Source organism: Gastrolobium bilobum, unplaced genomic scaffold (genome assembly GCF_033153095.1).
Source record: "Gastrolobium bilobum isolate Gb01-03AN ecotype WA unplaced genomic scaffold, APGP_CSIRO_Gbil_v1 utg1929, whole genome shotgun sequence".
Taxonomy (NCBI): Eukaryota; Viridiplantae; Streptophyta; class Magnoliopsida; order Fabales; family Fabaceae; genus Gastrolobium; species Gastrolobium bilobum.
Window position 1 is genome coordinate 507,794 of NW_026898961.1, and position 72,089 is coordinate 579,882.

Sequence of the window (72,089 nt, forward strand, 5' to 3'; positions counted from 1 at the left end):
TATTTTGAGGTCACTTGATGTATTTTGGAGGCCTTAGTACATGATCATTGTGGTGGTGAATACCTTATTGTATATAGCTAATAGCTTTGATCATGTCCCTTTTGTAGCTAAGTCCTTTGGCATGTAATTATCCTGAAGAATATTGTTGTAAATGATTCTTGTAACATTGATTGAATGTGAAGCATGTTTTCTCATTTTTATTTGAATGATAAATTGAAGAATATGGTGGGAGATGAGTGCCACAATAGGTGTTGAATCATTGTTAGTCATGTCTAGTTTATTAGGTATCAAATTCATCACATGCTCCATCAAGTTAGGTGCCATTATGCATCTTGAACCTGTTTTTCTCTATCAGAGTGCGCTTAAGCGCTCTATAGGGTGCTTAAGCGCTCCTGTGGCCTAAAAGTACCAATTTATTCTGCCTGTGCATGCTTAAGCGTGTTAGAGCGCGATTAAGCACTCTACTAGGCGAAAAAAAGTTCGAAGAGCGCGCTTAAGTGCTCTCAGCGCACTTAAGTGCGCAGCCCATTTTCAGCACGAACATAGGTTAGTAAAATTGGCATAACCAAATTGAGTGAGGTCTGAACCTATGTGAAGATAACACATAGACCTATAATCCTGTAAAATATTAGAGTTATCGGATGAGTATATTAATGTCAGTTTAGGATTGAAGTTGATACTCAAATTCCGAAAGTTCGATTTTATCAGCTGCGTTGCGAGTTTAATAACTCCGGCTATACTTAACCAAATGGTTATTGTAATATCTTTTTGGAAAGCCCTAGATGTCTAGTTTATCATAATGAAAAGGTTAAATTTAATTGTTAAGTGTAGTGTTCTCAGTTTACATAATCTTATATGGTTATAATTACAGTTTTGTTTTAAAAAGTAAGTGAACAATGTTATTGTAAAAAAACGTTTATCCGTAATTTTAACTAATCAATGTGATTATAACTACGCTTAATATCATAAGTAATGTTAACGTTTCTGGGTGTACAATGGGGAGTTACACTCACACTCGAATTGCTAACAAAAGTCATGTTAAAATAAAATAAGAGAATCCATTCACACTTTACTTCGTCTATTTTTAACTAATGTGAAACTTTATTGCTTATACCTACATTTTTAACAATCTCTCCTCTAAGTATGAACCCTAATATTTGTCTACTCACCCTCAAGCTAAACCATTGACTATATTACCACTTCTTAGGTCATAATGGGAACTTAATAAAAGGGAGAAATCTGTCAATAGACTAAGTAGGAAGCTCAAACCATATTAAGTGGACTTGATACCACTTCTTAACCAAAAAACTGTTGAGTTTATAATTTTTTCATTTTTTAATTACATTGTTCTTAATTAGTTAAGTACAAGAACTTTATTACTTATCACTCACACTTGAATCTTCAACAATCTCTCTTTCAAATATATGACCAACCATCAATATGCTCCATTTCAAACAAAAGCCTCTTTGAGGTTAAAAACCAAGATTTATCACTATATTTTTTCAAATAAAAAAATAAAATTTTACAAATTATAGTTGTCACTATAATTAAGTTTAATTGATAATCTTTATTTAATGTTTATCAAATTAAACATTGCTAATAAGGAATATATGAAGATTATTAGTAGTTCTTTTCTTCTGATAACTAATATAATGTTGTGAAACTGTAACATTGTAACGCCCGATCGCTTCAAGAATCAATGACTATTCCCACATACTAATACGAGACTTTTCAGTGTGCTTTTTTCTCACTCGCACACTTCCTGGGAAAACGTCTCAGGAGGTCACCCATCCCAGAATTGCTCCAAGTCAAGCGCGCTTAACTGTATTGAGGTTCATTGACTAATAAAAAAATATAGGAATATAAAAAAAAACATGTATTGAGGTTCATTGACTAATATGGGAATATAAACTTTGTTCTACATGTTTGTAAAATTGTCAAAGATCGTAGTTTGGCCTTGGAAGTGTTGAATTCCATGTGCCACAAGAAGTTGTGGAAATTTAATGGGATTTGCTTAGTTACTGGATCGCAGCTTTGTTAAGTCCTACACTCTTTATCAATTTGTAACTATATTGAGTTGACAGATGAGGGATTGATTGAGATTCCAAGAGTATTTGAGGGTGGTTAAGTTCCAATGCAGTGGTAGGGCCGCAAACAAGTTAGTAGGGATGATGGCTCTTCTTGAATTCACAAAATCTTTATCTTAAATTATATTAGATATAAAAGAAAGATATTGGAACATAAGTTTACCCCATTTGTTCTTATTATTCCTTATATAAAAGAAAGCTTGGAGAATTTTTCAAATTTGGCTACATATCAATTAATTATTGTGTTAGTGAGAATTTTGAAATCCTCATCCTTCTCACAAAATTTTTTACCTCTGTCATTGGACTTCCAAGTATAGGGTTGCAAGATTGAGGACAATAGCTTGTTTACTTCACAAGACACTGAATGATGACAAGAATTCTTATTTTTGAACCTCAATGCCTCGAAGTCTCTAAGAGCTTTAGAGCCTATTTGAAATCGAGTTGAGCTAGCTTGAAAGACAAACAATCTATAAGATAGTTTTCTAAAACTATTATATCACATGAATAAGATCTATCTATTAGGTTTTTCTCTTTCGCTGAAGTTTAGGACTAGGATTTCTTAGAACACATATATATTCTACATTTACAGTCATCAGCCTCCTAAGGTCTTCACTTTTTAGTTACAGATGTTGAGGTAAGGTCATCTCCTTGATAGTGAGAGAGTGCCCACACCCCACTAATTCCCCCTTAAGAGATAGTCTGAAAGATCTACCACTAACCATCCTTAAGGAGATTGATCGTGTAGAGGAGAGAAGTTTGTGAGGATGAGCCAGAAACGAGGAAATATTGCACAGATTTGTGTTACAAGAGGTAAACATAAAATGATGATGATCTGTTGCATCCCAACCAGCAATGGTCTAAACTGATCCAATTGCACCTACAATTGGTATCAGATCCAGATTGCATGTTTGGATGTGGATCTAGTTTTTGATTTATGATAATTCATGTAATTAGTTTTGCTTTATGAAATATGGCACATAAGGTTCTATGTTAATTGTATGTACTTTGCATGTGTATCCTTACAATTCTTTTCATTAAAAATCGATGCTTTATTTGATTTTTGGCTTTAATCTAAATAAGGTATCAAATATCCAATTAACCATAGTCATGTAATTGACTTATTTGCATGTGTATGCTTTATTTGGTATATGGCACATAAGGTTCTATTTATTTTATTTTTTTGCATAAGGTATCAAATATCCAATTAACCATAGTCATGTAATTGCTCTTAATCATGAGCTTATTATAGACAGGTAATTGAATACCTTTCATTCTTTGATTTACTAACAGGTGAGGCCCGATTTATTGACGGCCAACAACTCAGTATTTTGGGAATGAAATTATCCAATTATCGATATTTTGGCCAGTGCATGCAATCTATTAAAGAAATTATCATAAACAAGAGAATGAATAATTGATTTAGTAAGAGAAAGTTAATCAATCAATTATTGACATTCTACAGAGGGGGCAATGCATATTCGTGTTATATGCGTTATTAATATTGGAGTTCAAGTTAGAGCTTTTAGTGGAGTAACATAGAATTAGATAATCATTCATTGATTATTAGGAGCATTGATTAATAACAGTTGGTCGATCCCCAGGCTAGGCCGAGATAAGAGATAAGACATTTTTAGTTGATGACGACTAGTGAATTACATGGTCTTGGGCTTTGGGCTCAAGTTTGTACTCAAGAATAAGTGGGAGATTGTTGGGTTTTGCTCTTTCATTAAATCCCAATTATGCCTAGTGTGTAATAAGAGCCCAAGAAACCTAGAGCTCAGTCATCTTAGGGCTAGGGTTTCTTGGAACCTATATATATTCTACACTTACAGTCATCAGCCTCCTAAGGTATTTACTTTGTGGTTGCAGAGGCTGAGTTAAGGTCATCTCCTTGATAATGATAAAGTACCCCCACACCACTCATTCCCCTTTAAGAGATAGTCTCTAAGATCTACCACTAGCCAACCTTAAGAAGGAAAAAAAATTAAATATTGTTTTTTTAATAAATAATTACATAAATGTAGTCATTTTGAAACTATTTACATAGGTATAGCATTTAAACACACCCCACTGGGGCGTGACCGGTTGGAGAGTGACACTCCCCATTAGGGCATGTTTGAGGAAAGAGACACTCCCTTGTGGGGCGTGTTTCACCAGGTGCTGCCACCAGGCACAAAAGTCAACAGTTTGACCGTAAAAAAGTCCATAACTTTTGACTCGGGTGTCCGAATTAGGTAAAAAGAAATTTGATTCCACATAACTTTTCGAGATCTACGTAATGACACCCCATTTGGCATATTTTGTCTCTCGCAAAAAAATTTGAATTAACAAAAATAATACCATAGAAAATCTAAATTAATACACCCCATTAAATCTAAATTAATAAACACAAAATCAATGTTATGATTAGAAACGTAAACATTCATAGAAAACCACTGCATGTCTTACATATGTTGATTACACACAACTTTAAATTGAAAGAAAAAATGTTACCAAAAAAATTTTGAAAGAAAAAAATAGTAGGATATGTAATACTTACATGATAAATGATATATGCATTCAAGGACAAGTGATAACGTTTTTTTTTCTTTATTTTTTCGATTATCTTATTAATTATTTTTGAGTCGAGCAACATTACAATAGTGATTTTTTTTGGTAAGCTCAATCCTGATTCTCTTTAATCACATTTATATGTTCAGGACTTGAACTTAAAATATTTATTAACTTGAAACATTTAATCAGCATATTTGGTAAAGAAGTAATAAAAATATTTATATATTCAAATATTAAAAGTAGATAAATCATTTGAGAAAAAACTAAATTGAATGCAATAACTTTTTTATTTTAATATTATTATATAAAAGGGGTACGTCCAATCAATAAGGGTCAGTTTGATTGTGTTCTGATTTTTATGTTCTTAAAACTATTTTTTAGAATAGTTAATGAAATATGTGTTTTTTATATTTTTGTTTTGAAAGTTAAAAGTCAAAACACAAAACAAAAACAACTCTGGTATATTCTCTAAATTTAATTCTAAAAATCAAAAAATAGTTATAATTTTTATTTTTATTTTTTTTTCCAAAAATCAAAAAACCACTTTTCGAAATAGATTTCAAACAGGTCCTAAGTCTATAGTTTTATATAAAATCAGTGAAAATGTAGAGAACATTTTTTTTTGCACAAATATGAGGTGCACAAATTTAAGGGTGTAAATGAGTCAGGTCAAGGCAGACTTTAGTCTAAATGGACTAGATTTATGTTCAATAATTTCAATTTGCAATAATGGTACCATAATCATAAGGATCTATACTATGAATGTTTCTAATCATAACAGTGATTTTCTGTTTATTAATTTGGGTTTAAACGTTCTTATGGTATCATTGTTGTAAATTCAAATTTTTTTGGGAGAGACAAAATGTGCAAAATGAGGTGTCATTACGTAGATCTCGAAAAGTTACGTGGAATCAAACAAAAATTACCTAATTCGGACACTCGAGTCAAAAGTTATGGACTTCCAAAATTTTACGTCAAATTGTTGACTTTTGTGCCACGTGACAGCACCGTGAAACACACCCTATAGGGGAGTGTCTCTCTCTCCTCAAACACGCCCCAATAGGGAGTGTCTCTCTCCAACCAGTCATGCCCCTGTGGGGCATGTTTGACTGTTATACCTCCGTAAGTAGTTTCAAAACGACTACATTTACGTAATTATTTGTTAAAAAAACAATATTTAAATTTTTTTGCCACCTTGAGAAGATTAATCGTGCAAAGGTGAGCAGTTCTTAAAGATGAGCCAAACACGAAGAGATACTGCATAGATTTGCACGGCAAGAGGTAAACATAATGTTGAAAAAAAATAATGTTGAAAATACAATGAAATCATATATTGAACGTTTGCTTCACTTAAATGCTATAAAATAAGGCATATGGAAAAGGACCCCAAACCCATTTACATGAATGATGTACTAACGAAGATTTATCCACCAATAAATAAACGTACATTCAAGTAAAAGCTGTATAAACCAAATTTATTATATGGTTATACATAGTTACACTCCCAAAATAAGAACTAGCGGTGATTCCAAAAGAGAAAAATATATAGAGAACTAAACTTTCCTTTCTTAATTCTAAATTCTAGAAAACAAACCAACTACCCCAAAAAAGGCTTTTCTTTCCCATCAAACAGACACTCAGACAAAAAATCAAAATGATTTACAAAGTGCAGGTCACGGAGGACTTTCTTTGTTTTGCACAGGGTAAGTACCCAAAAAGAAGAAGCTATGATTTTGATGCAGAATTTCATGACAACATGATTCAAAGCCAGAGGCAACCCACAATGTGTTTCTCGAACAACTTAATCTAAAATATCAAACTTTTAAATTTACATGAAGATGCAAAAGATTTTGGAATTTGTAAGGTGTGAATTGATTTATGAAAGAAGAAAAATACCTTACCTTGTTGTCATGGGTTATTCTACTTATATTGTTCCTCTATGCATCAAACGAACCATGTTAATTGGAAGTGAGATCAACCACTAAGATGGAACATAAGACCTATTTTATTACGCTCCTCTGTATATGTTGTGTTTTTATAGAGGAATACCATATGAAGAGATCAATATGGACGTGATCATGTTGAACTTTAATTAAAGGGAAATAATAGTCTCATGTTGCCTAAGAGAGTTATCTTATGCATACACCCATAGAATGTGCAAATTTTTCTTTTATTTTTATTTTTCTTTTTATATTACGCATCCCACATATTTGTGTCACCCACATGAGAATACTATTTCATGTAACATGAGATTAATAAACCCCTTAATTAAAATATAAGAGTGGTGCGTAATTAATGAACATGATCAAATATCGGAAGAGTGACCATTTTGCCACACCTGGCAAAAAAAATTACCAGACTGCCACGCTAACCGTAAATTTTCTCAAAATGCCACGCAGCATATTTCGCTACATTGTGTAGCAAAATATGTTTGCAAATAATCCGCTACACAGTGTAGCGAAATATGTCATGTCAGGTTGCACAGTCAGCAAAAATAAAACGTGTCAAGCAGGCAAAAATTCGCTACACTGAGTAGCGAATTATGCTTGGAATCTGTCTCCTTGACACGTGTCATTTTTGCTAACTGCGCAACCTGAAATGGCATATTTTGCTACACTGTGTAGCGAATTATTTGCAAACATATTTCGCTACACAGTGTAGCGAAATATGTCGCGTGGCATTTTGGGAAAATTTACTGTTGGTAAAGAAACCTTTGCAGCGGAAATAGAGAGAAAGAAGATGAAGAATATAGAAGAATGCATCTGTTTGTATTATCGAGATAATGCTATCAAATCAGTTTATATACAAAACTGATAAGAAGCCAAAAGATACATGTCAGCAAGACAGTTATAACAAACTCACTAATAATAGCGAAGCCGTTATAACTAACTACTAAACAGAATTAATATCAGCATTAATCTTCATGTCCTTGCTTGGAGTAGATGACATGGATATATCATTCAATAGCCCCCCACAAGTTGGACGATGGATATCCATGAGTCCAAGCTTGGCTAAATTGGATGAAAATGGCTGTGGATTCAAAGCCTTCGTAAAAATATCAGCAACTTGAAGGGAAGTGGATATGGGCAGAAAATGAATTAGACCGTCAGTGATCTTCGCACGAATTGTGTGGCAATCAAGCTCAATATGCTTAGAGCGTTCATGGAAGGTAGCATTATGAGCCAAATATACAGCAGATTGATTGTCACAAAAGACAGAAATAGGTTTGGATAAAGGCAAACATAAGTCCTGGAGAAGAAATGAAATCCATTGCAATTCACAGGATAGACTAGCAAGGGAGCGATACTCAGCTTCAGTGGAGGAACGTGAGACGGTGTGTTGTTTCTTTGATTTCCAAGATACAATGGCAGGACCAATGAAGACACAAAATCCAGTAATGGATCGCCTAGTATCCAAACAACGACCCCAATCTGCATCAGAGAAGGCTGAAATATGGAGATTATTGGTGGAGGGAAAAAATAATCCTTTTCCTGGAGAATTCTTCAAGTATCAAAGAATTCTAGTTGCTGTAGTGAAATGAACCTGCATGGGGTTGGCCATGTATTGGCTAAGTTGTTGTATATCATAGGAAATATCGGGTCGAGTTGTTGTTAAATACAACAAACGGCCAATTAATCTTCTATAAGAAGCAGCATCAGGATAAGGGTCCCCTTGAATTTTCTGAAAGTGAAGGGAAGGATCCATTGGTGTGCTAACAGGTTTAGAAGCCAACAAGCCACTGTCTGCTAATAATTTCAAGGCATATTTTCTCTGATTTACAACAATGCCTTGGGGAGATCTGGAAATTTCTAATCCAAGAAAGAAACGGGCAGATCCAAGATCTTTGATGGTAAATTTGTTGTCCAAAAACTGTTTGACTCTATTGATTTCGTTAGAATCATCACCAGCCAATAAGATATCATCAACATAAACCAGTAGTGCAGTAAATGAGGATGAAGTCTTGTGAACAAAGAGAGAGTGGTCTGCCTGGGACTGGTGATAACCAATAGAAATCAAAGATGATGAGAGTTTAGCATACCACTGTCGACTGGCTTGTTTGAGGCCATATAGAGATTTCTGTAGTTGGCATACTTTGTTAGAAGCATCACATTGCAAGCCAGGAGGAGCAAGCATATAAACATCTTCATGTAAGTCTCCATGAAGAAAAGCAGTATTGACATCAAGTTGTTGAAGATGCCATCTGCGAGCAATAACCAAAGACAAAAGAATGCGGACAGTAGTTAGCTTGGCCACAGGTGAAAAGGTATCGAAGAAATCAATGCCCTCAAGCTGTGTGTACCCTTTGGCTACAAGGCGAGCCTTATATCTCTCAATGTATCCATCTGCTCGATGCTTAATTCGGAAAACCCATTTGCAACCAATGGGTTTGACAGTAGGGGGAAGATTAACTAGAGACCAAGTTTTGGTAGAAACAAGAGCATCAAGTTCAGTTTGCATTGCATCTCTCCAACAGCTAAGTTTGGAAGCCTCAGCATATGTACTTGGTTCAGTATGGGTGCTTAGATTCAAGCATGCACTCATATATTCAGGGGAACAATGATCAAAGGAATAGACAGAAGATAAGGGATAAGAAATACCTTGGGAGTGATGACCAGATGAAGATAGAGAGAGATTGCAATGATAGTCATGTAGATAAGAAGGTATGTGTCTGGTTCTAGAAGAGCATCGAATGGGAGCAGTAGGATCAGTAGATGAGATTGTGGGAGGTGCATCATCAACAGTGTGATCAATGGAAGTAGCAGGAGTGGGAATAATATTGGTATCAGTAGGGGAAAGAGAAGGATGAGTAAAGTCAAAGGTGGGAGAAATAGAGGGAAAACAAGGTTGTATAGAGGTGATATCAGTATGAGTCTGGTTTGGGAAGGGAAGGTGGGTTTCATAAAGAATAACATGCCTGGAAATAAAAATGGAATGGTTTTTGAGGTCATATAAGATGTAGCCTTTAGTGTGAGGATGGTAACCAATAAAGGCACATTTACGGGCACGAGGATCAAATTTGGTGCGATGAAAGGGAGATGTGGTTGCATATGCAAGACATCCAAAAACTTTTAAATGCAGCAAGGTGGGTGGTTGGCCATAGAGCATTTCATAGGGACTTTTGTTTTGGAGAAGGGGAGTTGTGGTACGGTTTATGATATGGACAGCATGTGTGATGCCATAGCTCCAAAGTTTGGAGGGTAAATTGGATTGAATGGAGAGTGCCCTTGCAACATTTAAAAGGTGTCTATGTTTTCGTTCTACCACTGCATTTTGCTGTGGGGTTTCAACACAGGAGCATTGGTGTATGATGCCTTCTTTGGCATAGAAATCTCTCATGTTAAATTCTTGTCCATTATCAGATCTAATGATTTTAACTCTCTGTTGAAATTGATTAGCAGCATATACAATGAAACTTTGTAAATGAGCTCTGGTTTCAGATTTTGCATGCATCAAAATGATCCAAGAATATCGGCTATAATCATCAACAATGGAAAGAAAGTATTTGTGGCCATGTAATGAAGGAATGGAGTGTAGTCCCCATATATCAGTATGCAAAAGTTCAAAAGGATGATTTGTAAAAGAGGAACTAACAGGAAATGGCAATTTACATTGTTTTACAAAATGGCATATATCACAAGGAGAAGTATGCTTTGCAGAAATGAAAAGGAATTGACTTGCCATAGTAGACATTACAGTATGGGATAAGTGTCCAAGCTTATAATGCCATAATAAAGAGGCATTATTTTCTAAAAAGGTGAGGTTACAAGTCGATGGGATGGGTGAAGTATACTGTTGATGCTGAGGTATGTGTGGGGTAGGAATGACTATCATATACAATCCATCATTCTCTTCAGCTGAACCAATCACTGCCTTGGTAGATTTCTGTATAATGAGACAAGAAGAATGGTCAAAAGTTAGGGTACATGGTATGGTTTTTAAAAGCTTAAGGACAGATATAAGATTTACTTTGAAACTTGGTACAAAAAGGACATTATATAGAATAAGGTGATGTGAAAGCTGTATTGTTCCCAAGAATTCAGAGATAATAGAGTGACCATTAGGTAACAGAATAGATATGGGATTAATTTTCTACAGAGAAAGAAAAATGGAACGAGTTGAACATATGTGATCTGTGGCACCAGTGTCCAAGATCCATTGGAATTGGAATTTACCTGATGGTTGTGTTACCTCAGTGTTAACAGATGATAGTTGAACCAGATTAGCTGAATGAGGAGAGACATCTTTAGATGATTGTAAGATGTTGCGTAGCTGTTGCTGCTCTTGAAGAGTAAAAGGAAAATGGTGTTTAGGAACATAAGATGGTGCAGAAAACGTATCACTAGAAACAAAATTAACAGATCCTGAATTTCGTGGTTTATAACCAGGTGGGAAACCAGGCTTAAAAAAGCAAGTTTCAATCGTATGGTTTGTTTTCTTGCAGTTAACACAGAATTTGGTTCCAGTTCTTCCTGCATTAGGCTTCCACTTTCCTCTATCATTACTAGAAAGAATTCTGTTAGTGGAAAACTGGGCAAAAGCTTTAGGTTCACTTGAAGCATCATTGAAGATAACAACACTATTATTGATCTATCTCTCTTGTTGCAATATGAGTGAAAACACCTTATTCACTTCGGGAAGAAGATCAAACAGCATGATCTGAGATCTAACATTGTGGAACTGCTCATTTAATCCCTTGAGAAATCTGATAACATGATCACGATCTCTGTATTGTCTCATTTTATTAAGTGCATAACAGGTTCATTGTGGTAGAGGTTTTAGAATCTCAAGTTCATCCCATAGGATCTTCAATTCGGTAAAATAATCACCAACACTACGATTACCTTGGTGCAGCTTGTAAATATCCTCCTGAAGATCAGAGATCCTAAAAATATCAGCCTGAGAAAATGGATCTTCGAGATCCTTCCAAGCATCAACTGCTTTATCAATCCAGAGTATGGATTTGCTTATAGAAGCATTGATTGCCTTGTGAATCCAGCCAAGAACCATATTGTTAGACCTTTCCCAAGCCTGATATGATAGATCTGATACAAAAGGAATCACCATCGAGCCATCTATGATCTTGAGTTTGTTTTTAGACATTAGAGCCATCTTCATAGCTCTTGACCAAGCATGATAGTTCGCTCCATCAAGAACTGATGAAACAAGAAGGTTTGAAGGAGTTTCACTAGGATGAAGATAAAGAGGATTTCCTGGATTTGTGAGAAAATCGGGTAAAGAACTAGAGTTAATGTTGGATTGTGATGAAACTGAATTGAGTGGTGGAATTGGATCAGGAATAGGGATCGAAGTTTCCATGATTGATTACCAGAGCTCAAATTAGGCTCTGATACCATAAAGAAACCTTTGCAGCAGAAATAGAGAGAAAGAAGATGAAGAATATAGAAGAATGCATCTGTTTGTATTATCGAGATAATGCTATCAAATCAGTTTATATACAAAACTGATAAGAAGCCAAAAGATACACGTCAGCAAGACAGTTATAACAAACTCACTAATAATAGCGAAGTCGTTATAACTAACTACTAAACAGAATTAGTATCAGCATTAATCTTCATGTCCTTGCTTGGAGTAGATGAGATGGATATATCATTCAATAGTTGGCGTGACAGTCTGGTAAATTTTTTTGCCAAACGTAACAAAATGGTCACTGTTCCTCAAATATCGAGAAAAATTGATTGAGATTAATACCTCAAGTTTGTTCAAAATTTATCCATTTATAAACATTGACGGCCAGGATTAGAGTAAAAGTTGGACTATTTTCATGTACCACCTTTGAATTATTCTTAATCAACTTTATTTTTCCCAATTTTAGGTATCATTGTTTGAGACTTTTTGAGATGAAAACAAAATGTGGCCCGCTCAAAAATAATTCCCTAAATACAAATTTGGGTTCGTTTGATGGACAAGATAATGAAGATATGATAGGATACGCTATCATATTTTTTTGTGAGCCAACAATATATAATAAATTTATCTCGTTGGCTCATTTTTCCCTACCCATAGACTGATGAGTTATCGTTAAGGGAGGCTTATGTTAGGATTTAACATGATAATATAGGAAGTTCTTCTTCCAAAAATAGTCCTCTCCCTCGTTGAAGAATCCTTGAGAATGTGGGAGTTAGCATCGTCAACGGCCACCAGCGAACACCACCACCACCGGTCACACTGTTGTCGCTGCCACCACTTCCATCGACCATCAACCACCATCACTAATCACCAGCTAGCACCACCATTAGGGGTGTAAATGGGCCAGGCTGGCCCAGCTCAGCCTACGGCCCGGCCTACATTGAGCCCAGCCCAGGCCCGGTCTTCCAGAAAAGTAGAGTAGGCTTAGGCTTATAAAAAAGCTTTTTTAATAAATAGGCCATAGGCCAATTTTGTCAAGCCCGGCCTACAGCCTTGTAGGCTGGCCTATTTAATTTATTAAAATAAAATAATAAAATAATATTTATTTTATGTGGCAAAGACACAAAGTACCAAATACCAATATCTCTTACTTTTTGTGCTATTTTATTTTATGAAAGGAAAACTTGTCTAATGTCTCCAAATTTTACATGTCGCAGCTTAATACCATGGAGCAATAGGTACCTTGCTGGATTATGATGTTACTGATGAAGATCTTTCAATAATACTCTTCTTTCCCTTGTCTTGATGGTGGTTTAAAGATTTTTAGATGAATGACATTCTCTTGTAGACTTTATTTCAGCATTCAGTAATTGTATTTTTCTTATTTTTCCCATTTCTTTGACTCTATTCCTCTATGATATACATTCTAGAGCTGAGGTATTATGTTGACTCTTTCTTGTTTGTTATTTTTTTCTTATGAGAAGTACTAGTGTATGCATGAATGAAACTTTTTTTGCTCTATACAATTATTTTTTTTGCTTAATATATATAGTGGGAGGCCTACAAGGCTGTAGGCCATGTCAGGCTTTCTTATTTTTGAAAATGGGCGGGCTTGACCTACAAATAAAGCCTTTAATAGGCCAGTATGCCAGATAGGCTGAATTTTTTTTGACGTATGCTTGAGCCAGGATGGCCAAAGCCTAGCCCAGCCCAGCCCATTTACACCCCTAACCACCATCAATGCCACACCAATGTCGTCGCCACCAGCTAGCACCACCGCTGCCACTAGCCAGAGCCACCGACATTATGATGTTTGTGCTTGAAATTTTTTTATTAACTTTCATTGAGAAACAAATTTTTAATTAACGCTATCCAAATATTAAATGTAGTGTGCTTCATATGATTAATAATTATTTCTATCCACTTAATAAATTAACTCAAGCTATAATCCAAATTGAATTATTTTTTGTCCTATATGACTGTGAATTAGTTTTTCATGTTGACGTTATTCAAATGGTTTTGATTGTGTCACATATATATAAATATTAAAAAATATTTTTGAAAATTTATTTAGTGAAAATGTATATTTTTATTTTTTAAAATTGTATAAGTTATTTCATTTATTTTAGTATCTTTTATTTAAAATTATGACCTTTAAATTTTTTTAATAATTTAAAATAAGAACTAATGTATAGTTAGGACAAAAGAAAAAATGTTTTAAAAATCAATCTATTAAAAAGTTATATCAAGTTAAGGGTATTTGGGTTTATTTAGATTATATTTTGACTCTTCGAGGTTCAGCTACCATATAAAATATGATAATATAATCCTCACAAAAAAAATTAAAATATTATTATTTTAATAATTAATTACAAATAGATAATAATTTGAGAATAATTTACGAATCTATTGCGTTTAGTCACGTCCAAAATGAGTATGACCACTCCTGCCCAAATAAGACCTCACTCTCTACATGAACACGCCTTTTCTAGGCAGGACTGGCCCCGCTCTAATTAGGCGTGACCTAGCACCCTAATGTGTCTTATTTGGGCGTGATCTAGTGTTGACACGTAGCACAAAAAATCAATAATTTGACCAAAAAATTTTGAAAGGTCGTAACTTTTGACTCTGGTATTCAAATAAGGTAATTATTTTTTTGATTCCATGTAATTTTTCGAGATCTACACAATGAAATCTCATTGAAGGGGATATGGTCACAAAGTTTCCCAAATTTTTTTCGAATTCGGGATATTTTACATTAAAACTTTGGAAAATCATAACTTTTGAGAGCGACGCGTTGGCAAATCCCTGAAATTTGTCAAAAATTTTTTCCAAAAAATGCTTCTTTGTGTCTCGTTTGGTAATTTTTATTTTTGTGAATGATGTTATTTAAATTTTTACTTTCCAACACTACCAATAATTCTCTTGGAACTTTTCAATGCAAAGATCTCAAAAGATTAAGTAGAATAAAAAAATATTTGATTCGGACTTCCGAGCCAAAAGTTATAAACTTTCGAAGTTTTATGATAAACTTGAGCTCATGTAATTGATTATATGGATACACCATCCAGTCAATGGTCAAACACAGACCTGTTAATTTTTGTTTTAAAATGGGACAAACGGGTCAAAAAGTAAAATAAACGTATGTTGTCACAATGGTCTTGGGGTGGCACCATTGTTGCAAATTCGAAAAAGTTTTGGAAAATATTATGACAAAATCTTCTTCAATGAGATGTCATTGCGCAGATCTCAAAATGTTATGTTGAACAAACAAAATTATCTAATTCGGACATTCGAGTCAAAAGTTATGGCCTTCAAAAATTTTACGGAATTAATATTTTTTATGTTATGTGTCATTATTGAGTGAGTCGTGTCCAAATGGGGCATAACCTAACTGCCTAATGCGCCCAATTTAAGTGTGAGTGGTCATGTCCATTTTGGACGTACCAAATAAGCCCTAATAATTATATTTATATATGTTGACAGTATTCTTGTTTGACCCAAAACTATTTTTGACAAATAATTTATAAAGTAATAGTATTTGCTTGCTGTCCAGTGTTTACAGTAATGATGAAACAAAGTCAGAAAAATTATTAAATCATAACTTTTTTTACTAAAATAATGTAATATATGTGCTCATTTTTTATAGATAAATTAATTTTATAATTAGATTTCATCCCACAACTGCTTTTAAATCCTGTGAAATTTTTAATTACTGTTTCTGCTCATGTAACATACAAAAAGTAATTGAGAAAACACAAGTGCAGTTAATTTTTTGTATTTATTCGTATGACGTTTTATATATATCCAAATTCATCTAATTAAACATTATTGTCATGTTTATATAGCTAACAACCTATGTTGCACTGACACGTGATACGAGATACACTAATATATTAATTTTAAAAAAATGTTATATTTTGACACGTTAAGATATATTTTAATATTAAATAATATTTGTAATATATATAATATGATTTATATTTAATATATATAACAGCCCGTAATAAGTCATATAATTAATAAAATATTCAAATTCTATAACATAAATATAAACAAAAATAATGTCTCTTACCTTATTAATTTTTCAGGTCAAATTTCATAACAGAAAAAAATTGATTTATAAATTAATTTTTTATGTTTATTTAATAAAATAAAATTTAGACCTTAAAAAAAGTGTAGAATGCGTGTCGAAACGTTAACCATGTGTCAGAAAAAATTGACCATGTATTGAAGTGTTGACCGCATATCCCAAAATATTGATCGCATGTCAGTGTCCGACACGCATCTTTCAAAAAAAAATTGCTTTATAGCTAATAACTACAAAAATATGGTTATTTAATTATAAGCATGGTTAATAAATCTCACATCTAAACAGAAAGCCCACTCACAAGTTATGTGATAATTTAAATATAGTTATTCACTCTGTTTAAAGTTTTTTAATGTCTAATATTTTCATAAAATTAAAAAATAACTTCTTGACAAGAAGCATATGACGTTAATTTAATAATCTATTTATAAAAAAAATAGGAAAACTGCGTCTGCAACGTAGACTTGTTTTGCAGAATAAGCAGTGTCGACATTTTCGTCACATAGCTTCCAAGGAAGCAATACCGATAGTTATAATTTTCGAGCCTTCGGTTGCTTTTATTGTATCTATGTCTCCATGATGTCCACATTCTAATTCCTGCCTCTGTCACTATTTTTTTGTTTAATACATTTTGATTGGCAACGCCTCTGACAATTATATTCAATGCAATTACCAATTTGCCCCTTGATATTCTCTTTGCACTTACATTTTTTTTCAAAAAAAAAAAAAAAAAAAAAAAAACCCTCTACCTTTTTGTATTAATATTAACATTGGTTGGGTGCTTGAATATTCAAAGTTTATATAGTAACTGCCTCATTTTAGGGCTAGGAAAAACACCTGATTTAATGAATATTTACAGGAATAAATACTGATAACACACCAATAAGGCAATAACAGACATGGGATAATATATTTCACGAGATACCCTATTTTGTTTAAAATTAATTTTAAATAATTTGTTTATAATTTCACAATTACAATAGCCGTAATATTAAATATAGAAGTAGATGAGGGTTATATTAATATTTTATTTACAAACTACACTATGTATCCCAGAAAGTACACTAGATTACACTATGTACTTCCGAGAGTACATAATGTAATTTGTAAAAATTTGTATAAAAAAATTGTAAACGAACTCTTCTCCATAGAAGTATATTATTATTTCTTTTCTTTGTAAATATTTTCTCTTTTCTTTTAGTCTCGATTTTCTTTTAAGAAAAGTATACTAATTTTTGTGAGGCATGTATCATGCATCTATGCAAGTTTAAATATTGTATATATAAAATGCGAATTCAAAATTAGTATTGTACTAATCTGAATAAAAAAGAAAGGAAATAAGTTAATCTGATCGTTACGGGATAATGGAATCGTGACCTCACACGTGGACAAGAATGTGTAACTCCATAGTCATATATATCTTTATTATTATGAACGGTAAACTTTACATTTAATATGAGACTACCAAAAAAATAATAAAAAATATATGAAATAAAGGGTACCTTAGTAAAAGAAACATTGTGCCAGGGGAAGAATAAACCAAGTCACTATCTTGATGTTATTCACAATTAAAAGGCGAGAACATCAAGAAGTTCAAATGGCTAGATTCATGGCATTCTTATCTATGTTGAGCATCGTGATTCTAAGGAAGTGTATACACATATATAATGAATATGCATATCTGTTGACGGACATGGCTTTCGTTCTGGTGTCCTGGGTGAGATTTTCCGGCATGCGTTATCGGCAAACTACGGTGGTTTCCGGCAGGATTTCTCCCATGACATCAATGATGGTTAGACCTGATCGCTAGCTAGCTAGGAAAAAATTAATTTATATATATGATGCACTGTGTCGTACTGTTTTTTATTTTTCCATAAAATAGCAAAATTCATGGAGAATTTTGTATGAGCAATAATTTTAATTAATTAAAGCTTCCATATAATTTATCTTCCTAGCTTTTTCTCTTGTTAATTAGCATGTACTATATATATTGTATGGTGCAACGCTACTTAATCTTTTGAGTGTGTGTAATAAATTTGCGAAAAGCAATTCATGGGATACTTCTGAATATATGAGAGATTCAGGGCTCAAGTTAAGTAAGTTCTTACTGATTTCAGTAATATATACTTTCATATTACTGAGTATTTAGTTCTGTATTTATATATTCTTTATCAATTTTATATCGTATAATGGTGCTAAGTTCGAAACTATCAAATCCAAAAAGCAAGATGAGGACTTTGTTTATAAAATGGGGTGCTTCATGTGAAATTCTCGTTTTATTGCTTATACTCATGTTTTTGTGTATGAAATTTAACATTTTTAAGGCTTACATGTTTGAATATTATTATATCTATCTTAGAAAGACATTCCATTTTGTAATTAATTTTTTATTAATACTATAACTCTTATGTAACATAACTATTTCTAGAATACACAACTGGTGAGCTAAATATAATAAATTAACTGGATATATAATTTGTCTATTGTGTCTAAAATACATTTATAGCGGGAAGACATTTAGATAGAGGCCATAGGTTTTGATTTTAAGAAATCAAAGATTGAAAGGAAGAAGTCTAGACAACTACAAAGGAAACTGAATATGTGTATCAAAAGTAAATTTCTTCTTCTTCTCTAATTTGTAGATTTGTAGTGATCAATTAATATCTTGCTTAATCAATATACTTGATAGTGAGTAGTGAAGTTTTAAATTTGATATGTTCTTAGAAAAACTTAGTCTAGAAATGAATATGCCAGGGCTATATGCACTTACATGAATGTGATGGCATTCTTCATTCCATAACAAATGTGAATCTCATGAAGTTAAGCCCTACAATCTTACACTGGTTATGTATATGACTAAAGGACTCCTCTCACCTTGAGTTAAGCTTTTGGAGTTGAGTTATACCCAATCCATTATCAATTCTAATACTTAGATAACTTAATGATAAAAAATAAATTTAGTAACTTAACAATGTGTTTTGCACCAAAGATAAAACACTAACTAACCATAAACAGAAAATTAGTATTATGTGATAGAAATTTGTTATGTTTTCCCTTCTTTTAAGCCACTAGTTCATGGGGAGATGAAAGGAATTGTATATGTAGTGGAATAAAATTGTCTCTTTTAATGTTTATATAAGTCTAAGATTTGATAAAAACAAAAGTGGTTTTATATATTCATATGCACTCTTTCTATATATGCTTTAATATTTGAGTTTTGTAAAATGATATATTTATGAAGACTATTCTCTCATATGTTTAATTTCTCAATAAAATAAAATTGAGTAGTTTGAGTATATGTGGGGAGCTGCTGAGGTTTTTATCTAACGGGCTAAGTGAAGAAATAGTGGGCTTAACATCAAGTCTTGGAAAAAAAAAAACTATTAAGACATTAAGCTCATAACTATTTTTATTTATATGCTCTTCGCTTATTCACATTTCTTATTAATATGAAACTTCACTCGCTTAAATTTTTAACATTATTCTCCCAAAATATGGATCTCAACATAATATGATCCCTCTCAAACAAAAGTCTTTCTTAAGGATCTGCTGGTTATATCAACCAAGCCTTAACAAGAGGTTGTTGGGGATAACACATCCCCTTCAATTTTGTTAGGAAATACTACCTCCCCTTTAATCTTATTCGGGAAATACTTCATATGCTTTACATAAATACTAGTAATTAGAAAAAAACTAAAATGCATCACAAATTAATCAAATGCAATTTAGTGTAGTTCAAACCCATATGCCTACACTCATAAATGACAACAATCAAATTTACTATCAAAACAAGTATAGTCAGGAGGCTACCTTACAAGACAATATCTCTTACACTCTAATTTTTGATACCTATAAATTCCCAATTCAAGTATTTATAGCCAAGCACCCTTGCTCTCCAAGGAATTCTACTTGGTCTCTAAGCCTATAGTTATCAAATTTTTGTTTCCTATTAAAAAAACAAATAGCTTTCATATCTTACAAATCTTAAGTCATAAAATTTGTACTCATCAACTACTAATAAGAGTATTTGATGGAATTTTGGTTAAACTCAAACAGATGCTTCATAAGCTTTAAGCCATCGTATGTTATGCTCATCCTAGTCGAACTCTCGGCTTTAACAGTACTTATAAGACAAACGGGAGCCCCAGAGGTTGCATTAAATAGGTTGAGTGAGGAATCATGGACTTATATTACATTTTAACTCAAAGTTTTACGAAATTAAGTTTATAAGTCTTTCCATTTATATGATTTTATTTAATACATTCTTTATTAATATAAAACTTTATCACCGTACTTGAATTCAACATTCTTCCTTTCAAATATAAGTCCCAATAGAATATGCACTGTTTGAGTGGAAGCCTTTTTAAATAGTTATAACGAGAAATTCAAATCCACCGAGAAAATATAGTGATTTTATTTTTAGGTTCTTGTTTTGCCTTGAGTCAATGGCAAGTTGAGTAATCGTGTTTTTAATTTGTTGTTTGCAATTTAATTTTTTAGCACAATTAGATATTTAAATGGTTCTCAAGATTTTATGGTTATTGAAAGAAGCTTGTGTTTTTTAGAAGTTTGTTAAACCTTATTTTTGATTAAGTCATTAGGATTGGGTTAGTGGTAATAAATTTGGACAGCACGAAGTTATAAATCCAAATTTCAATGCCATCGTGATATACAAGAAAAAATATGAACCTTAAGTAATTCATTGCCTTGTGTGATAAATTGAATAATTGTGTATATATATGTATCCCATATTTATCATTCCTCATTATTGTGATTTGCTTGAACTGAAGATTGGTTTTGATTGATTTTTCTAGTTGCTTTAAAGCATATGATTAAAGAGAAGCGAGCTTTTCGTTGTAGTACATACATTGTAATGTATATATGATTGATATTTAGTATTATAATTTGTAATATAATTTACTTGTTCAGTCAATTATGAGAGACTTGGGATATGTTGTTATTCTCAAGTCTTGCTTATTTTGTATTGAGAAATACAGAGGAGAGAAATCGGAGCCGTGTCAATGAAAAATACAATTTTTAAGTTCATTATTGGGTGTTATTAATTTCTTGCTACACTATGACACTGAGACTTATGTTGTGGAATTGTGTGTGTCCAAAGGATAGGCCTTGTGTCGATAAATGATGTATTGGCTCCCTTATTGGACGAATTCATGTCAAGGTGTTGTCTATAAATTTTGTTTTGAAATCATGGGCGTATAATAATACTTTTATTTTTTATTTTTTACTCAAGAGTCGTTTTTAAAACAAAATATTCGTTATAAATTTAAGTTACAGTTATGCTCAAGTAAGAGAAAGTTATAAATTTTCAGTGTGCATATCAAAATGAGATAGAAAATTATGCTTACTCTACCTACTAATTTCAAATATCATTAGATCATAATTTGAATTAATCTTTACCCTTCCTCTCTTCTTTTGAGAACTAACCTATACCCTTTCTCTCTCATCTTAAAATTTTGATTTAATGATATTAGAAAAAAAAAATAGATATGAAAAAAAGTAAGTATAATATCATATCGCTGTCAGAATAATAAGATTTTGTTAGTGGGAAATGGGCTGATTATATGATCCAGATTTTAGAAAAGTATGATAAGCCCAACACTATTAATGATCCATTTATTGTGGGATTAGGTTGTGTTAGTGACAATGGACAGCAATGTTGTAGGCCCATACTAATAGTTGGACTGTTAGGTTTTAGCATAACAGTAACTCCTTATATGGGGAACAGATATAAATGCCATATGCCTTACCTTGCCCGGAAATATTTAGTACTACAAATTAGGCTCGCCAAAAAATGAGCTAATTCATAGAGTTGACTTGTAATCTGACTAAAATGAGCCGGGTTGAGTTAAAGAAAATGAGTTAGTAACTCGAGTCAACCCGACTCGGTTCAGTTCGAAAACAATCGAGTCATCCCACGAGTCAAATGAATTGGCTCGCGGGTTACGATTTTTTTTTAATATAAAAGTATAAAAATTAATGAAGGTAAAATGGAAAGCTAAAACTTAAAATTTCATTTCCAAAGACCCAAACGAAAATACCCGGTAGCTGTCAATAAGTTCAAAACCGTGCATTAAGGACTTTTTTTATCGTATGTGTGACAGTGTGAATGTGGTGCCAATTGCCAATAAGTCCAAGTTCAAATGCAAAAGGAATTTCCTATGGTTTATCTGTATAATGTCTTTATGTTGAATGAATTAATAATTTAAAGAAAAAATTTAGAAGTTACAGCATCAATGAAATTTTATTTTATTTTTTCATTTTTCAAGTCAATCCACGAGCCAACCCTAATCCGACTCTGGTCGGGTTGAGTTGAGTTTTCTGACTCGTTTTCTAACCCGGCTCATTTTTTTCGAATTGAACGCGGGTTGGGTCGGGTTGAGCCGGGTTGACCCGTTTTGTCAACCCTACTACAAATATATTGTTTACTCGTTATATCATTTATCAAATATGAAAAAAGAAACATATTTAATTATTTATACTACTTTTTTTATAATTATTTTATTTCATATCTTCTCTATTTTTTTTTGTCTTTTTAATAAGGAAGTACATACTCCCGCGTTATTGAAAATACACTCTACCTTGCTTCATTCATAGCTTCCCAATATTATTGTAAAATGGAATAAAGAGCTTAGCCCAAAGGTATTCACTTGTGACTTGAACATTTGATTGCTGATATTTCAATTTTGTAGTTCATATGTATTTGATCTTTTGGGCTATTTTAACCTTTTATATCTGATGTTGTTTTATTCCAGATTTTATATAACATTTTTGTGGTAAATTCAAGGCATGGTGTTCGTTGTTTGGGTATATCCTCTCCGTTAATTAACTTTTTTATACATTCTTCTTTAGTAATTGTTGATGTCTGATGTGTGTTCCCCAACAAAATGTTGGGAGCTGTTATCAGTTGTTGTATGTCATTGCAACGAAGTTTATAATTCCTGTGTTGGCCATTTAAATAACTTGGATTTCAGTTAATTACTATTATTTGTGTTTTATTCCCTTTGGCACTCTGGAACCATAATTATCCATAAATTAAACAGAACAAAGAAGTGATGCGATTTTTATTTTAAACAGTAATGGAGCCTTCACTCCTACTTGAAACACAGTTATAACATATTTGAGAGAGATTTAAATATCTTCATTCCTAATTCGTCCCGCACTCCGAATTAGTCTTATAGCCATCTCAAAAAATCAAAACTTGTAGGAATAACAGAGGAAGCTAACTCAACTCTCAAAGATAATTAAGGTTACATTAACTCAAAAAAAAAATAGAGCCTCCACTCCTACTTGAAATATAATCATGTGACGTGACGTTTCTGCATTTTGTGATTAATTCACGCATGCAACTACTGGTGCTTTGATAGAGTTACTAGTACTACCTTCAACCATTACCATCTTGATATAGTCGCGGGCTCAAATGAAATAGGAATCAAGCTTGTTTTATAAAATTCGTGCTAAAATATGTTCACATTGATAACCATTTGCACAGAAGCACCACAGAAGATCTATTCGAGAATTACTTTTATAAAAAAACATGTCACAAAAACAAAACCCCATGTTTGGTAGAAAGACCCTAACGCTGAAATTTTGCTGCTGAAGATAACCCCAGATGCCGAGGGTTTCTTAAATTAGGCTGTTGAGCATCTAATATCTAACACTTATTTTTTTTCTTTTATACGACTCTAATTACCTCTTTGAGGCGAATAGATTTTCCCAGAGTAGGTGTACACCAAGGGTCGGCTCTAAGTCCTTATCTCTTTGCCTTAGTTATGGATGAACTAACAAAAGATATTCAAGAGGAAGTGTCATGGTGTATGTTTTTTGCAGACGATATTGTGCTTATTGATGAGAACAAGGAGGGTGTTAATAGAAAACTTGAATTGTGGATAAGCACATTGGAATCCAAAGGATTCACATTAAGTCGAAGTATGACTGAGTATCTGAAGTGTGAGTTTTCTCTGGTACGAGATGGGGACCAAGAGTCCTTGCATTTAAGTGGTCTAGAGGTACCCAAAAAAGATGCTTTTAAAAACTTGGCTCCATTTTACAAAAAGGTGGAGAGATTGATGAGGATGTAAATCACAGAATCAGAGCAGGGTGGATGAAATGGCACAGTGCATCTGAGTTTTTGTGTGACCGCAATGCTATAAAACGACAGTAAGACCGGCAATGCTATATGGCGCGGAATGCTGGCCAGCACATAGGCAACATGAGCTTAAGATGGGAATAGCAGAAATGAGGATGTTAAGGTGGATGTATGGTTACACAAGGATGGATAAGATAAGAAATGAAGATATTCGACGAAAGGTCGGAGTAGTACCAGTAGCCGAGAAGATGAGAGAACATAGATTGAGGTGGTTTGGGCACGTGATGAGAAGGCCCCTGGATGCTACTGTAAGAACAGAAGTTTGTTATCAAGAGCTTAACACAAAAAGAGGCAGAGGTAGACCGAAACTTACTTGGGGGAAGGTGGTAAAACAAGATTTAATGGAGTGGGATATAGATTGGCGGACAGTATGTCTTAGAACGGAATGGAGAAAAACTATAAGTATGCTGGATGGTTAGACCCGTTGTTATTCCTAAGTTCCAGATGGTCATTTTTTAGTCATTTTCCCCTTCGTTTCCCTCACTTCTTCTTATCCCTTTCTTTTTTACTTTTATTTATTTATATATAAATATATATATATATATATATTATTTCATTTTATTGTATTTTATTTTATTTTTTTATTTTATTTTATTTTATTTTTTCAACCGTTTTGTATCTTTCATGTGAGTTCATCTACCACCGACCCCAATTAATTTGGGATAAAAGTAATATTGATGTTGATGTTGATCTCCACAAGCTTCGATTCTTTTATAAGAGTGCAGAACGGGTCAGAGATAAATTTTATGCCCCACTCAAAAAGTAATATGGATAACGATCAAACTGAGATCCTTCCACCACCTACGCAGCTCCTATGTACCAACTAGACTACTACAATTTGATATATCTAACACTTATTTAAAATCATCATTTATCCATCTTAACTAATTTTTTTATTTTATTTTATTTTATTTTTTTCTTTTGGGTTGAATAACTGGCATATTACGGGGTTCAGGTTGAACCATTGACCATATTCTCAAGTGCTATTTACTTTCCCAAACAACAGAAAACAGGGACTATGTTGGGGTCCTATACAATCCTTATACAGCCGAAAAATAAATGAAACCAAGGACGACATGCACAACTTATTGCACGGAAATAGCCCGGGATGTAAAATTGATTTCGGCTCCATTAAGGTACAAACAGAAATTTGAGCCACAATAGATAAGTCAGAAAAGTAAAACACTATATCTCCTTAATGATGAAGCTTTGTTCTAAGCTCTAACCATGTCGGGGGACTGGAGCATACTTTATAATATAAGGAGTTGACTAAAGAAAGCGAAGTAAAAAGTTTTTTTCAAACTACTAAGTTAAATGTTAGACGTAAACTTAAAGTGGCAAGAATAAAATATCATTTTCGGCATAATGTAGTGGATTATCGACAATTACGTAAACCCAGATGGAAATGATAGGCACAAAAGAAAGATATAAAGATAAGGATTTGCATAGCTTCCGAGATATGAAGGAACAGCTAATAATATATAGGACGAGAAAAGATAAAAGGACAAAACAAGAGACAACGAGTTGTTGGCTCATCCTTTCCTAATATCAGAGTAGGCTACCGTAGGTATAAGCCTGCATCTATATTTATAAATTTACTCACTATGAAGATGATAAAATACAGTAGTTCCACTTGATATGATAAAGTGGACATTTATTAACACTAGGAACTTAGCTACGATTCAAATTCTAGACAAGGTCAAGTCCATTGCGTCTGCAAGGAAGTCTGCACCCAACAAAATACACAAGCTGTAAGTAACACAAACTAGTACATGCTATTGACAAAGAGTGGAAAGAAAAATGCTAACAACACACTTTTTGACAGTGTTTTGTTTTTTAGTAAATTGAGACACTAACTTTAACCATCTATCTATTATTGGTTAATCTCATGTGGAGCTACTCTCTAATAATGAGATCAATATGAGATTTTACCAATAATAAAGAGCATTGGAAAGATAATATCTATGAGTATGTTGCTAGTATTTCTTAAGAGAGAAATTGAGGCAAGGCTAACCTGCATCTTCTTTGCTGAAACATAGGGGAGGTGTAATTCTGAAGACATTTCCATAGTAACCACCCTTACCAACTAGTACTCCTAATTCTGTAGTAACGGGAGAAGGGCCGGTTAGTACTTAGCAAAAAGAAAAATATGGCTAGAACCAGAATGGCATATCGACAGGGATATGGACTTCACCTTTCATTTGGTCCATTACATGCAGTGTTTCAGCTTTTGCTGGTGTTTTAAGTTCACGATCAGTGACAAGTTCAACTCCAAGCATCAGGCCTCTTCCTCTCACATCACCAATTACTACAGAAGGAAAGAAACCAAGTTTGTTTATGAAATTGGTTGAAGGAAAAAACAAATCGTGGCCGTTTTGTGACACTGATGCTTCTTAGTTAATGTATAAGGAATTCCTGTATGCATGTACAACCATAATGGAAAAGGAACAAGAAGGGGCAAAAGATTACATTCATATTTGTCCTTGAGCGCAGTGAGCCTCTCTTTCAAATAGGAACCAACCACAAACGCATTTTCTTGAAGCTTCTCTTTCTCTATTACTTTTAAGACAGCCAACCCTGCTGCAGTACAAACAGGGTTCCCACCAAAGGTGTTAAAGTAACTTCGGCGGGTCAAGACCTCTGCAATCTCTGGTGTAGTTACAACAGCACCAAGGGGAATGCCATTTCCAATGCCCTGCCAAAAGTAGAATATATGAACGAGACAATCATAACGAAGCAATGATAATTATAAAGTTCATGCTGATGATATATTCTTGTGTGTATTTTATATGGTTGTAGAAAGTTGTTGGAAATATAATACAAAATATAAAATCAATCAACCTCCTTCACCTAATAGCTTATGTATTTGGAGAGTTGGTTGCTTGATATAGAGATAGTATCAGAGTTTCTATGACCAAATGGTCTCATTCTTCTAATAATATTATGAAATTTCAGGTAGGTAGGTTTGTGTATTACTTACCTTTTAAGTCCAATGAACTCTTGTACCAGGGTGTGTCAAAAAAATAATGTTAAATAGAAAACCATTCATTTACTTTCACCTAACAGCTTTTGGAAGAGTTGACAAAGGTAATTAACTTAACCAAGCTCATAAAATCCCCAACATCAATAGAACTATAGAAGAGTTACCTTAGCCATTGTCACTATGTCAGGAACAACACCATGGGCCTCAAATCCCCAGAAATGGCTCCCAGTGCGAGCAAAACCAGCCTGAACCTCATCGGCAATACAAAGCCCTCCTGCTTTTTTAATGCTATTGTACACAGCAGGCAAGTAACCAGGAGCCAATTCAACAATTCCCCCAACTCCCTATCATAAACAAGAGCAGCATCAAGGTGTGTAACCAATTCACTTTAGATTAATAACTAGCGTTTATTTTTATTTAATATTACATGATTCTAAATAATTAATATATATCTAATATTATTAGTAATTCATACTAAATAATAAGATTGATATTAAACTTGAATCATTTATAATATAGTCAAATAAAGGTTGTGTTTATTTTATTGTATTTCAAAAAGAAAGTTGGATCTGTATATATGCTTTAGACTTAGATACCTGTATGGCTTCAGATAAGAAGGCTGCTACGTTTCCAGAAGTTCCGAAATTAATGATATCTTGGACATCTCGTGCATACTTCTCCCCATCTGAACCAAAAATACCTCTATATGGGTCTGGATTTACTGCATGATGAACACCACTCTGTTGGCCACACCGATTAAAAAAACATATTAGGAAAACGCTATTATACATTTTAAATTCACACTTATATTCAAAACGGTCGAGGATTACATGACAGAAAAGACAAACCAAAGCTAAAATGAAATAAAAATTATTGGCCCAATTGAGTTGATTGTGCATTTGTGCTTGTATTATAAATCAGTAATTTTAGATCCTACATATTATATTGTTTATTTTAAATGACAACCTTAAATTAATTTTTTGTAAACGCAACACATTATCATTGACAAAATAATTAGAATTAACGATCACTATAAGAAAAACATTTAATGTGATTAGTAAATTAATACAAGAGGATCCACTCCGGGCCAAATCAGGCACGTGTACTTGTGATATTATTTGCTCAAGAGATGGTCTTGAAGCACAAGGCACTTGGCATTGATATAGTGATATGGAGCGTCTTAGTTTCCATACTCAGCTCCATTGTTTGGTTAATATAAAACAACCACCTCCCTGTGACCCGTCCTTTGAAGTTAAACTTCATCGACGTTGAAAGTGGAATAATAAAACTATTGTTGGGTTCTAATTAATATATTAAGAGATATAATAAAATTATTTATTCGGCTTCACCCAAGAATTATTAAATTTAAGCCATTAAATAAAGACAAATGAATGGTTTTATCATATCATATAATATGCGTTAGCTAACACGATGTGACAATCCCGTCAACTTGGTCATCATCAATTAAGTGAACTTATGGCCCATATTGATTTTATTTATTTGTATCAACGAATAAAAAAATATAGTAAAATATCAGAATAATGTTACAAGATATATGACACATCATGCTGTTAAGATAAAGTTTGTGAGTCCTATAGTTAAAAAATAAAAGAAATAATGATGACTCACCACTTTATTGAGTGTGCAGGACCGATTTCTTGTGTTATGCGACATGACACTCGTCAAGCCCAAAACTATATATATGATTCATGGGTTTTATAAGAGTTATGTTGTAGGAAAAGTGTTCGTTTTGCGTGCCGTAATTTTCTTTTTTTTCTTTTTTCTTCAAAAAGTGTAGATCCCACAAAATGTTGTGTGTGTAGGAAAATTTATTGTGTCATGTTAAATGACAAATGCAAACCCCATGATTCACTCATTGTAAACGGGAAATGTTTTCTTATATTGTTTTCTTAATATTACTTGTATTATTTTTTTTATTTTGTGATTAATTTCTGTAAAGGATTTTATATAAATAGTATTAGATATTAGGTATAAGAGTAGTTTAGTATTTTAATGATATTCTAGATCTCTCTCTTTTCTGTTATGCTCTTCTATATAAGAGCTCACTCATTATACAAATTAATTACCACAAATCAATGAAATCAATATTTTTCCTTTTCTCTTTTTTACCTTCTAATATGGTGTCAGAGCATTTTTATCCTCCATGAATGGAGGTTCCGCTGCAATCACTATTTTTTTCCCTCTTTGTTTCCTTTCTTCCGGATCTGGTCCTGATCATTGAGTTTTTTTTTTTATCATGAGAGCTACTCTTTCTCCTTCATTTTTTTTTTATCTCCATCTTATTATTTTTTTTAATTTTGGTTTCGGGTCGTCATTTTCTTTTCCTATCTGATTCAATTTTTTTTTGGTTCGTTCCTTTTCTTTCCACCTTCCCGGCGTCCTCTCCTCTAGATTTCAGAGATCTGGTTCATTTCTCCCCCTTCTCAGATCTGGTTTGTTTGTTTTTCTGACATCTCTTTCTTCTGGCTATGGTTAGGCCGTGCTTTCTTTTCCGACTGGGTCTTCTCCTGTCTCGATCAGCTTTTCCGGCAACTTTTGGCCATGCATGTTTTCCAAATCTCTCTATTAGCGTTTCCAGATTTGTGGCGTTCCATCCACCCAGATCTGTGTTCTTCTCTTTGTCATTTGTTGTGGGTCATCTTCTCCGGCAACCCTCTATGCCGTGTATGGCGGCACGTTCATCCTCTGCCCAGATCTCTCCTTTTCTTCCAGATTTGTCATCAACGCTTTTCTTTCCGGTCGCGTCTCCTTCTCTGGTCGTGTCTTCTTCTCTAATCGTGCCATCGAACTACTGTTCGAGTTTGTTGGACCAAATACTGTTCTTCTCTTTTTTTTCTTTTTTTTTTCATGCCTTTTTTTCTTTCTCTTGTTAGTCGTCTTCCACCTTTGTCAATCTGGGTTGCTGATATATTTTTAGATCTGTCTACTTGTCTCTTTCACTTCTCATTTTGCAGGTTTGTGAAGATTTATGGAGCTCATGGACAGTGGCGGAGCCAGCATGGCAAGTCAGCTAGTGCCAAAAAATTCAGCTAGTGACCAAATAGCTACGGTTCTTTGGCTACGACCAAACGTGGCTAATTTTCGAAAAAAAAATTGAAATATAATTTGCCACGTTCAAGTGTAGCTAAATGAACGTGGCTAATTAAGCCAGTGCCAAGGCAACTGTAGGTTACAACGTGGCTCCGCCACTGCTCATGGATTTTATTGCAATATATAATTGTAGTTTTTGATGGATTTTTCATTATGTAATTTTTTATTTTTCTGTACTGTGTTGGCTTGTATTTGGTTTTGCCATTGTTTTGGCTTTATTTTGGCTTCTTATTCAGGGGGAGCATTGATCATGTTGCTGAATTTCATTTCAGAAGAGTTGATTTTGCCGATGTCCATCCCGACAGTTCATATTAAGTTGCTGATGTCTATCACAGCCCTTCCTTCCTTTGCTGATGTCCATCCCAGCACATTATAGCTGATGTCCATTCCAACACTGTTTCTTTACTGGCTGATGCTCATGTTATTTGGTTATATGTTTTTTGATTTTTCTTGTTCAAGATGGAAGTTCTCTTTGTTCACTCTCCATCTTGAGGGAGAGTATTAGATATTAGATATAAGGGTAGTTTAGTATTTTAATGATATTCTAGATCTCTCTCTTTTCTGTTATGCTCTTCTATATAAGAGCTCACTCATTGTACAAATTAATTATCACAAATCAATGAAATCAATATTTTTCTTTTTCTCTTTTTTACCTTCTAATAAATAGTAGACAAATTCCTATATAAAAATTAAAAATGAAATAACAAAATTTCATACCTGTACAACATTAAATTTCCAGATGCTTTGAGCTGTGGCACCCATCGTTCCAGCTGCATTCCCATGGTAAGCATTCCTCAGAGATATTATGTCATGGCACCCGGTGTACAACCTTGCTATCATTATAGCCAATTCGTTTGCTTCTGTTCCAGAGTTTGTGAAAAACACCACCTAGGTATAATAATAAACAAACACAAAATATATGTTCTTTTCTAATTAAAATGTGCTAATAAATTATAATATAGTTTTGATATAATATAATAAGAGAAAAAAATATTTGTCATTTTAAAAAATACAAAATTATGTTATTTTTAATGAAACTACGTTGTTTTAATGTGTTTACATTCTTTATTCTCTATTTTCTTTTTCTTTCTAATTTTATAATTAAAAATAACAAAACACATCAAATTAACATAATTTCATTAAAAATAACGCAAAATTATGTTATTTAAAATAATAAATATTTTTTTTATATATTTATGTTTCAGTAAAAGTCAGACAAGTTGATAGTGGAGAGTTTTATTTTCACTTTTCCAGCTAAACTTAACGATGGATAGCTAGTCGCATGTCATTGTCATGCAAAGTATTTATTATTTGGTCCGAAACCATGTGCTAGCCGCCAAAAATGTCATTCCAATCCCATAAACCATATATATATATATTAACGGTTTTATTAATCTCATGTTAAAAAAGATAAATTATTTCATGTCATAGAGATAAATTTGTGGGCTCTACCACTTGAAAAATAATAAAAAAAGAAAAAAAGTGACATAATTATCAAAGAATGTGTAAGAGAAAAATTTATCACATGTAATATAAAAGTAATTTTTCCCATATATTAACATGCTTATAAATGGAGGAAGAAATCAATATTCTACCAACAACAATCCTAAACTCTACCTACATCATTAACACATGCCAATCTCATTGGATAGTGACGAAGATTTACGTGGCTGAGGTGGCAGCTGCTCCCAAAATTTTGAACTCCATCAAATGGAGAAGGGAGCTAAGGACCCTCTAATATAGGAAGATGAACAATTATGTCGATTTTAAGCCCAAACAAAACTATATTTCTCTCTCAAAATAATTCAGCCAAAGTGTACAACTGCACATGTTAACCTTATAACCTAACTAAAATTTTCAAGCCAGATATAAGAAACTTTGTTCAAATAATACGTGGCTTTGATTCGATTTTTACTTTAAAAAAAAAAATTAGCAATAAAAATGTATTCAAAAACACATTTTTATTGGCCTGCTCAGACTCTAATTATTCACACTGAGTGATCCACACCATCTTTAACCTTAAAATAAAAATATAACCGTGTTTCATAAAAATAGTAACTTAAGTTCAGCAAATGATTTTTTTTTTAAATAAAAATAAAATCTCACTCATTCCTATTGATTTAAGTTGGGAATCCCATTATTATTGTAATTTTCTATTAGCGAATGAGAATAAAGGAACTAATTATTGTTTATATTGATGGTGACATTCTAGTTCACGTTTACATCAAAGTGGCAAAAAGCAAAACTAGTCTTTCTTTAAATAAAATAATAAATAACAACACGTTATAAATGTAAAGAAGGTTAAAACTTTCGATGCAATTGATGCAGGTATATCTATATGAAAAGAGAGAAAAAATTTGAGACTTAAAAGAAATTATAAAAAATATAAATTAATATAAAATAAAAATTCATTTTTTAATAAAAAAAAAATAGTACTGAACTCGATACGCCCGCAATACTAAAAAAAATTTCACGATGTTAATCCTCTTAAGTTCTGACACGGCATAAACTAGCCTCATATTCTCAGCTTCACACGCGCCGTATATAATATAAAGTTTTAGAGTAAAGTGTGTGTCATTTTAAATGATGTAAATTGCCATTTTAAGAGAGAGAAAGAGATAAATAAATAAAGAGAGAGAGTTGACACAAAAAATAAAGGGTCTCACCTCTTTGTGAGAGTAAAATGATATAATTTGTGTGATTCAAAAAGATAAACATTTTTCCCAAAATTTTAACACTTTTAAGTTTTTTCCAAGAAAATTTTGAATATTTGATAAATTCACTTGTCATCAATTAAGTTTATTATTCTTAACATTAAATTTTAACTGTTAATTTATATTAATTTGATGGTCATAATTTATTGGAAGATATTTATTAATTAATTATTAATTTTCAATAAATTATGATCATCAAATTTGTAAAAATTAGATATTAAAATTTAATGATAAAAAATAGGGATATATTTATCTCATTTTACATGAGAGAATCAATTTTTTTACACACACAAAAGAGGAGTGAGTCCCACCTTATGATGCACGGACACGACACGACACGACGACACGTTAATTTTAAAAAATGTCATATTTCGACACGTTGGGACAGGTTTTGATATTAAATAAAAATTTTAATATATATAATATAATTTATATTTAATACATATAAGAGTGCATAATAAGTTATATACCAATCAGATATTTAAATTTTATAACATAAATATAAATATAAATAATTTTTCGTACTTTGTTAATTTTTCATGTCAAATTTCATAATAGAAAAAAATTAATTTATAAATTATTTCTTTTATATTTAATTAACAAAATAAAATTAAGATTTAAAAAAAAAAGTGTTTGTGCCCGAAAACGTGTCCGAGCGTTGATCGCGTGTCAGAAAAAGTTGATTGTGTGTCAAAAAACGTGTCAGAGAGTTGACCGCGTGTCCCCAAATGTTGACCGCGTGTCAGACGAGTGTCCGAACGTGTCTGACCGTGTCCGTGCTTTCCAGGTTCCACCTCTCTTTTTTTCTCTCTTCTTACATGTGGGTCTCACTTGTGATTTTATTTTTAGGTAATTATTTTCCTACAACATAAAAAAAGTATTTCCCTAAAAATAATAAATTTAATTAAAGGTAAATATAATCTCCCCATTTATTAATATGTAAAATGATATTTTAAATAACATCAACCTTTTTAATGAATTCGATGTTTTATAAAACTTGACAATTAATACTTTAAAAATAGGGTAATATTTTTCTCAAGTTGCATAAGAGAAAAATATTTTCCTATACTCATATAGTCACATTGATAATTGAGCTATTATTTTATTTTTTTCTCTCTCTTGATAAGTCCCATAATTGTATATGAATATAAGAAAATATTTATCTCTTGTATAACTTGAAAAAAATATTACCTTTAAAAATAAATCATCACATGTATTATTAATGAAAATTGACAAATATGTATACGTACGTGACATATTATTCTAGAAGTTTCGTCATGATGGACACGAAGACAATCACAATCTCTGAGTGTAAAATTACTCATTTCAAATAATAAACCAAAAGACGATATCATTTTCTTTAATTCCAAGTAAATGAAAACATTTAATGAGATAGTGTCATATATATTTGTCAGAAAAGATAGAGAGGCAGAAAATAAGAACCAAAAACAAATTTCATTAATAAAGTTCGTGCGTCGCTTTTATATACATGACTTCAGAACTTTGTCAGTTTATGCGAAAATTATTCGTCCGATTTTATTTTAAAAAAAAAACTTAAAAACATTTATTTATATATATATATATATATATATATATATATATATAGAGGGAGAGAGAGAGGGAGGGCGAGCGAGATTTTGGTGATAAATAATTAACTATTGATAAGTTCATTTATGTTCATCTAATTACTGTAATTTATTTAAAAAATTTATGTTCATCTAACTACTGTAATTTATTTAAAATTAATAAATAATTAATTGATATAAAACGAAAATTAACGATCGAGAAAGAAAATAATATATAATATGTATATATTAAATACATTAGTATTTTTTATTTTATTTTTAATTGTAGGAGAAAGATCTACCTTAAGATTGCTGGGAAGTTTGGAAGCCAAAGCTTGAGCAAAATCGGCGATGGCGTTGTTGAGGTAAAGAACCGTTGAGTGCTGCAAGCGTTTTGTTTGGTTCACTATGGCCTCGACCACATCAGGGTGGCAGTGCCCGCAACACACCGTAGCAATCCCTCCAAACGCATCCACGTACCTCTTCCCATTTTCATCGAACAGGTACTGCTTCTTACCCTCCACCACGTTCACCTGCAACTCACCACAACCAATATTTTCTTTCTTATTTATTACTAGTATCACTATGCATTAAGGACACCAATAGATTATAATCGTTGATAAACAGAAATCAATGATTAGGATCTAAAAGAATATAAGTTTATATTTTTTAAAAGAATATGTATTTTTCTCATATATATATATATATAGGGATAGGATCAACTTACACCGGTGTAAGAATAATAAATCTTACACCAAATCTTAACCGTTGATTTCCGTGCATCTAACGGTTGAGATTTATTGGGAATTAAAAATTAATTAATGAGTGAGACCTAATAAATCTTAACCGTTAGATGCAAAAAATCAATGGTTAAGATTTGGTGTAAGACTTATTATTCTTACACCGGTGTAAGATGATCATGCCCCATATATATATATATATATATATATATATATATATATATATATATATTATTTTAAAAGTACAATGAAAGATAGTTATTTACTGAATAAGTGAATTTACATATTTTTAAGGAAACACATATATCCTTTAAAAAGATATAAGCTTATATTCTTTTATATCCTAATTGATTTTTGTCCATAAACGATTATAATTTATTGGGTCAAATTTAATGGGCCAAAATTATTATTAATTAATTAATAATTTTGATCCAATAAATTATAACTCTTAATAGACGAAAATCAACAATTAAAATCTTAAAGGATATAAACTTATAATCTTTAAAATGAAGGATATTATTCTATATATATATATATATATATATATATATATTAAACATGGTTGTTAGTTTATTTGAGGAATCATCGGGTGCGGCGCGGACTCACGGGGGTCTTGTAGAAGTGGAGGATGGAAGGGCTCAGATACTCTTTGCGCTTCGCCAGGATCTCGCCGGCGGTGGGTCCCGTGTACGGCGGAGGGGTGTAATCGAACGGCGGAAGTTCCGGAGCGGCGACGGCGTCGTTTTTTCTGTCCGCCGCCGCCTGAGAAAAGCTGCTTTGCCAGCGAAGCTGTGGCGATCCTCGCCGTAAGAGCCTCCTCGCTAGGGATGCTGTCATATTTCCCTCCTTCGAAGATGAATTTTCCGGCGATGTGCTCCGGCAATACACGACCCGACGCAGTTCTGCGAGAGTTAGAAGAGAAGGTGAGAACAGAAAATGACGAAGCACAAAGGTTGAATGGGGAAGGATTATATAGTGAAAAGAATCGTAAGGGGTGATGACGTGGAGAGAAAGGACTGACTGGAAATTTTGGAATGACCCTCGGGGATGGTGAAAATTACGGTTTTAGAGTCCTGAAATAGGTTTTTTCTTTCTATTGGGTGAATTGATGCATTTACCTTGTTTAATTTACCTTGCAAGTTTGGATTATTGCTAAACGAGATATAGCATGGACGAAAACTGTGACAAATTCGCAATTTCATCTCTATTAATGGTTAAATAATTTGGATTTACCAAAAAATGACATGCCAAAAATAAAGGGAGAGTTTTTTTGTAACATATATGCTTATATGAGATTATTCTTTCAATAAATTCATTTACTTGTCCACAATATAGAATACATAAAAGGACGAAGTTCAATTTGAATATTGATTATTCGATTATTCATTTCTACTTTTGAATCTTTATTTTCAATATTATATTATAACATTATGATATGGACATGGTAAAGGCCAAAATTCTAGAAGATAAAAAAATATTAACAGAGGAAAATTCATTAATTATACCAATCCTAGGGCGACATCTATGGATCATGAACTGAACCTCTAATATTTCTAAGAAGCCCAGAAATTTACTTATGGTAAGTAATCCATCTACAAATAAAGAGTTAAGGCAACTATGTACACTCATTCTAAACCCTCTCTCTTTTAGTTGTCACTGTGCACACACCCCACGTCTTGGTTATGTCGTATACTATAGTGCACAATGGTCAGTTGATCTCTAAGGTATCTCCCTCACATATACCTGAGAGAAGGCACACATATCCATCATAAACATACCACCCACCGGCTGGGCATCTCTGTCACCAAGACAGAACATTGACGCCGTCTGTAGGGACCGGTAAACTACGATCCCTCCCAATCATGGTAAACAAACAGCGTATAAAAGCTACCGGCAACTGCTACAGTCACGAGAAATTCGAACCTCTCTGCAAAAAAAGTGGATGAGGGGAAGAAATGTCCAACTTCACGAAGTATTGCAATTAAAACTCACGGTGCAATAAAAAATTCCACTAGATCCAATCTGTAGCAAAAGATTCGATTCTCGACGGGTAAAACAGTGGTGAGAATAGCTTGGAGGTTGAAAGGTAAAGCAAACCCAAACTCGGCCTCGGTTCGAGCAAGCGTGAGTCAAAAAGACCCGATTGCAAAAATCAACATCAAGTTCTATTTCTATGCAAAGCTCATTGTATGGATTCACGCAGAGCGTAACTTGATGCACTGTACAAGCAGACCCAAAAGGCATTGTGGTGCAAGGCAATCATCATTCCAAAAAAATCGACTTCCGCATAAGAAAATATGAGTCAGATAAGGAAAGAATTCCTTCTACCTTAATTTGATTTCATACTTTATTTTGATTTTATTTCCTTCCTTTCAATTTATATGATATGGCTCAAATAAGGAAAGTCAAGAGATCCACTCAGAGAAGGAATGAGATCTACTCAAACAAGGAAACAATTCCTTCTACCATAATTTGATTTTATACTTTTATTTTATTTTATTTCCTTCCTTTTAGTTCATATGATATGACTCAAATAAGGAAAGGTCAGGAGATCCACTCAGATAAGGACAAATGCTATTTGTGGGTTGGCATGTTCATGTGTTAGCATAATGGCCGCACAACTAGTTTTTCTTGCCAGAATCTGAAAGGTTATCATAATGATAAGGTAAAAATACCCAAGTTCCACCGAATCCTCTTTTCAAAGCAGATCAACCGAATATGACAACCCATGACTTGAGTCCCTTTTTTAAATCAAATCCATCAGGTTGTATTGTGTAACACCCCGTGTATACCCGATTTGTTATCATGTCATCGTATTAAGCAACGCTTAATAAAAAATGCGGAATTAACTTTTTCTTTTTAATTATAACGTCATTAATATTACCAAGTTGATTACTTAATCCTTTTACAAAATATTGCCTGTATGTAAATTGTAATAAAGTTAAATACATTGAATAACCTCAATATATAAATAACTGAAAGTATCTAAGTCACGGAACTACAACACGTAGTCCGGACCATAATCCTGATACATTAATACAACACGAATCTAAATGAAGACATAGTCAATCAATGTGGCATGGACAACCCCCATGCTCACCAAATAAGGCAACAAGCCCAACAGAGTCTCAAGTAAACAACATGATAAAAATAAATAGCATGTCAGTTTCCAACATATCATCATAAAAACAGATATCTCACTCAGCTCCGGCCTCCTGCCGCCCGAGGTCTCAACCCCCGAGTTACCTGAACCTAAAATATGTGCCCCAAACGTGGGGTAAGATCTCTAAACAGAAATCTCAGTAAGACAAGGGGTCCTTAAAGATTTCTCCACCCCAAGCTCACTTACATGTGCAATATAAGTTCAAAAGCAGTAATATAATATAAGTTCCAAAATCAGTGCAATGTAGCAGAATAATCATGTCATGTGTGTCAACTATTATACTGGCCAGAGAAATTCAGGATTTACATACGTCTATTACCTACATTAGTGCAAGACACCACTTGCACCCACCCACAGAATTACCCTATGGCATGTCTCCTACATACACAGGCTTACCGTCTAGGTGGAACAACATATGCATATTATAAGGCACTTGCACATAACAGCTCAACAGCATTTCAAAAGCAATACATGAAAACACATCATGCATATAAACCATCTCCCATGGGGTATGTGGAACCAACAATGGCTAAACCGAGAACACAAAAGCTTACCTCGCAAGCTCACTATCCAACCAAGAGTCCAACCAAGCTCAAAGTCCACAAACAACATAATCATAATTTGTTTTAGACCAGCAATCATATCAACAATCATATTCCACAAGCATATGATATAAAGACAACGCTTTCCTTTTACGTTTCATGTCTTTAGGCTCCTCACAAAGCCATAAGCCCTTAATCACTTTGATTCTGACTTAGATAATTATTACAGGGTTTAACTTAACCAATCTAGGGTCCACCAACCCCAAATACAGTTCTGTATGAACAGAATCGTCATTGTCTCGAAATTCCCAGAATATCTGAATATTTGTCGGGGGCATATCCGGATATTCATATCCGAATATCTCCAACCCCATATCCGGATATCAATATCCGAATATTTACAATCTCATATCCGGATATTTAGCGACAGAATGCATTTTCTGCATTTCACGAGATATCACTCCTAAGGTTCCATTTTTAACACATTAATACGTCCAAGCATGCATCTTTAAGCCCCTTTAGCCCAGTTATCATGTTGGTTACTTATTCATCTTATTAAACATGCCAAGACTCCACTTTTATTAAGGAAAAATCATGATCAAAGGTTCAAGAACATACCCCAAGCTCCAAAACAGAAAATAGGGGTGCTCTTGGAGCTCTCAAGTCAGCTCCACAGGTCTGACTCCACAAAGACACAAAAATGGTGATCAAGAATGGTTCTTCCTCTTCAAAGGTCACTCCTTGGAGCTTCCACAAGCAAGACAAGGGCTCTCACTTCACCAACAAGGAAGTCATCCCACAACACCTCAAACTTAGAAACTCACACTCAACTAGGGAGCACTCAACACCCTCACAAGATCAACTCTCACTCAACAATGGTGTTTAGGTGAAGGTTTCATGAAGAAAAGTGACTCCTTAGCTCACAAAATGAAGATAGGAGAAGGTGACAAAGGGAGGCAGCAGCTGAAGCTCAGAAAAGTTTCACGTAGGAGGCACCAAATGACCTAGGATCATGTGCCCTCATCTATATATAGCTACTTAAGTTTTAATCGCACTGTATTAGCGCTAATAGCTACGCTTAGCATATTAATCTCAAACTCTGAATTCTAAACCTAGCCATTTTTCTAAGATTTTTCATATTTTTATTTTATTTTTCGCAGTACTTTTTCGGTACGCGCTTTTACTTAGTCAGTATCAATTCTGACACCAGTTCTCAGTATTTTGACCTGAAACTTGTTATGCTAGTCCTATATATAATTCTAGTGACATATACATACTTTTCATAATTTTTCGGGATACTTCATCGGTACGCATTTATACAGTGAGGCAGAACCGGTATCTGCACTTTTCGTCAGAAAAGCGATTTTCAACATTATTAACCACTTACCATAATTATCTAAGCTTTCTCATAATTGTTAAGGTTAATTATGAAATTATCTTATTAATCTCATAATTAATTTCCTATATTGACGGTGCGGGTTCTTACATATTGCCACCACTAATCTCATGTCGACCGGATTCCAAAAACTTATTCATATGCGGGCCAACATAAGCGAAGTAAAAATCTATACTCTAAGCATAACAACAGGGACCCGAGATAGAAGACAACAATGTCCACATAAGCAATATAGTTTTAAACTCGACATCCACACTAGGATCAGTCAACCAGGCACAGACTCGCTCAAAACTATCCAGCCACTGCCAGCACCAGACAACCCTATAACCCACAGTGTTATACACGTCATCCTGCGCCGAATAGGTCCCTCCTCCAGAGTCGAATGGACGCACAAAGGATAGGCAAGTCAGAAGCCTGGCCCCTCCAGAATATCAACCCGAAACAAGGTTGAGACCAGGCCGAGGTGAAGAATGGGTGCAGAGACATATACATTGAGATCACGAGAATGAAGAAAATAAAGACGACGGATAAGACCAAGATCAAAGTGACAATGGTGGAGAAGCTCAATAACTTAAATATAACCTAAGCATACATATAAGCTTGTCTAACAAATCATAAAGAGCATCATCAAGATTTTGAGGCTACAGACAGAATATACAAGTTCCTCCAAATAATGACACGATGGACCATACACATAATGACACCAAATTCTGACTTCATACCTGTCAAGTCTGAGCACTGTATTTGTAAGGTACGAAGAGTATGAGAGCCCCCTCAAAATGGTGGAGGCATATGGTCTTCTCCTTTACATGAGCTTATGCCACATACAAGGCTTGGAAGCATCTTAACCGACATGATCAATAACATGAAGGAAAGCCTTTGATTATTTTTCATGCTATAATTCCTTTTAAATTAAATATCTATATGGAGAAGCTATTGTGGAGGACATTGGCCCTGCTAGCACTCCTTGTTTCCTCTTTACTTGCAGGAACTTTACAGGTAACATGATTCATACTGTGGAATAGTGTATCATCTTAGTAATTAGCCAAAGTGATCATTGAATACCAGTTATATGGCTACTCAACAATATAAGATATCATATCAAGAAATATGGAAGCAATTTAACTAATCTTTTTGGATGGACCATATTCAAAACCTTTGACCATAACCTAAGAGTACACAGGCTCGACCTTTAGGTAACATGTCCCTCTATTTCCATTTGCACATACCCACATATCCTTTGGCATTGTTTTTCAATAGGTTAATGCAACACACGTTTTGCAACATGCCTACTATAAATATGCTTACAAGCATCATCCCATGGCCAATCAGCTATCAAGGCCCAAAAAAGTAAGGAAGATTGATGAGTCTCCAATTTAATATGTTTTAAGGATCAATATGAGTGTGAAATTGATTTAAAAGTAATTAAAAAGTATGAGAATTATACTTAAATTGTTATTTTATTCTCAATAATATTCTCATAAGATTTATGGTATTTTGTAGTAATTTTAGCTCAATAAATAGATAAATTGGAGATATCAAGTAGAGTTGCTTTGGATTTCTGAATCATTGAAGATCTTATCAAATCTTCGTTTGAATATTTTTTAAGGAAAGTTTTCCATTAAATTAAAAAGAGGAAGATTTGAAGGATTTGGTCAAAGATATGATTAGAAGATTTGAAGGATTTGATCAAATATATGATTAAAGATTATAGTGAAGATTCCATTGAAGATATTATGAAAAATCAAAGATATGGTTTTCATCCCTATAAAAAGGAATCTCTTGGAAACTCAAAAACACAATTCGACAGAGGCAACAATATTTAGAGGAGGAAACTCATGTTGGAGAGCAGGATTCCGACGGAGCTGAAGACTGAAGAACATTGATCTTCTATCTTCTTTTTCTTTTTCTTTTCTTTTTCTTTCTTGAACAATTTGTATTTTAATTTGTTTAAGTCAGACATGAATATGTCTGACTAATTTCTTTTTGTAGTTGGGATCACGGACCCGATGTGAATCCATTATATTTTCTGTATTGATATTTTATAAGTTAATTAGTTTGTTTGTTTTATTCTACCTGTGTTAATTTTTCCATATCCTGTTTAGAATTGGCCACTCTAAATTATAGGGCTTTCAGGGTTAGAATTCACAATAGACATATTGGGGTTTTAATCTGGACAAGGGTAGAATAACAATATGTGTATGATCTAGACATAGGCTTACATAGATTGCAGACTCATAATTCATTTGCTTAATGCTTGATTCAAGAGGAATTACTAAGACATTAGGATTCTAATTGGGTTAAAGGGTTGCAATCACTAAGACATTAGGGTTCAACTATTTTATAGGGAAATAATGAATTGACTGAGCAACCAATTAATTAATTATAAAATACAATATAGGAATATAAGGGAGGATCGGAAGTGAAGTGCATCCTGGCTACATCCTTTTTACAAATTTCTATCAATATTTTCTTACGTTCTTGATCTTTTCTTGCATGCGTTGGAAATTAATTGGTTTTAATTTTCTGTTTTTAAATATTATTTTATTTTCAATTCTGTTTTAAATTATAAACACTTAAATACTTTCACAAACCAAACCAATTTTATTTTTCAACTTAAAGGGAATAGTTAAACTAGTACTTGGTGCATTAATCCTCGAGGAAACGATACTCCACTTATCACTTTATTACTTGAAACAAACGGTATACGTAACACCCTGTATATATCTGGTTTGTTATCATATCATCGTATTAAGCCACACTTAATTTAAAATTGCGGAATATCTTTTTCTTTTCAATTATGACGTCATTATCATTAGCCAAGTTGAATTACTTAATTCATTTCATAAAACATCGCCTGTTTGTAAATTGCAAAAGACAGCTAACTGAAACAACTAAACATAGATGGGAGTATCTAAGTCACAGATCTACAACACGTAGTCCGGACAATATCCTGATACATTATTAATTACAACAAGAAACAACTAAACATAAAGTCAAGTCAATGTGGCATGGACAATCCCCATGCTCACCAAATAAGGCAACAAAGCCCCACAACAATCTCAACAATAACATCATGAAGCTAAAAGCATAAAAGGCCACAGTCAATATCCGGCATCCAACATAAGCAGCATAACAGCATATAATCAGCTAAGCTCCGGCCTCTTCCCGCTAGAGGTCTCAACCCCCGCATTATCTGAACCTGAAATATGTGCCCCAAATGTGGGGTGAGATCTCTAAAAAGAAATCTCAGTAAGACAAGGGGTCCTCAAGGATCTTCCACCCCAAGCTCACTTACATGTGCAATATAAGTTCAAAAGCAGTTCAACAGTATAAGTTCTAAAATAGTGCAATGCAGCAGATAATCATGTCATGTGTGTTATAACAATTCTACTGATCAGAAAAGTGTAGGAATACGTCTATTACCCACACAGTACCAACCCCTGCTGTACCCGCCCCCAGTACCACCCCATGGCTTCCTGGCTAGGCGAAACACCATATACATATCATAAGCATTTTGCACTTAACAGCTCCATAGCATTTCAATAAAACAGTACATGAAAACACATCATGCAAATAAACCATCCCCCCATGGGACATGGTGGAACATACAATGGCTAAATCGAGGACACGAAAGCTTACCTTGCAAGCTAACTACCTGATGCCAAGAGTCCACACAAGCTCAAGTCCAAACACAGCAGAATCACAATCTGTTATGGACCAATTAACATATCAATATTCAACTCTACACTCATACAACATAAAGACAACGATTTTCCATATGTTCCATGTCCTTAGGCTTCTCACAAAGCCACAAGCCCTTAATCACTTAGATTCTGACTTACATTAATTATTACAGAAGTTCAACCTCATCAACATAGGGTCCACGAACCCATAACTCAGTTCTGTATGAACAATACCTTCACTGTTCACGAAAACTCAGAATATCCGGATATTTGTCGGGGGCATATCCGGATATCAGTATCCAGATATCTCTTTTCAAATATCCGGATATTTAGATCCCCATATCCGGATATTCATATCCGGATATTTCGCGACAGAATGCAGTTCTGCATTTCGCGAGATATCCTTCCCAAATGTGGTTCATTTCATGCATACAGAAGCTCAAACATACGATTTAAGGTGTGTTTAACATTACCCAACCTTATGTTATGATCTTAAGTTCATTACATGCATCAAGGCTCCATTTTTAACCACTAAAACCCATGATGAAAGGTGATTAAGTTTATCCAAGCTTAAACTCAGAAAATGAACACTCTTAGAGCTCACTCAGCAGCTCCCTCAGTTCTGACTCTAAGTTTCCGCGAAAATGGCACCTAAGAAGGTTCTTTCTCTTCAAAGGTAGCTTCTTGATGCACCAAGCACCAAGAATAAGACACCACCACTCCAAAACCAGAAACTCAGCTCCTCACACCTCACAAGGCAGTGCCAAAACTCATAAAAGATGCACCCTCCCCACTCACAATACACTACACTAAGTGTTTGATGAAGAAACCAAGAAGAAAGAGGTCTTCTTGGCTCTCAAAGTGATGAAGAAGAAGGGGAACAACAATGGAATAGTGAATAGAGAGCTAGTCAGCCACCCTTTCACATAGGAGTTATAAGGTGCCTAGGGTTTTGGGCCAAACTTGCGTATATATAGTGTTTTAAGAATTAAACACACAATATTAGCACTAATTGCTACGCTTAGAATTTTAATCCCAAACTTTGGAATCTGAATCTACTTAATTTTACAAGATTTATCATATTTTTATTAAATTTTCCGCAGCTCCTTTCCAGTACGCGCTTTTTCATAGCCAGTATCGGTTCCGGCATCGGTTTTCATTATTTTAACTTGAAACTCGTTTTACAAGTCCTATATAATATTCTAGAAATATTCATGCACTTATTATAATTTTCCGGGATACTTTATCGATACGCATTTATACCGAGTAGCAGAACCGGTATGTGCACTTTTCGTCAGAAAAGAGAGTTTCAGCATTATTACTCACTTACCATAATTATTTAAGCCTCATAATAATTATTAGGGTCAATTATGGAATTATTTCCTAATTTTACATAATTAATTAATTAACTTCCTTAATTAACGGTGCAGGTTCTTACAATATACTTGCCGATTTCGCAACAGGGATGTTTGTCGTTGCAATCTCAAAAAAGCAACACAACCCCTATCATCGATCAAAAATAAATTTCAAGTGATTTGATAAGCACATCCTCAATCCAAAATGGCAAAATGGTCATTGCTCTTACCTCTCAAGTTAAGCAATTCGGCCATAGAGCCAAGCTCCAAAGCAGTCTGGACATAGCCTCGGGCTTCAATTGAAGATGAAGACAGATTTCGAGATAGTGGTCCCGCTAAAAGAATCACACCCTAATATGAGATATACACAAAGATAGATTGGGAGAGATCGTGGTCCTGACAAAAAGATCACGCCCCAGTTTGAGATAAAAATGAAGACGAATTTGGAGAGTTTGTGATCCTAATAAAAAGATTGCACCCCAATTCGAGAAGAAGATGGATTTAGAGAGATCACAATCCTGACGAAAGGATTGCACCCAAATTCGAGATAAAGCCCAACTCAAGATTTAGGTTAAAGAAGCCTAGTTAAAACAAAAGTCACGGCGATAGAAGCCAGACTCAATTCAAGACTTAGAAAAAATAGCCAAGTCCAACAACAAAGCTACAGTATGCAAAGCCAGGCTAAAATCAAAATGGGCAAAAATAGCCAAGTCCAACAACAAAGCTAACTCAAATTAAAAAGCCACAGTTTGCGAAGCAGAGCCCAGATAAAAAAGCCACCGCGAAAGAAGCGGGGCTCGGATTAAAAAACCACAGCCAGGCTTAAAACCAAGAAAGCGCATTCCTCCTTTGAGAATCCAATACTGCGACACAAGAAGCCAAGTAAATCAAAAGACGCGGTATGCGAAGCTGAGCTAAAATGAAAATAGGCAAAAAAATGTCTCCGTAAACTAAATATGACCCTGGCCAGGTCAGTCCTAAGAAAGGCACGGTATACGAAGTTGGGCTAGAAAATAGAAGGGGGAAAACCACCTTTGTGCATAAAATTTTGGCAAAGAAGTCAAGTCGAGATCTAGAGCCACGATATGCAAAGCCGAGCTAGAAAATAGAAGGGGAGAAACCGCCTTCATGCATAAAGTTTTGGTAAATAATCCAAGTTGAAATCAAGAGCAAGGTATGCGAAGACGGGCTAGAAAATAGAAGGGAAAAATTGCCTCCGTATTTCAAATTTTGGCAAACAAAGACCACGATAAACAAAGTCGGGCACATATTTAAAAGGCTATTGCGAAAGAAGCAGGGATCACATTAAAAAGATACGGTGATCGAAGACGAGCTCAGATAAAAAAAGCCACCGCCAATGAAGCGGGGATCAAATTAAAATGTCACCTCGAAAGAAGTGGGCTCAAAATAAGAGCCATGACAAACTAAGCCAAGCTCAAACTAAAAAGGTGGAAAATGTCCATAAGCTAAACATGGCCCTGGCCAGGTCGATCTAAGTAAGCCACGGTATACGAAGTCGTGATCATAATTAAGAAGGCGAAAATCCAACTTCGAAAACTCAAGTGGGGCTATTAAGTGTGTCTCGACGTCGATTATCTAGCTTGTTTGCATTCCTGACGTCATTTTCAGCATTATTGTCGGCATTTTCAGGACGGTGTGCTTCTCTATTTCTTTATGTTCTTCTGTGCCTTTCACCACAGACTTGGTCTATTCCTTGTTTTGGGTTTCTCCATTGCAATAGCCGTTCTTCCAATTCCTGAATCCTACGAGCATCCAACTATCTCTAGAGTTGGTTGAGATTTTTCATTTTCTCCATCTGTCGTAGATCGTGTTAAGGGCAATTTGTGCAATACGGTTATCTGCATCCGCAGCTAGGGCTGTTGGTGCAGTGTTAGAGGAGGTTGATGTGGTGCTAGCTGACCCGGTGGATTGTATGTCGGCTGACCCGGAGGATTGCGTCACTGATGTGTACAACATCATAATCAAGTGTGTTGCCGACACCAGGCTCGTTGGGAGGCTGATCCACTTCCACCAGAACGGGCTTTGTTGGCGGGGGCAAAGGTGGATGCAAGTGGTTGTTGCTTCTTGTATTCGCCATATTTGGTCGTGGGAGTAGGAATTTATCTTTTTCCACAGTCGATGTCAATGTTTTGTCCTAAGGACAGAGATGTCTAGTCAAAGTGATTAGTATGTCGATATTGGATCTAAGGATAAGATATCTACGAGTTAGATATCTTTGAGGGTAACAGATCATTGTGCACTAAGAATATCAGTGTTGGCCAAAGGGGTGGTGTGTGAATAGTGATAACGTAACAATAATAAAGAGAAAATATTTCATACTGTTGAGATATATAGTCCCACATTGGTTGTATGTGCAACTAATGTGGAGTTTATAAGGCCTTGGACACTCCCACCCTTTGAGCTAGCTTTTGGGGTGGTATATCCCAAGGTTCTTTACATGGTATCAGAGCCTCGTCGTCCCCCACTTTCTCTTGAGGAACTTCTTAGCACAGGTAGGCTGGGCCTGCTGCATCATCCACTCTTCAAGCCCAATGGGCTCTTGTGTGAGGAGGCATGTTGAGATATATAGTCCCACATTGGTTGTATGTGCAACTAATGTGGAGTTTATAAGGCCTTGGGCACTCCCACCCTTTGAGCTAGCTTTTGTGGTGGTGTATCCCAAGGTTCTTTACACATACCTATAGGCTTTACCTCTTACTTTTAAAGTTTACCTAAGGGTAGTGAAATTCTGGACCTTTGGGGGTTCTTTTGTGGTGCCCATGTCCAGATTTATAGCTTAGGATTAGCATGCTTGATTGGTGTCTTCCTTTATTTGTCTTAGTTTCCTTTTCCCATTGTCCTTTCTTGGGTCTTCTGGAATATGGGTCTCTCATGTAGGTTCATAACAACTACAAAAAATAAAAATTAATGACGCAATACAAACTTTGAATAGCAAATTAAATACAAGTTCTTAAGAGTAACATTATTATTTTTCTTAAAAATATAACACTGGTTATTTTTCTTAAATTAGTTATAAACATTGTTATGGACTTGGCAATATGCTGACTGTACAAGCAGTGGCAGACCTATTTATGTGCCACTGACTGCAGTTGCAGACACAAACCTAGAAACTAAAATTGACTGGATGACCCTAGGAACTAAAATTGTCTTTTAATCAGATCAGCACAACCCGAATTATATCATTTTGGTTTTGCTTTTAGTTGCTGTTGTGTCCTCCTTAACTAAATTATAAGTGGGAGTAGGAGCCATCTATATATATATATATATATATATATATATATATATATATATATATTTTTGTATATGCAAATTTATAGAGTAGTTTGAATTGGAAAACAGTGAACAAGTTGTAATTAGTTTATATATTAAACTATATATATAATTAAAAGCAACAAAAATTGACTATTAATACATTTTAAATTTTCTTTAAATTTTTCTTTTTCGGGGGTAGTTACGACTAAGTATGCAGACATAAATAAAATTTTCTGGGTCAGCCACTGTATACAAGTAACAATGGCGGAGCCGGACAAAATTTTAGCCCATGCCAAACATCAATTCCTAAAAAAATCAGACAGTGCCAGTTATAGAGGAAGCCATGGAAGAAGCTGTTATTTCAATAGTTCTATAAATAAGAAACCAATCATTTTTGAAAACCAGTTTGTGCCAAGGCACTTCTTGGTTCTAAAGTGGCTCTATCACTGACAAGTAATAAAGTGATTAAGTACGAGTTCTCGTTCCCACAAGTATTAAGTTTACGATTTCGGCTTAAGTTTGACAAATTGAATAATAGAATTAGATAATTATGATTCAAGAATTGAAATTAAAATTGACTTTCCGTAATTGTATGCTATGTAGCTTAATTTGAATTCAATTGTTTTCCAATTATTTATTATTAATTACGATCCAATCCCTTTGTATCACGATCCTTTAACTCCTTTCAAGAAACTTAATGCCTTAATATTTGTAAAAAAGACTTGAGCTTTAAGGTTAGAGAATCATTGAATCACACACCCTTTATTGTCTATCCCTATATCAACTTAAGAATATTATTAATTATTTAGGTCAGGATTAGATACCAACATTTCTATTTTCATGCATAATTCTAGGTTAAATTCTAGAGTGATCAAGTTAAGAGAAACTTAAGGACAAAGTAATTAACATAAAAATAAAAGGAAATTCAATTACAATTCAACATTAAAATGAATCCAATTGGTTCCAATTCAATTTTAAGTCATGGAAGCAATCCTCTTTTTTGGCCTCTAGCAAAAGTAATGTATTATTTTATTTTCCATTATTTTTTTTTTAATTTTTTTTAAAAATAATTATGTGTAATTCTTCATGAAAAATCACATTAATTATTCCTTTTCTTAAACTTGTACTCTCCACATGAGAAGCTCTCAATCACGAATCTTTAGATTAACTTACATTTTTTTTTTTTTTTGGAAACTTTACATTAACTTACATTAATCAATGACAATCTCCGTTATATAAATTTTTACTTTCCAATTTAACAAAAAGGTTAGGCTGCTGTTAAAGTTGGCGCTTCTTAATTATTCATTTGTCTTAGTAGCGTATGAACATGAAATTATATAAATTTTATTTGAGTTTGATGTTTTTCATATCTAGAAGATAATTTTTATCTCCTACACGGTTCATGTGGAGTAATGTCAAAAAAAGAAAGAAAGAAAAAATATGGGGTTACATATTTTTATATGTATATATGAGATAATTTTATCTCCAATAACATAAATATTAAACCCATTTTATTTATCTGCTTGAGCAACATGTAGATATAGATCAACATCAATCATTCATTTAAGAGTAAAACATCCATTTTAGTTATATAAAGATATAACTGCAATTACACAATGAGTGTAACTTAATTGGCAACACAAGTTAAGTAAGTGAAGAGAAATTTTTTCAATTCCCACCAAATACAACTTTGGGGAGGGGCGATCTTTAATTGTGATTAAGTCCCGATTTCGGATTAGTTTCTTAGCCTGTTCAAAGAATTTAAGCTTTTTGAGATATTTCGAGAGCCAATTCGTCTTAAAAAGATAATTAAGATTAGTAAAAAAGAAAGATATAACTGCAATTATTTTGGCCGACTAATTTTGTTCTTCATATTTAGTATTTAATAATGAAAAATAATTCATTAAAACATTAACATCAATTTTTTTTTTCTTAACCATTAAAAATACCACAAATTAAGTAACTTTATCATAGAAAATTAACTCTTTCCTTAACAGAAAGATAACTTCAATGTCATTTTTTTCATAAAGACTAAATTAACTTAAAAAAATTATTAAATGGCCAAAATAAAGGACTGAAAAAGAGTAATTTAGTCATTGGGTTTGCAACTTCTCATATTACATGAGAAATTGAAACTTTCCTTAGAGAGAAAGGGGTGGAGCCATCTTGAAGAAAAAATAGAAAAATAAACTTCTCCAATTGCAAAAGAATTCTTTTTTCTCTTATATAATAATAACTTTTCAGCCAATAAACATATGGATTACCTGATAAGGGATTATTCTAACTTAATTGTGATATTTAAGTTGAGTGTTCAGAACACAAATGTGTTAAAACTTAATATAAGCAGAATTTTGCTGCTCATGTGATTCTACTCGGCACGATTTGAACTTGTTGAATAAGCGATGATGGATAATATCAAAAACAATAATAACAATAACTTTTGAAAAATAAAGATGAAACATTAAAGTTATGCATCCGACTCATTCCAAAAAGCTAGACAACAATATTAGCAGTCAAGATGGTGTTGATGGATGTATATATTATACTAGCTAGCTATTTCACTATTTGTTTATTAATTGATGATCCCATTAAACATGTGGGCAACCCAATACTCAATCCTTGTAAGAAGAGAGAATCTTATCTTGCCAACACCAATCTGATCCGTTACTGGTGTGGCTTGGCTTTCTTAACTTATCTTCTTTGGTGATATGTGAAATCTGAGAAATTTTTGGTTGCTTCTCTGGCTGAAAAAGAATAATTGCCCTATATAATTTGATGTGTCTCTTCTCAACTATATAATATTGTAGTTAAAGTGAAAAATAATAATAATTCATCTAATTAAAATAATAATCATAAATAATATAGAACATGATAAAGAAAATATTGAAAATGAGTAGAAACCAAATCTTGTCGTTATAATGCAGTTCCGAATGACATTTCAGTCCCATGTTAAGTGCTGCAAACTGCAAATTCAGAACAAAAAGTAAACCCAACCAAAAGAGAAAAAACAAAACTTGTGTAGCTACACGCAAATGATAATAGAAAGCATGATTTAACACGAATCCAAATTAATAATGCTTTGGATATATGCTCCATCAAAAACTTCCAGCTGAGAAAACACATTTGTTTTAAGTGGGAAACACAAACACCTGTCTAGATATATATATTACTTTAGCTACTACACCAAATTTTATATCGAATATATAATGTTGCTGTAACAACTACTACAACTCATTTCAAGTAAAAATAGTAGCAAAATTTATATTTATGCCATTCATTTATTAATTATTCGACTAATTCAATTCAGGTCGAGCAGAACTATAAGAGCGGTTGTTGCCTTGCTAATAGTTATGCAAGTATACGCGACAACAAGTAATACAGGACGTATTTGAGACCCTTTTATCGTTCCCACAAGGATCTTTGGCGTGTGTAACTTGACAAAACTTTGTAATTGCTAAAACTGAATTTAATCTAAAAATGCGGTAACAATAAAAAGAAACAGAATAATCTCAAAACCTGAGTTAAAATGCTACTGACAAGTGACACTAAGTACTTTTTTTTTTTTTTTTATATATTTTCAGATTTGATTTCTTGAACTGAAGATTGGAAAGTGGACAGAAAGCAAATTAAACATTTGATTGAAAAAGATTTTTTATATAAAGAAATTAGTAAAAACAGAATTAGAAGTGAGATATTGAAAATCAAATGAAAATAAATCTGAGTTGTTGAAAAATAAGTTGTAAAAAATAGGTTGATTTCGGTTACCCTTCCCAACAACCACTGAATGAATGCTAAGTACATATTATTAAAATTTAACTACCAGGTAATGGATCTTTTCTTATTGATTTTAATCTCTTAAAATCGTTATGCCTTAAACAACATCTGCATATCTCTATGCTAAATGGAGCGCAGACTCAGATGATTCCAGTCCAAAAATTACATGGTGGTTGTCCTCATCTATGAGTGACAGCCGTCTCACAATCAAGTCCATGTGTTTAATACATGTCCAGATTTAGTCATCTCTCAATGACTAATTCCTAAAATAATATCTACTATCAGGCCTTAATAACAGATTTAAATGCAATCACAGTATTAAACAACAGGGAATCAAATTCTAACAAACGCAATTAGCAAAACATCCAAACTGTGGTTCAGGTATCTACACCCAACCTTGTGTAAATTAGCTCATACCCATAAAGGTTGAGCTGCAAACAACAACTGAAATTAAAACGTACATAATTTTAGAAAGCAGAAAAATAAATGTACATAACCAATCCTAATCACCGGAATATGCTTAGTGCTGTACCAACATGCTTAAAGCTTAACAGAAAAAATAAATTCAATACAGTACCAGAAACTTCAAGAAAATAAAAACTAAAAATATCCAGAAGGAATAGAAAAATAAAAACAAGAACCGAAGAAGACCCTAGACTCACTCATTTCTCTTCTTTTATAGGTCTCCTTCTTTTCTTTGCACGATCTTCTGATTCACACCTCAACAGGCACCCACGCGCTCCTTCCAGCCGTGCGATTCCTTTGCAAAGATCACAATCGCACTCCCACAATCCTGCTAGCACTCCTAACAAACTCCAGCTCACCCACTCAGTTTTGGCATTTTCTGTATCAAGCAAAAAATGGTTAGGGTTCACTGTTTTTGGTTTGATCGTTAATGAACCGTGTTTGAGGACTAAAGGATGGTTTGACCGGCATCAAGGAACGGTCTGGTTTTCTTGGTTTGATTTGTAGCAGGGAATTAGGATGGATGGTGTGGATTTGCAGTTGACTGGAGGTGGGTTATTTTTGCAGGTGTGTGCTAGAGTTTTTCTCTTCTCAGCCTTTGCTTCACGTTTCTGATTCTGTCTTTTTCTTCCTATCACTTTCTTTCTTTGCTTTTCCTTCACTTGGGCTTTTGATCAAAAGTCCAGCCCATTTGTTTCTGTCTTTCTTTTTCATTTGGCTTCTCTTCACTTGGGCTTCTCTGATTTGATTTGCTTGGCCCATTTCTTGTTCTCCTTTCTTTTATTTCTTCTCTTCTTTCTTTCTTGGACTCTTTTGATTCAACCCAATTCTTTGCCTTCTTTTCTTTCTTTCTTTGATTTGGGTTTCTCTGATTTAGAAGATAGAAAATGGGTCTGGAAATAAAAATGAAATCCATTAGTACTCAAGCCCATTATATTTCAACTCTAATAATTTGGGGTGCCTTTTACACAAACAGTATATATTCTTTCACATTTTCACCATTAAAACCATATGTTTCAAGTCTATTTCATAGACTTATCAGTGGATGGTTAACCCATTTTTCTTTAAAATAGGATACGAGATAAGTTATTAGGTGATTTCACTTTAGGGTTACAATTATAAATTTCAGTTCTCCTTTATAGATTAATAAGTAAAACTCATATCGCTTACTCAAATGGTTACAAACATTAGTTTGACGGGTAGACCCCAATGGAACAGGGGTTAGAACTTGGAGAAAATCTTGTTAAAAACATATAATTTCGGTGGTGATATTCTAATTCATCATCTAATGTGTCACATGCATAAAGCACAATGAGAATATAAGGAACGTTTACACGACAATTTTTTTTCTATATCTTGCAATATATAAGTCCAAACCCACCATTCATTTTTTTTTTTTTGACACTTCCTCTGTTGGCAGAAAAGAATATTGTGTCTATCTTTATTCTTTGTACATCTATTTTTTTTTTTTTTTTTTTTTTGTAATAACTTTGTACATCTATTTGGTTTATACATTTTTAGAACTCTTATGAAATAAGGAAAATTTCACATTACTCATAAAGCAAAGTAGACAGGGACATCAAAAACAAATACTGCAATAATTTTTTTTCTAGGTTAATTTTTTTTTTGTTATAAACCACAAATATCTTTCACGAATGCAATCTTGTTCGGAGATTCAGGATTAAGACTTTAAATTCCTTTTAAAAATAATATTGAAAAAGATCAAACTCATGCTCTTACCTCCACCTATTCAACCACCCATTCGAGTGTTGAATCAAGTCACTCTTTAATCAAATCTTCATCAATAACAATGCCTTAACTTTAGTTGATGATCATGACATCAAATTATGAACTAAATTCAACCAGCTAAATTTCAATAAAGACTATAAGAAGGGACGGTTATGTACACAAGGGACACATGTAAACAATAAACTGTTTACACAATTCACTGACACAGAGAAATCTTAAACTAAAAAAATGCATGATTGAAGGGATAATAACACTAATACTGTCTGAATGTAAGATTGAGGCGTCCTGGACAAAGATTAGAATCTCTAAGCAATTCTTTGGGAGCTGAATTTGGTATGATTGAAGACACACCATGGAAGACACGTCGAGATTCACCACCAAATATCAACACATCTCCTGATTCTAAAAGTACATTCTCTGCATTCTCAACATCCCTCTGATCCCCATAACGAAATTCTGCTGAATCACCAATTGAGAAGGACACAACAGGCAACCCTTTTCGGATACTTTCTCTGCTTTCATCACGATCCTGCATCAAGTAATTTAAAGATGGAAGCATAAGAAGTTTATCAACCCTTCTTATTAAACCAACAATGGCTAACAACAAAATGGACGAGATAAACATCTCAAACAAAAACTATATATTGCTAATGCAAAATCATGAAGGACTCTCAATGAAGCATAAATTCATGCCAAACTTATAAAATACTAGCTTAATGCTTCCAGTACTAGAAATTTGCAAATACATCAATATGGGGCAGAGTCCTTATCGAGGACTATTGTAATCGGTCAGACTTGCTTATTAAATTCAAGTTATGAACCATAAATTAATCAAACTCTCTTAATCTTAAAGTTATCTCCAAAAAGTCTAGCATAAAGATTCCAACCGAAAGTTTCAAAAGGAATGTCACAGGTGAAAAATATGAATGTTGTAAGAGAATATTAGACAAACACCAATGATTACTGTGTTTATTATCATCAGATACTCGGTCCCAAATCCATTATCAAATTCGTTTACTTCTAATTTTCCCCCATTTTTCTCCATATCCTCTTCTATTTATTTATTTTTCTTTTCAATTTTCTGGTAATAAGTCAACAATATCCAAATATTTCACTAGAACATATGAAGAAATGCAAAGCAGCAAGGTGGTGAAACAAGTACATGAGCTGACCTGATGAAGACCAAGCCTTCCAGTGTTTGAATAAAAATTGACTATGCATATATCAGGATTCATTGAAGGGAGTATCTCCTCCACACAGTTTACTCCACATTCCTTATTGATTAGATAGTGTGCTTCTTGCATTGCTCTTATAACCAACTTACTGAAGTTATGGGGAATACTAGGTGGCTCACAACCATCAATTACCCGTTTCTTTCCATATTTCCTGGTTTGAGGATCCCAGTCCAGACCAAGACACATCATCTTCAATCGAAGTTTCGCTCCACCTGCATAACCTGGTTGATAGAATCCTCCAGGACCTAGACCAAGCTTACGGCAACTTTTAACTATTTCAACCTGAAATTATTAGATTAGAACAAATATGGTCAAAGAATTAAACTTACAATATATGAATAAACAATTTTCAAACAAATACAGAGAATTTGTGGTGCAACATTCAGGATACATTGGGGTAAACTTATATGAATACAATGCATTACAAATGACAGAAATCCAACAATAGGCTATCATTATACTAAGGGTATGCTAATTCTTAAAAATGTCTCCACCTAAAGTCTTAGTATTTAGTGAAATGTTCACCATAAAGTGCAATTTCTACTTTTGCAATATAATGACATTTTAAAATATCAAAGAGAAAAAGTAGCATGCATAATGATGTATACAAAAGCCAAGTAAGTACCTGTTCATCATGGGTTATATATTGTTTCAAGAGAACCATCCCAGGCCTCAGTATCCTATCTTTTGTCCTTCCCTCCAGTGGCTCAATGCAGCTTTCCTTGTTTTTCTCAAGCAGTGTAGCTCGTATTGAAGCAGAATTTCTTTTTCCACAAAAGCATATGTCATATGGTTCAAACTTAGGCAAAACTGAAGAATCAAACTTGTGATCAGTTTCGACATGGCTTGAATTTCTGCGGCTATTATTTGGTCCATTGGAAGATGCAGCCTTCTCCTTCCAAAATTTACTATGTTGAACATGGTGGCTAGTAGAGTTAGTTGTTGACAATGTCTCGGCAAGAGATAAGCTATTATTTTCAAAATTGGAGCTATTACTAGATTCAGTACAGTTATCACCATTGACCTGGGCCAATCCTAAGTGAACTCGAGTTCTCTTTTTGAACTTTCTGTGCTCAGGGTGTTTGCCATTAGATGGCTTGCATTTAGTTGACGAAGGGAGTGAATTATGCTTCATATTCTTATAATGCAGCGGTACAGGAATTCTTCCCACCATTATATATGCATCATTGTCATGAGAAGCATCAGATAATGGCCCATTAAGCATAACCTGCTTTTGAATCATGGAAATTGAAATAAGCAAAAGTAAACAGTTATTGGTAGGTATAATCTTTAATGTCGCACAGAAAGTATAAATACAAGTATTATTGAATCCTGCAAGCAAGAACCAAATTAAGGAAAAATACACACTCACATTAGAACTTATAAGCAAAAATTTATATCAAATACACACAAACTAACAAATGTTTCTGCATTTTTTCCTATGTGACTTGAACTGAGATCTGAGGCACACATAGGAAAGGCCTAAGAACATAGCTAAATAGAAACAATCTGAAACGCTGCTAAAGGACATTCAATAACTAAATTCACAATTCCATTATAAAAAGGAAGAATGAATAGTATTGTTGCTCAACGCTCACTTGCTTACACAAACACAAACATATTAGTACCCAAAAAGAAAAAGAGAACATGAACAACTAAATTTCCCATAATAAAATAAGCCAATAAAGCCTCACTTGTCATGTCACTTAAGAATGACAAAAAACTTGAATATAAAATTTCATTAGTAAGAAGAGTTGCCTCTGCTACCAAAATCAAAGAATGATACCAAAAAAGACCCTGAATTTGAAAAAAAAAAAAAAAAATTAAAAAGCACACACAAAATAGTTAACTATGATCAATGATTGGAAACTCAGAGAAAGTACAACATAAAACAGTCAAAGAATAAGTAAAGCTGGAGTCTAATCCTAATCAAAAACTGAAACCAAATGTTAACCAAATCCTACAATAAGGCCTTTTCACTGTATTGATGTAAAAAGCAAAACTTTTTATCGAATTCAAAGTTCAAATGTTTTATCAAGATAATGCCGCGAGACATGCGAGGTGTGTGCAAGTAGTGCATGGAATGTGCGAAGTAATACATTACACGTGTAAGTTGCGAGTCTCTTCCGTACAAACACTTTGTTTTGATCAAATATTTAGATCTTAAATAAAAAGGATAATTATATTGATAAACTTTTCTTTTTACAAACTTACGAACTATATCTTATCGGTATGACTTCACTCAAGAGTGTCTCACAGATAAACAAAAAATTTATAAATATAAACTTCCCCTTAAACAAATGCGGTAACTAATTTCTCTTTTTTCCTATCAAATGGGTAAAAAAACAGCCCGGATATAACCCTGTTATGAAAAATAAAATAAGAATAAAGAGAAAACTTTATAAATGTCTCTAATATTTTTCTTTAAATAAAAAAATCCCTAACTTTTTTTAATCAATAATGCTCTTTGTTTGAGAAACTCTAATATTTAAAAAAAAAAAAATATATGAGCACTTTTTTAATAATATTAGAAAAAAATATTTATCCATTATTTTAGTTAAAACTACTGTATTTTTATTTAAAATTTAAATTAAAAAAATTACTCCTTTTTTTCTACATGGTTTTTATTCGCTTACTTAAATTAACACAATTCTATATCATTTAAAAAGAGAGAAACCAAACTCTTAATAATAAGGAAAATATATTTTTCATTTTAAAATACACAAGTTTGTGTTAGAAACTACCGTGTATTTTGGTGATTTTTTATTTTCTCTCTCTTTCACAGTACTTTTATTTTCTCTTTCTTTCAAATTTTATAGGAGAGAAATATAAAAAATCATCAAATATATATCAAATTAATTTTACTTAAAATGATACAAATTTATATATTTTAAAATTACAAATATTTTTTCAATTTTGTTTTTGTTAAGATAGGATATTATGGTTATATTTTTTATGCATATTTTATCTATTTATTTTCAGTGCCATTAAATCACAATTTTAATTAGGAAAAAATGTCTCTGCTTACAGAAAAAGTATTTTGGCCACGTTCACAAATGAGTGAGTCTTATTCTAAAGAAAAAAGAGAAAAAGATTAGGGAACCTACTCCTTTTATATTACATAAGTGTGGCAGAAAAAAAACATTCTGCATCAAAAATAGAAATTAAACCTTTTTTATTAACCTTCATCTTTTCTCTCATCTTTACATTTTTCTCGATCTAACTCTGTTGATATTGAAAATAAGTAGGTAAAATAATGATAAAAAAAAAAGGTATGCATAATACAATAAAACGTAAGGTCATTTATAAAGTTTTTCCAAAAACAGGACAAGAAGTAAAAATACCTCAATTTACATCAAAAGATTATTTCAGTAAGAGAGAGTGAGAAGTGGGGTGGAAACATACCGGATCTTTGTGAATGGAAGAGTTTCCACAAACTGGCAACGATTCTGCTCGTGAAGAATTGGCGCTGTTTTTGCCGTTTTTGCCCATGTTGTTCAAAGGTGAGAACTTGGAAGAGATTTGGTGGAAACGGTGACGATTTATGGACAGGGGAAGAAGGAACGATGACTTAAGAGTGATGGGTCGTGAAGTTAGCATAACGATTTGCAATTTATATAGGTGGCGGTTCATCTGCCACGCCGCCATTGCTAGCTTGGTTTGCGAGAAGGGAGGAGATAGTGGTTTGTATCTGGCCCCACGTGAATTTGATTCATATCAAATTTAATTACATGACACAAATAATTTCAAATTAATAAATAAAAATGGATTAATTAAAATAAAATATGTAATTACAGAATTTTTCTATTTGAATATATAATTATCTCTCCTAACTCTATCAGTCAAATTCATTTTAAGAAAATTGGAAAATCTATCAAAATTGATTTCATTTCATTTTTTAAAAATAATGATGTATAGTAATCATCTATGAAGTATCGGGACACGTGATTTTTTTAATTTTTTTTTGAAAAATGTGTGCTCGACACCGTTTTGACAAGCGGTTAATATTTTAGAATACATGATCAACACTTCGACACGCATACAATTTGAGATTAATATTTTTCGACACGTAGTCAACGTTTGTGGAAATCCTAATTTTATTTTATTTTATCTTTTTAAAATCAACACTGCAACATGCATACTAATTTGAAATTTGATATAAAATTAATAAGGTAGAAAAAATTATTTTTTATTTATATTTATGTTATGAAATCTGAATATTTAATTGATTATATGACTTATTATGAGCTGTTATATATATATTAAATTTAAACTATATTATATATATTAAAAATATTATTTAATATCAAAACGTATACTAACGTATCAAAATTTAAAATTTTTAAGAATTAACGTATCAGAATATCGTGTCTCAGTGTTCTGAATCGATGCAAGGTAATCATAACATAGATTACTAGTTATTAGGTTATCATAATATAGATTACTAGTTATTAGGTTAAAGGTTGGATAAGAGGAAAAAATTTAAATTAAGACATGTATCATCTTTAACATGTTAGAGATCTTCACACAAAAAATATAATACTAAAATATTCTTTAAATAATAAGTAATATTAAATTTTGTTCCGTTGGTGATAATTTCAGCCAATTAATGGAAATCAATATAGAAAGATTATTGATAATACCAATTGAATTAATGAAGATAATGTTAACAAAATTAATATTGATAAATTTGGGAAGATATTTGGTAATGCTAATCAAATTAGGGGAGATAAGCGTGAGAGGATTGTCGATCCAATTGCAACCATTAATTTAGCTAAAATAAAGGAAAATATATCATTTTATCTTTTTTATTGTAAACTTAAAATATTAATCAATTTAATATATCAATGAATATTTAAAGGAAATGGAAGCCCACCTAACCAAGTAACAAGTTAGGGGGAATAAGTTGATTTGTAAAAAATTTCAAAACTAAAACCACGATAATTTTGTTCTTTTTCTTTCTCTTTTTGTGTGTGTGGAGATATTCTTCTTTTTCTTTTTCTTTCATTTACAATTCTCACGGTAATCTCAATTCAACCTCTTTCAGTCATTTTGTTCTCGGAGTACGGTCCTGAAGACTATCCTCATTAAAATAACAGGTGCATTAAGTTTTGCTATCGGAAGAAGGGTATGATTAATTTCCTATTCTAGAAAGAAGATACATCCTCTGTCTTCTAAAGATTTTTTAAAAATTTATTTGAGGAAGGGTTAAACTTCTTTTCGATTCTACACTAATATCTTATCTTAATAAGATCAACTGAATTTGAAAGACTGATATAAAGTGTAAATAAATGAACTTGGATATTAAAGATAAGATGAAGAGTTTTTGAAGGGAGAGAGAAAGGAAAATTAATATTTATTATTTTTAAATTCAAAAATAATAAATTTTGTTTTAATACGATTTAAGACGACTCACCTTTATGGGATTAGTAATTGGGTCTCTTTATGAGCTTTCTTAGTACGTGGCAGCTTATAATAAGGCTAAGAGACAGTTAAAAATTGGTGCAAGATAATGGGAATAGTAGTCGTTATTAGTAACCAATCTTATTATTTTGTAAGTATGTTGAATTTATATCGGTATAAGAATAACAAATTTTATATTCAATCTTGATTGTTAGTTTGATAAGAATAAAATATCTAATATTACTTTAGAAAACTTCGACTAATGTTCAACGAAACCACGTCATTTTGAGATTAAAAAATTAAAATGATAAACACTATTATAACTCTGGAATATATTAAAAGTACAAATGCACTATAATTTCTGGCCCAAAACCACCTTGTTTCGATAAACATTAGACAATGTTTTTAAAGTAACATTAGAAAAAATGGACCCTAATTTTATTTATATTTATGTAATGAGATTAATGTTTCTATTGTCACAGAAGATAAACTCATCCCCTGCCACTCTAAAACGATGTCATTTTGAGTAAAAAAATAAAGAATATTTCAATAAAATACATGTTATAATAAGAAAATAATTTTTTTCAAAATACCTTTTATTTTTTATTTTAAATCCCAAAATGACGTAGTTTTAGAGTTGCAGGAGATAATTTTATCTTCGTTGACAGGAGAAACATGTTTTCCTTATTTAATTTATTGTTCACATAAATTATTAGATGCAAATAAAATCAACAATTAAAATTTTAGAGTATAACTAATTTTTATTAAGTGACCTGAGCTACCAAAAGGGACATATTAAAATGACTAAAAAGTAAGGGATAAGTTATTTAGTGTGCTTTTTCCTCACTGGCACATTTCCTGGGAAAACTTCCCAGGAGGTCACCCACGCTGAAAGCCTGCCAGGAACCGCTCATTGTCCATGCCATTTTGCACCGGCGATCACTCCCCACCGGCGTACCGATGAAGTATCACAGAAAATTACGAAAATTATGTATATGTCTCTAGAATAATATGTAGGACTAGCATAACAAGTTTCAAGTCAAAATAATGCGAACTGGTGTCAGAACTGATACTGGGTTCGTAAAAGCACGTACCGAAAAAGTACTGCGAAAAATAAAATAAAAATATGACAAATCTTAGAAAAATGGCTAGGTTCAGAATCCTAAGTTTGGGAATAAAATCCTAAGTGTAGCTATTAGCGCTAATACAGTGTGATTAAACTTAAACCGACTATAAATATGAAGTACACACAACCCTAGGCTGATTTGATCAGCTCTTCGTGTCTTGTGTGCCTCCATTTCTGAGCCTTTTGTGTCCTCACTTGCCACCACCCTCTCCTCTCATGAAAACCACCAAGAGATCACATTTCTCCATGATTCTTCCCTTTAAATCATTTTAAACACTTAGTAGAGTGCATTGTGAGGTTGAAAGCCAGCTTTTGCTGGGTTGAGGGTACTGTTTTGGGAGGTGTTAGGTGCTGTCTCTGAAATGTGTGGAGTGGGAACCTTCATCCTTGATGTTTTGAGCTTCAAGGAGTGGTCTTTGAAGAGAAAGAACCAACCTTTGATCACCATTTTCGTATACCTTGGAAGTCAGATTGTAGGAGCTTCATAGAGAGCTTCAAGAGCACCTCTAGCTTTTGTTTTGGAGCCTTGGGTATGTTCCTTACCTTGATCATGAGTTTTTCTTGTTTAAAGGTTGAGTCTTGGCATGTTAATGAGTTGAATAGGTAACCAACCTGAACATGAACCTAAAAGTGAAAAAAAATGCATGCTTGGACGTCCCATTGGGTAAAAAGTTGAACCTTTGAGTGATATCTTCGCGAAAATGCAGAACTGCATTCTGTCACAAAATATCCGGATATGATATCCGGATATTGATATCCAGATATGGGGTTAGAGATATCCAGATATGCCCCCGACAAATATCCGGATATCCTGAGAATTTCGAGACAGTGACTGTTCTATTCTGACAGAATTGTATTATGGGTTTATGGACCCTAGATTGGTTAAGTTGAACCTCTGTAATAATTAACTAAGTCAGAATCAAAGTGATTAAGGGCTTTTGGCTTTGTGAGAAGCCTAAAGACATGAAACGTAAAATGAAAGCGTTGTCTTTATGTCATATACTTGTAGGGTATGGTTATTGATGATATTGCTGGTCTAAAACAGATTGTGATTTTGCTGTTTGTGGACTTTGAGCTTGTGTGGACCTTGGATTGGATTGATTGCTTAGAGGTAAGCTTTCATGTCCTCGGTTTAGCTATTGTTGGTTCCACCATACCCCATGGGGGGATGGTTTATATGCATGAGCGTTTTCATGTATTGATTTTGAAATGCTGTTGAGCTGTTATGTGCAAGTGCTTATAATATGCATGTGTTGTTCCACCTAGACGGTAAGCCTGTGTATGTATGAGACATGCCATAGGGTGATTCTGTGGGTGGGTGTAAGTAGTACTTGCACGGAATGTAGGCAATAGACGTATGTAAGTCCCGCATTTCTCTGGCCAATAGAATAGTTGACACACATGACATGATTATTCTGCTGCATTGCACTGATTTTGGAACTTATATTATATTCCTGCTTTTGAACTTATATTGCACATGTAAATGAGCTTGGGATGGAGAAATCCTTAAGGACTCCCATTGCCTTACTGAGATTTCTGTTTAGAGATCTCACCCCACGTTTGGGGCAGATATTTTAGGTTCAGGTAACTCGGGGGTTGAGACCTCGAGCGGCAGGAGGCCAGAGCTGATGTGATATGCTTGTTGTTAAACTGTTATACTTGGATGCTGACATGCTTTATGTTGTTATTATGATTTTGTTGTTGAGACTCTGTTGGGCTTTGTTGCTTTATTTGGTGAGCATGCGGGTTGTCCATGCCACATTGATTGACTATGTTTTATTTAGATTCGAATTGTATTAATGTATCAGGATATTGTCCGGACTACATGTTGTAGATCCGTGACTTAGATACTCACTTATTTATATTATGAGGTTATTCAGTGCAGATAGCTGTCTATTTGCAATTACATACAGGCAATATTTTGGAAGTGATTAAGTAATCAACTTGTTAATGATTAATGACGTCATAATTGAAAAGCAAAAAGTTATTCCGCATTTTTAATTAAGCGCTGCTTAATACGATGATATGATAACAAACCGGGTATACACGGGTTGTTACATTTTATGGTATCAGAGCACTTTCTAGGGAAAAGCCTGTATGTATTGCAATAACTTAGGATGTATTGTTATGTGTCTTGTCTTGTGTGTTTTCTCTGTTGGGTTTTGCTATGATGATGCATTTGTGACCACATTGCATGGGTCTGATCAACTCATTCTTTGTGTAACTTGTGCAGAGTCATGGTAATGCCAAGGAGAAACCGTGAGACGACTGAGGATCAACCTGATCCTGTCCTGATTGCATTAGCTGAGATGCAGGCGGCTAGACTAGCCGATCAGGAGGCCGCTAGATTGGCCAACCTGGCGATGATGGACGCCGTTCGAGAGGCGAACCGGAAGGCCACAAAAGATGTTCTTGAGGCAAACCGACTGGCGAACATGACCATGATGAGGGTCAAGTTGGAGGAGATGAGGATTGGCTGCAATGAGGGTCAGTTTCCTTCGCCACCACCTCCACCGCCTCCACCCAGTCTTCAGGATGATAGCCAGAGTCACGTTGAGGGTGCCAGTCAACTTACTGGTGTGATGCTACCCTACTTGGAGCCAGCTGAGGATCGTGATGCGATTGACCGCCGGCTTAATACTTTCCGCAAGCATAAGCCACCTTCTTTTGATGGATCTTATGATCGTATTTGTAATAGCCCCAAACCCTGTAGAAAGATATTGTCCGCTTTGCCCCGCGCACAAGCACCGTCGAGCTCACAGTTTTACGTTTTGGGTTACCCCCAAAAGGCCTCCTACAAGGAAAGGTATCCACACCCTTATTTAAGGCATGCTTCGTTCCCCTCTCCAACCGATGTGGGACATTACAGTATTGCTGCTGCGAGATGGCTATAGGCGTTGGATAAGATCTTTCGAGTTATGCAGTGCACCGATCCGCAAAAGTTGATGTTTGCGACTTATATGCTGGATGGCGATGCACATGAGTGGTGGATGAACACCTCTCATGTCTATGAGATGCAGGGTCGTGTGATTACATGGCCATTCTTTGAGGATTGCTTTGTGGGCAGATACTTTCCTTATGATGCTCAGGAGAAGAAGCACGGAGAGTTTGACCGTTTGGTGCAGGGCTCGTTGTATGTGGACAAGTACATGGCTAGGTTTAATGAACTAGTCAAGTTTGCACATTTTCGCATTGCAATGTCGACTATGACGTTCTTGGCTGCTAAGTTTCATAGGGGACTTAATGAGGAGATAACTGATCGCATTGCTGGAGCTACATCGAGAGACTTTGGGACACTGGTACAACAGTGTCGGGACATCAAGGATGTCTGTATCGTGAGTAAGGCCAAGAAGGCCAAGGTTGCTGAGGTCAAGGGAACTGGTAGTTCCACTTCCTGGAAAGACAGGAAGTTTGCTGGTAAAGGAAAGGGAAAGCAGTTGGCTGCTAGGCAGGCACCTAGTGTAACAACCCGTGTATACCCGGTTTGTTATCATATCATCGTATTAAGCAGCGCTTAATTAAAAATGCGGAATAAATTTTTGCTTTTCAATTATGACGTCGTTAATCATTACCAAGTTGATTACTTAATCACTTTCAAAATATTTCCTGTATGTAATTGCAAATAGACAGCTATCTACACTGAATAACCTCATAATATAAATAAGTGAGTATCTAAGTCACAGATCTACAACACGTAGTATGGACAATATCCTGATACATTAATACAACTCGAATCTAAATAAAAACATAGTCAATCAATGTGGCATGGACAACCCCCATGCTCACCAAATAAGGCAACAAAGCCTCACAGAGTCTCAACAAGAAAATCATAATAATAACATAAAGCATGTCATCATCCAAGCACAACAAGTATATCACATCAGCTCCGGCCTCCTGCCGCCCAAGGTCTCAACCCTCGAGTTACCTGAACCTGAAATATGTGCCCCAAACGTGGGGTGAGATCTCTAAACAGAAATCTCAGTAAGACAAGGGGTCCTCAAGGATTTCTCCACCCCAAGCTCACTTACATGTGCAATATAAGTTCAAAAGCAGGAATATAATATAAGTTCCAAAATTCGTGCAATGCAGCAGAATAATCATCTCATCTGTGTCAACTATTCTACTGGCCAGAGAAATGCAGGACTTACATACGTCTATTGCCTACATTCAGTGCAAGTACTACTTACACTCACCCACAGAATCACCCTATAGTATGTCTCATACATACACAGGCTTACCGTCTAGGTGGAACAACACTTGAATATTATAAGCACTTGCACATAACAACTCAACAGCATTTCAAAATCAATACATGAAAACACATCATGCATATAAACCATCCCCCCATGGGGTATGATGGAACCAACAATGGCTAAACCGAGGACACGAAAGCTTACCTCGCAAGCTAACTATCCATCCAAGAGTCCAACCAAGTCCAAGGTCCACAAACAGCACTCTCACAGTCTGTTTATTCCAACAATATCATCAATAACCATACTCTACAAGCATACGACATAAAGACAACACTTTCCTTTTACGTTTAATGTCTTTAGGCTTCTAACAAAGCCACAAGCCCTTAATCACATATATTCTGACTTAGTTAATTATAACAGAGGTTCAACTTAACCAAACATGGGTCCACAAACCCAAAAATACAGTTCTTTATGCACAGAACCGTCACTGCCTCAAAATTCCCATAATATCCAGATATTTGTCGGGGACAGATCTAGATATCCATATTCAGATATCATATCCGGATATCCATATCTGGATATCACAAGTCCCATATCCGGATATCATTATCCGGATATTTCCAACCCTATATCCAAATATCATATCCGGATATTTCACGACAGAATGCAGTTTCTGCATTTCGCGAAGATATCACTTCAAGGTTGCATTTTTAACCCATTAATACGTCCAAGCATGCATTTTTATTCACTTTTAGGTTCATGTTCAGGTTAGTTACCTATTTAACTCATTAACATGCCAAGACTCAAGCTTTAAACAACTAAAACTCATGATCAAGGTTCAAGAACATACCCAAAGCTTAAAACAGAGCAAAATGGTGCTCTTGGAGCTCTCACAGCAGCTCCTCAAGTCTGACTTCCCCCAAACACGAAAATGAACAACAAGGTGGGCTCTTTCTTCACAAAGCTCACTACTTGGAGCTCCCACAACCAAGGAAATGGTTCCCTCTTCACTTAGCCAAGAAGTCGGCTCTCTCACTCTCACAAGACAGCAACCACAACCAGAAAAGATGCAACTTTCCAACTCACAATGATTGTTCACACACACACAAGGTGTTTTGATGAAGAGAATGGAAGGAAAGGTGGTCACTTGGGCTTCTTTTAGGATGAGGAAGGAGATGGCAAGGTGGCTGCTCAAAGGCTTCAGGAAAAGCTACGTAGAGGTGCAAATATCTGACCTAGGATCATGTGCCAATCTTATATATAGCCTCATTAAGTTTTAATCCCACTGTATTAGCGCTAATAGCTACGTTTATCATTTTAATCCCAAACTTTGGAATCAGAACCTAGCCATTTTTCTAAGATTTGTCATATTTTTATTTTATTTTTCGCAGTTCTTTTCTGGTACGCGCTTTTACAAAGCCAGTATCAGTTCTGACATCAGTTTTCATTATTTTGACCAGAAACTTGTTATGCTAGTCCTATATATTATTATAGTTACATATACATACTTTTCATAATTTTTCGGGATACTTCATCGGTACGCATTTATACAGTGAGGCAGAATCGGTATCTGCACTTTTCGTCAGAAAGCGACTTTCAACATTATTAATTACTTACCATAAATATTTAAGCCTTCTCGTAATTATTAGGGTCAATTATGAAATTATTTCATTAATCTCATAATTAATTAATTATATTCCTAATTTAACGATGCAGGTTCTTACACTTAGTCAGTTCAAGAGGACTTCTACTCAGGGGAGTTCAGTTAGACCTCTTACTCCCAGATGCTCGGGATATGGGAAGTCCCATGTGGGGCCGTGTGCTACAGGCCAGTTGTTCTGCTTTCAGTGTGGCCAGGCGGGTCACTATTCCAGGGATTGTCCGTCATCTACCGCGAGAGCTGCAACGGTTCAGGCAGTTCCACTTCAGTTGGTTCTCCTTTCACCTACTGCGGCACCTGCAGTGCCACTTGCCACTGGTCATGTTTACACCTTGGATTGGCAGCAGTCGGAGAGAGCTCCGAACCTTGTCAGAGGTATTGTTTCCATTGGGGGATCTGATGTTGATGTTTTGTTTGATTTCGGGGCTACACATTCCTTCATTGTAACCCCAATTGCTGTGGGGCTTGAGTTGTCCATTGCTGTGCTTTCTCCACCGTTGCGGGTGACTACCGTCACCGGAGAAAAGTGTGATACCTCTACTATACATCGAGATGTCGTGTTTCAGTGGGATGGCCGTGATTTTTCGGTGGATCTGATAGGATTGCCAATGACTAACTTGGAAATCATCCTTGGCATGGATTGGTTGTCCAAGAATTGTGTGATGATTGACTATTGTGCCAAGCGAGTGGTGATGTCTCCGTGTGATTCTACAACAAGTTCCTCGCCTTATATTTCAGTGCTGCAGGCTAGGAGAGCCTTGAGAGCAGGGGCATTCGGATATGTCATGCTGGGAGGTTTGATGAGTGGGACACAGGAGGATACCGCTGGCACTCCTGTGGTGAAGGAATTCCTCGAGATGTTTCTTGAGGAGATTCCTGAGTTTCCTCCATAGCGGGAGATAGAGTTCTCTATAGACCTGTTGCCTGGTGTGGGGCCTATTTCATTAGCTCCATATCGGATGTCGCCACCAGAGTTGGTAGAGCTGAAGAAGCACATTGAGGATCTTTCGACGAAAGACTTCATTCGACCGAGCGTGTCTCCATGGGGACCACCGGTAATTTTTGTGAAAAAGAAAGATGGGATATGCGATTGTGCACCGATTACAGGCAGCTGAACAAGGTGACAATAAAGAACAAGTATCTCCTTCCTCGTATTGATGATCTGTTGGATCAACTTAAGGGAGCTTGTGTGTACTCGAAGATTGATCTCCGGTCCGGATACCATTAGATTCGGGTTAAGTCGAAGGATGTCCCCAAGACCGTGTTTCGCTCGAGATACGGTCATTATGAGTATTTGGTGATCCCGTTTGGACTCACCAATGCACCCGCAGTGTTCATGGATTACATGAATAGGATTTTCCACCCGTACCTGGATCAGTTTGTGATCGTCTTCATTGACGATATCTTGATTTACTCCAAGACAGAGGAGGAGCATGCGGAGCACTTGAGGATTGTGTTGCAAGTGCTGAAGGAGAAAAAGCTTTATGCTAAGTCTTCGAAGTGTGAGTTTTGGCTCAAGTCTGTGAAGTTCTTTGGGCATGTGATTTCTGCAGAGGGAGTTGCAATTGACCCGAACAAGATTGAGGCAATGCTAGATTGGGAGAGGCCCAAGACAGTTATTGAAGTGAGGAGCTTCTTGGGTTTGGCAGGTTACTACCGGAGGTTCATCAAGGGATTCTCCATGATGGTTCTACCCTTGAATCGTCTTACCCGGAAGGAGACTCCGTTTGTGTGGACTCATGAGTGTGAGGAATGCTTTCAGGAGTTGAAGGAGAGATTGACAAATGCACCAGTGTTGATCCTTCCTGATCCTGCGGAGCAATTTGAGCTGTATTGCGATGCCTCTGGGAAGGGGCTGGGCTGTGTGTTGATGCAGTCCGGAAGAGCTGTTGCTTATGCTTCGAGGCAGTTGAAGCCTTATGAGGAGAATTACCTGACTCATGATTTGGAGTTGGCTGCCATTGTTTTTGCTTTCAAGATTTGGAGGCATCATCTGTATGGCATGAAGCTTGCCGTGTTTAGTGACCACAAGAGTTTGAAGTATCTGTTTGACCAGAAGGAGCTGAACATGAGACAAAGAAGATGGATGGAATTTCTCAAGGACTACGACTTTGAGTTGAAGTACCATCCTGGAAAGGCCAATGTGGTAGCTGATGCTTTGAGTCAGAAATCTGTGAGTCTATCCAATTTGATGATGGGTGAGTTTGATGTCATTGAGAAGTTTCGAGATCTGACAGTGACCTCTTTGTTTGGGGGTGCACTTCTCGAGATGGAAACAACAGAGGTTATAAATGAGCTCATGGAGAAGATCAAAGAGGCGCAAGTGTAGAGAGAGTGCCTTGTGTAACACCCCGTATATATCCGGTAGTGTTATCATTACATCGTATTAAGCGGAGATTAATTAAAAATGCGGAATATTCTTTTTCTTTTCAATTATGACGTCATTATCAATTACCATCTTGATTACTTAATCAATTTTATAAAATATCACCTGTATGTAAATTGCAATAAGACATCTACTGAAATACCTCAATATATAAATAAAATGTGTATCTAAGTCACGACATTACATCTTGTAACCCGAACAATATCCTGATACATTATTACGACTCCCAAAAGACTCAAGACGAAACAATACTATGTGTCATGGACAATCCCCATGCTCACCAAATAAACAGCGTAAACAAGTAGTCTTAACATAAAACTCCATAAACATGAGCTGAAGCTATAAGCATATAGCATAAATAACAGCAAATCTAACTCAGCTCCGGCCTCCTGCCACCTGAGGTCTCAACATTATCTGATCCTGAAATAAGCATTCCCCAAACGTGGGGTGAGATCTCTAAACAAGAAATCTCAGTAAGACAAGGGGTCCTCAAGGATCTTCCACCCCAAGCTCACTTACATGTGCAATATAAGTTCTAAAAGCATTTATATCATTATCAGTTCCAAAACTATGCAGTGCAACAGATATTCATGCCATGTGTGTTATCACTATTCTACTGGCCAGAGAAATGCAGGAATACGTCTATCTCCTACATGTAGTACAAGGAACACCGCTTGCACCTCACCCACAACCTCACCATATTGTATGTACCACATACTCAGGCTTACCGTATAGGTGGAACACCACATGCATATCAAAAAGGCACTAGCATATAACAGCTCAACAGCATTTCCAAAATATCAAAAGCATGTAACACAATATGCATATAACCATATCCCCATGGGACATGGTGGAACCACAACATGGCTAAACCGAGGACACGAAAGCTTACCTTGCAAGCTCACTATCCAAAGCCAAGAGTCCTCACAGCTCAAGTCCAACACACAGCAGATCACAATTTGATTTAGGACCAGCAAGTGTATCAACATACATAACTCAAAAGCATTAACATAAAGACTACGTTCTCCTTAACGATTTACGTCTTAAGGCTTCCAACAAAGCCACAAGCCCTTAATCACATGATTCTGACTTAGTCCATTAATTACAGAAGTTCAACTTCATCAATCTAGGGTCCACAAACCCCCAATAGCCTACTGTACACACAGCACAGCTACTGTTCTACCAAATCCCAGAATATCCGGAAATTCTACGGGGACATATCCGGATATGCAATATCCGGATATTCCACGGGGACATATCCGGATATGCAATATCCGGATATCTGTCCATATCCGGATATGCAAT

The 72,089-nt window shown here is 34.3% G+C and overlaps 2 protein-coding genes across 2 annotated transcripts; both read right to left on the reverse strand.

Annotated features, from left to right (window-relative positions):
• Positions 1 to 25,695: 25,695 nt before the first annotated feature.
• On the reverse strand, positions 25,696 to 36,446 carry LOC133285820 (alanine--glyoxylate aminotransferase 2 homolog 3, mitochondrial-like). Its single transcript, XM_061483106.1, has 9 exons — positions 35,985 to 36,446; positions 34,941 to 35,171; positions 31,077 to 31,247; positions 27,845 to 27,988; positions 27,413 to 27,592; positions 26,735 to 26,960; positions 26,460 to 26,573; positions 26,280 to 26,366; positions 25,696 to 25,991 (listed from the first exon to the last, which is right to left on the reverse strand). Exons 1-9 carry the CDS (start codon positions 36,213 to 36,215, stop codon positions 25,948 to 25,950), a joined length of 1,428 nt encoding a protein of 475 aa, XP_061339090.1. The 5' UTR covers positions 36,216 to 36,446; the 3' UTR covers positions 25,696 to 25,947.
• Positions 36,447 to 54,899: 18,453 nt separating this feature from the next.
• On the reverse strand, positions 54,900 to 56,778 carry LOC133285830 (uncharacterized). The gene is made up of 3 exons (XM_061483122.1): positions 56,642 to 56,778; positions 55,954 to 56,298; positions 54,900 to 55,310 (listed from the first exon to the last, which is right to left on the reverse strand). The coding sequence occupies exons 1-3, from the start codon at positions 56,678 to 56,680 to the stop codon at positions 55,035 to 55,037; spliced, it is 660 nt and encodes a 219-aa protein (XP_061339106.1). The 5' UTR covers positions 56,681 to 56,778; the 3' UTR covers positions 54,900 to 55,034.
• Between the last annotated feature and the right edge of the window lie 15,311 nt (positions 56,779 to 72,089).

Bases quoted from the DNA above. Each gene is read 5' to 3' on its own strand.
- LOC133285820 (XM_061483106.1), bottom strand. From the start codon at position 36,215: ATGACAGCATCCCTAGCGAGGAGGCTCTTACGGCGAGGATCGCCACAG. The intron at 31,248-34,940 runs GTAGATCTTTCT...TATTATACCTAG, and splicing joins AACTTCCCAGCAATCTTAAG to GTGGTGTTTTTCACAAACTC. The intron at 25,992-26,279 runs GTTAGCCTTGCC...TGTTGGGTGCAG, and splicing joins TTTCAGCAAAGAAGATGCAG to ACTTCCTTGCAGACGCAATG.
- LOC133285830 (XM_061483122.1), bottom strand. From the start codon at position 56,680: ATGGTTCTCTTGAAACAATATATAACCCATGATGAACAG. The intron at 56,299-56,641 runs GTACTTACTTGG...TAATAATTTCAG, and splicing joins ATATAACCCATGATGAACAG to GTTGAAATAGTTAAAAGTTG. The intron at 55,311-55,953 runs GTCAGCTCATGT...TACTTGATGCAG, and splicing joins GAAGGCTTGGTCTTCATCAG to GATCGTGATGAAAGCAGAGA.